The 62,602-nt window shown below is 43.3% G+C and overlaps 3 protein-coding genes across 8 annotated transcripts in view; all 3 read left to right on the top strand.

The window, feature by feature from the left end:
* Window positions 1-1,778: 1,778 nt before the first annotated feature.
* On the top strand, window positions 1,779-21,419 carry syt3 (synaptotagmin III). The gene is made up of 10 exons (XM_034539628.1): window positions 1,779-1,929; window positions 6,373-6,768; window positions 7,755-7,863; window positions 8,587-8,763; window positions 11,985-12,111; window positions 15,274-15,492; window positions 17,636-17,756; window positions 19,110-19,281; window positions 19,969-20,098; window positions 21,314-21,419. The coding sequence occupies exons 1-10, from the start codon at window positions 1,779-1,781 to the stop codon at window positions 21,401-21,403; spliced, it is 1,692 nt and encodes a 563-aa protein (XP_034395519.1). The 3' UTR covers window positions 21,404-21,419.
* An 8,449-nt stretch (window positions 21,420-29,868) lies between these two features.
* On the top strand, window positions 29,869-47,746 carry med25 (mediator complex subunit 25). 5 transcript variants are annotated; one of them, XM_034539495.1, is made up of 20 exons: window positions 29,869-30,023; window positions 31,149-31,276; window positions 31,376-31,421; window positions 31,563-31,687; window positions 31,824-31,922; window positions 33,105-33,225; window positions 33,385-33,541; window positions 33,975-34,099; window positions 34,227-34,302; window positions 34,438-34,694; window positions 36,808-36,909; window positions 39,634-39,719; window positions 39,809-39,866; window positions 39,955-40,062; window positions 40,771-40,947; window positions 43,990-44,097; window positions 44,319-44,390; window positions 45,240-45,410; window positions 45,530-45,650; window positions 47,159-47,271. In XM_034539495.1, the coding sequence occupies exons 2-20, from the start codon at window positions 31,164-31,166 to the stop codon at window positions 47,260-47,262; spliced, it is 2,226 nt and encodes a 741-aa protein (XP_034395386.1). In that variant the 5' UTR covers window positions 29,869-30,023; window positions 31,149-31,163; the 3' UTR covers window positions 47,263-47,271. The 5 variants fall into 5 exon arrangements, with proteins under 5 accessions (XP_034395386.1, XP_034395390.1, XP_034395387.1 ...); XM_034539496.1 differs by having other exon boundaries at window positions 29,890-30,023; window positions 39,637-39,719; window positions 43,987-44,097; window positions 47,159-47,738; XM_034539494.1 differs by having other exon boundaries at window positions 29,900-30,023; window positions 43,987-44,097; window positions 47,159-47,746.
* A 5,418-nt stretch (window positions 47,747-53,164) lies between these two features.
* The window catches only part of lrrc4ba (leucine rich repeat containing 4Ba), a 29,347-nt gene continuing 19,909 nt past the window's right edge, over window positions 53,165-62,602 (top strand). Inside the window, exon 1 of one of the 2 annotated variants that reach the window (XM_034539625.1) lies at window positions 53,165-53,261. The gene's annotated coding sequence lies outside the window, so the exon portion shown is untranslated. Of the gene's footprint in view, window positions 53,262-59,964; window positions 59,987-62,602 lie in introns of those variants that run through there. The other variant, XM_034539626.1, reaches the window with a different exon arrangement.

Consider the following 62,602-nt stretch of genomic DNA (forward strand, 5'->3'; position numbering starts at 1 on the left):
CAAATGATGATTGACCCATTGGTCAGTTTTAGACTCCAAAATAATCATGTATCCCACTGACATTATTGACAGTAGGGCTCTTTGTAATTAAGTATGCACCACAATGAGTGAGTAAGCATAATGGGATTATTTAAGCAATAGAACGTGAAAATTAGGCTTTTACAATGGAGAGTGTCCATTTATACATTTTAAAAGTAATATATTAACTATGTACAGTTTATTGTAGCAGTGTTTTGGGAGCACTATAAGGCACACCATTTCAGGATGAATGTACTTTGAGATTCATAACTGGGTTAATTTATTTATAGTATATGTAAACTATCACTAAGTGATACTTTTGATGTTAACATTGAATTCAATGCAATCTAAAGTGAAAGAGTTGCTAATAGTGCCGAACAAACTACAAACCAACACACCTGAACAATTGTGCAGCTCCACAGAGATTACAGTTGCTTTTTGAATCAATTTAAGATACTTTATTAGAACCTTGAGGGCAGGTTGAGGCTCATTAGCGAACTGGTGTCGTTCTTCTGGCCACACGTAGACGATACAGTGATTTTATTTGCCCAGGAGCCTTCTGCTGCCGTCCCTTTAAAATGGAGGTAAATGGAAATGAATGAAGGCCCTCGAAGCATTGAACATGTGATGTTTAAATGTTCCAACAGCAATGTGCCCTTCTAGAAATGATGCCCTTGTATATTAGGATAATCCACACACTCCCTGTCCAAAGTTTTCTTTGGGAAGTCATTTCTACAAAACATAAAATATAGTTCAGTTGGGAAATATGTTAAAATCTTCCTACTGGCCAGTGTCAGCCCAATTACCAGTATTGTCAATATATTCACACAGGTAGTTTCTGCTGGGAGATCAGATGAACACACCTCTTTCAAACTCGACAGAAACCACAAATCCAACAATCAGCAACTCTGGTTTGGTTGAAATAAATCCTTATTTCATTGAGTTAAAATATGCAGGCTCTACACACAGTTGTTTTCCATCCGTTTGAACGGGCCCTCGTTCTCCAGAGGCAAACCATTTAATTAACCAAATAAAATGACAAACATGCCCCCAAAAAAACAACCTACGATGTACTCCGCCAACAGATATATTGGTCCAATTGCCAAACACTTACCAACATTAAGGACTTCAATTTGTGTCAGTGGCAATGTGTCTAATAGCTTTTTAGGATAGATAGATAAGTAGTTTGTGGATAGTGAAGATGGGTTTTTCATGATATGGCTGAACTTTTAATGTAACTTTTGCCAATCTCAATCATTTAACTGTACTTCAAATCTAGTCTAGTAACATTTACACAGCGTGTATACTAAAGTGATATTATGTAGCACAAGCGCCAATGATCTATTAGGGACACACAGATGGTTTTGGCATCAGTGTTCTCACTTAATGGGTAAGGTCACCAACCTGCCAAAGACTTGCTATGTACACTCTTTTGTCCTTACACTCACTTTGCCCATTTGTCTCCCTTTATGTCCTCCAGGAAAAGTAAGAGGGGTGGGTGTCGCTCAATCAATCATGGGCACATCAGTCTGGTCTCTGTGATCCAGACCAAGGCACCCTGCAGAGCCACTCGTGTTCTTCCATTATTGCCGTTGCCTCCTCAGCTCCCTCTGCCTCCTCTTCCTCAGTTCACACCTTGCAAAAAGGTGGACAGGGCCAAAACTCTACTTCGCTTCTACTACGCCGTCCGATTGGTGAGGGCGGCGAGGGCTGCGCTATCATTGGCTGACTGCCGGTGAGAGTGCGATGCGGATTGGAGGATGTCGGGGGACTGGGATGAAGACCTGTGTAAGAAGGCGCTGGTGCTGGTGGAGGAGCTGTGCTTCAACTCCCCGAGAGGTTACAGCCAGAGTGAACGCTGCCAGGAGTTCAGCTACCTGCTGAGAGGTAGCAACAGACAGCTGGACACAGGTAACTTATCATCAGCATTTCTTCCTTAATTTTTACAATGTCTGCATTTGTCAAGACGTTTAAATATAATAAGTATGAAGGAAGCTTTTCTCCTGTTTGCTCTCAGAGGATTCAACTATATAACAAGACTTCCTCATCTGCTCAGGTGGACATTACTTTACTATATCTTTCAATTGCAAATAGTTGGTCCGGTCTAATAATGCTCTGAATATTGGTTTGAGAACATTCAAAGCAATATTTCACCCAAACGGTACCCTTGTTATATCAAAGGCTTTTTTCAATTGATAGTTTTCTCGTGCAAAAAGAACAGAGTGGCTGTGGTCAGCTGGATTCATATCAGGTCATGTTCTCCAAAGATAACTAGCTTTTAAAATGGAAATAGTTTCAAATCGTCCGCAAGAATCTTCTCAAACACCTGCTGCAGAATATAACACTGCATCTGCCTACATGCTCAGTGTTTTCCATCATTTCAAACTACTACAATTGGCTTAGATTTTAAATGTAATATATCCAAGCAGACCACTTCTGCTAGTATATAAAGGAGGAAACTGTGAACTTAACAGACACCCTTCAAGCCTACGTCTTTGATACTTAAAAGATTTGGGGAATTGCTTTGAGGAACTGATCACCCACTCAAAAATAATTCACTCAATATGAACTCCGGTGATGATTTTCACTATCCCATTATGGTCTGAATCAGGCTTTTACACCAAAGAACAAAAAACATACTTACATGTGGTATGTGTTGTCATTAAAGCCGTAAAAGAATATTGTCTTTCAAAATATTCAGCAGACATGTTTCATTATTGCCTCAGCAACATAACATGTTATATATTTTAAGATATGCGAAGGCAAATGTTAAGATAAATGCTCATATTTAGAGATTGTTATAAGTAGTGCACACTCAGAACAAACAAACGAAGAAATGAAATATTCATCTGCTTGATGGCAACATTAAAGGTTCATCACATTTTTACGAGTCCCAAAAGAGTCTTGGTAGATTTTTTTACATTACATTTATATGGTTGTTGTCTCTGAGCTGGATTACATAATATATATATATATATAATAATAAAGAATATATCATTTGTTTTTACAAAACTGAGTAGGTGCATCGTGCGCAGTGGAGTGTATTGTGTGCAAAGTATTGTGTGTGGGTTCTCAATGAGGCATTTGGAAGTGCAGTGCACTGTTATGCAGATTAGCGTGGATATATGTGGCTCATTGTAGATTAAACAGAATTGGCTGCATGTTCCCCTCTGGAGATTTGGGATGGCTCTGTGAAGAAATGTCACACCATGGTTTTAGGCTCTGGCCCCCTTTGCTTACCAGCTGTGATTTTTTGGTGTTTGCTGACGGAAGTCTCCGAAACCCTCCGAGGAACGGCGGCCGCCGAAAGCTGTCAGCGAACGGCCTGCGTAAGCGTCGCGTTTGATGTGTTTGATGTGGAGCAACGTACAACTCCCAGAGGGCTTGCATCAGTCACCTGATTGACAGGAAGCCTCGGCCCCTCTTCACGGTGCACTTCGAGAGGCCTTTCCACCCACCCCGCCTACCCGCCCGCTTGAATCGCTTTTCATGTGTCGTGGATTATAGCGATGGATCTCTCGCAGGATCAGTGCTCGCGAAGGTCCAGCGACTCCCCTATAAAGCGAGACAAATGGAGGAGAGCGGCTCGGCCCCCGACAGTGCCCGTGCACGTTTGATCACAGCCGTGTTTTATCAGCGCACCCTGATCTGCCGACGACACACAACCTATTCTTCTGCCTCCTTGCTTTGTTTTTCCCCCTTAGGATCAATACATTAACCTTTCTTATCCTTAAACCACGCCCCTCTTTAAGTTTTGCTCTAAATCATTGTCATGTTGTTTTCCTCCACCGCTTTGTTCCTGGGCTCGATCTTTCTCTCTCCCATCGCCTCTTTGGTTTTCTACTTTTTCACACATGGCGCGGTAGTTGCATCGACTTTTATCAACCCTCCTCCCTTCCTCCCCCTCCCCCCCTACCTCCTCTGAGGAAACGAATAAGGGGGAATAAACCCAGTCAGCTTATATGTCTGTTCAACATGTGCACCAATCTGTTTTCAACCCTCTCCCTGTCTTTTCAGGCCCAGCCGGCCTCACTGTTGTTGGGATCGTTTTTCATTTCACTCCATTCCCCTTCATCACTACTGTCCCGTTTTCTACTTCATCCCAGTTTCCTTTGCCCTCATTTCCTCTCCTCCCGCTCCATCACTTAAAGCTTCTACTGTCTCTTGATCTCCATCGTCACATTCTTCCTTGCCTTGTTCTCTCCTCCATTTTTTCCCCATCCTGTCTTGTTCACCACCTTGACAGATCGATTTCCCCATCGCCCCATCCCCCAACTCCGCTGCCCCCCAATCATATCTCTTGAACAAGTGCTGATTAATGACATACACAGACTGATGAATAATTCACCAAAGACAGAGCAAGGAAGGAGAAGCGGAGAGGAGGTGGGGAGCGCAGAGAAGGTAGGGGTGACGAACAAAGAGACTGTCGCTGAGGAGAAAGCGTGCAGAGAAAGAGACAGCGAGGAATGAGGATTATATAGAGGAGCGAATTCCAGAAGATGTACCCCAGGGCTGGAGGATTGGCTGCTGTTGTTCACTCGTTTGCTCTCAGCCTGGTTGTCAGCATGTTAAAGATACAATGTCATTCACTTTTGTGAGATTTAACAGTGTTCATCGCCCCTTAAAGACACTCTGAAATTAACTGAAGTGAAGTAAAAGGGGTTTAAAGAAAAGCAGTCCCTTTTTTTGGGCATCTGGTCAGGAGTTCAGGGAACATTTTTCTCCGATGATAAGGCATCGCTGTTCTACACGAAGGTGATGATTGGCCTGCCCGCAGACAGGAAGGATTGTTAATTGGTGGCCCTCATCTGGACAGAGCCCAAGATGGCGAGAGGCAACAATTCCAGTTAGATGCTGCAAGGTGGGAAAGCCTACTCGGTTTGAGAAATCTGCACACTGTATCGTAATTAGTCCTCTCGGTCTACTTACAACCGATGAATATTCATGTTCAGGGCTGTGGGCTTATAGTTAATTTGGGCTCTGATTGGTTCTTTTGTCAAGTCAGTCATCAGAACCAAAACATGCTATTTATAAAAGAGACTTCAAATGGCTCAGGAAAATTATTAATATTCATTGTATATTTAGTCTATTTATTTATAAATATTCATAGGGTATTTACACATTTATGAATTCATGAATGTACGTATCATAGGCTTCGACATGGGCAGTTGTGCACTTCTAAACCAGATACACAACTACAAAAGTTCCCCAAAGCTCTGAAGCTGGTGTCGACTCTTTTTCTGCAGCTGTTGCTGGAACTGTCCGGCTGTTCTGGTGCTGAAATTGCGCTTTTCCTTTTATTCTGTACACTTTTTCATGCGGATGAGTCATACTCCAACCCTCCCCACACACATCTTCTTACAGCCCCAAATTCACCATCCCCTCCACCCCACACCCCTAAAAAATGTATAACCAGGAAATGCAGGATGACATTGCATAGAGACATTACTGAGGGTGTCAATTGTGTCCCCCCAACCCCTACATCCTCTCCTCTCCTCCCCTAAGAATATCCCCTCTGCCAACTTTTGGCCCCATTTTAAGTACAAGATTTATAATGTTGGATATAAGCTTCTGGGGATGGTTGCATCAATCTACGGCTTCAGCGGGTTCCTTCTCCTGCACTGTGATTTGTGACGTTGTCGTGATGCTTTTGATGCTGTGTTTGTGTGTGTGTGTGTGTGTGTGTGTGTGTGTATTATTGATCACACAATGGCTTACTCTTGATTTGTTGGGTATTTATTTATGAATACATTTAGTCATGCTAGCATGGGATATATTTGGGTTTTACAGCCATTCATTAGTCCCAGACAATGAATCTTACTGACTTACTGCTGATCCCGTGACGTGTTTCCTGACCCCAACAAACCAAATGTGGGACAAAGAGTATGTTTTTGCTGGGCTTCACCCTGTTATAAGCAGTTTCCCAGTCTTTGTTGTCCCTGCATTTCCTTAAAAATAAAATAATTTCCATTATCTGCATAGCTTGTAACTTTGTGGTGAATCACAATTTTCAAACAGCCCCATGATGACAGCCTTCTCCGGTTTCTCCACCGCCATTGGTTAGTTATTACACAGCCATTAGTTTGTGTTTCCGACTAATTAGCAGGTGTTCACAGTAAACTGATGAACACGGTAAACATTATGTCTTCTAAACGTGTTGCCATTGTTAATGTTAGCATGAGGCTCAAAGCACTGCTGGGCCTCAGTACAGCCTCAGAGAGCTGCTGGTTGCTCTACATTCTCTTCTCTGTGTAAACTCATACTTTATAATGACGTTGAGGCTCCCTTTTGTCTGTTTTTCATCTCTTTATTTTCTTGTCCCTCCCCTCCATGTCTTCCTCTGGTCCTCTGTAGAGATCTCTGTCAGTCTGCTGTCGGTCATCGTGACATTCTGCGGCATCGTCCTCCTCTCCGTCTCCCTTTTCGTCTCCTGGAAGCTCTGCTGGCTGCCATGGAGGGACAAAGAGGGCGGAGGCCTGAGCCTGACATCGGGGCTGCTGCCTGGAAGCGCCGGTGTGGGAAGCCTCGGAGGCACCGGGGGCTCGTCACTCTTACCACCCCTGCTGCAGAGGAAGGAAGGCCACTCCTCGTCCTCGCTCTACCCCTCCCTGGGCCAGCAGGGCCAGCACCACCCCCATTTCTCTGACCTGGTGGGGTTGGAGAGGGGGGAGGTTGGAGGGGTGGTTGGGGGGCCACAGGAGACCCAGGAGCCATCCTACCTGGACATGGACTCCTACCCCAACAATGCCGGTGAGAGAGGGAGCATTGTTCCTAGAAATTAAACACTAATCCCTGTCTGACTGTAAGAGTAATGTAATGCCTCGGTCAATAACTTCTCATTTTAATACACTCACATGAATTTAATCCTGAGATTTTACATATATATAGTAAAAAGAATTCATCTGTGCTGCAACAGTGTGATGAATACCGGCTATTATTCCTTTTCTTCCGTAGTGCTACATTAAAAGAATATAACATTTTCCTGTTACAGACCTAATCTCTTATTACACCTACTTTATACGTTATACTTTATATATAGGTTATACAGGAGTCTATGACTTCAAGAGGAAGTTTAAATTCTATCTGTATTTTTCTTTTTATAATTCAATTGTTTATTTCTCAAAAGAGCATACCGTGCAGAGACATTTCTGCCTTTTAAAATCCCCATTGCTAACATGCTCACACACATTTCGACATAAGCAGCTATATATATTTAAGAGACCAAAACAGAGCAAAAACCATTGTAGTCATGTTTCTGCCCATCTGACTGTTTTATCATGTTTTATTAACCGTTAAGTTACAATTTAATAATTGTACAGGCAGCCTTAACACAAATACACAAACATATTGATTAACTGAGCTGGAAGAGATCCTTCCCAGAAAGCTTGTGACGGTGAAGTGGTTGGAATCGACCTATCAAACTCAACAGGAACTTAAACAGCATTTGAGAAAATACATACACACTTTCATAAACTGATGTCAGAGACATGTTTAGGACCTGCTTTTATGAACCACTTCAGGTAACAGCTATGAGCTTTCACTCTGCTGTCCCTTATTCTGACTGTCAACGCTGTTGTTGCAGGTTGCTGATCACTATTCACAGTCAAATGTTTATGGCAGTTCTTTCATATGTGTTACATCATATTTCACGGTTGCTCATGTTTTGCTATTGTAAACATGTCTGCTCATTCCTTCCTCCTGCATTGAGGATTGTTTTGTCCATTTTACTCTGTTAGGAACTCTGAAGTTGAGTCAGACGTCTCCAGATGTCCCCAACTCAGAGGTTGGCGCCCAGCCCCATAAAGACCTGCCCAACGCTCATTCCCAGCAGCAGGTCACCTCCCGGTCAGTATGGAGTGTATGAGTGTACTGGGCTTGTGTGTGGGTAGTAGTGTAGTAGTTGTGTGTTTTTGTTCTTAAGCTCAGAGATGTAGTGGTGGATAAAAACTGGCGTGAACCTTAACCTTCAGGGAGGAGGAGGAGTGATGAAATGAAAATCAATTGAAGAACTCATGATAAAAGAAAAGAAAAGGAGGGCTCTATCTGTTAAACGGTTGTTTTTGTGAGCACACTGATTAAGAACGTACTGGTTGCATCTTGTTGGCTTTAATCTTGATCACCTCTACTGAAGGCCTTTTAGATCTTTAACTCAACTTAGAATTTTGTTTTTGAACTCTCCATATTAGTTTTTTTATTTAATGCTGATTTTAGCTCTTTTTCCCACAGAGAACCTTGCACAATTTGTAATAGATCGTAACTTGTGTTTTCTTCGTACTCCAGAAGCATCATAACACCTTGCCTTGATTAGACTGAATATGATGCATGCATCTGTAAGAGAGGTGTGTACTCGTATGCAAATAAATGTGGGTGAACTCTATTTAGATGTTTTACCCGCTGCTGCACCTCAGATTAAGCTGCCGAATCACACTGTTGCACAGCATCTTTTTTTGGTGTGTGTGTGTCTGTGTGTGTCTGTGTGTGTGTGTGTGTGTGTGTGTATGTGTATGTGTGCGCGTGCTGCGCTCTTCACTTAATATTCACCCTCTGAGCTCTAATGTGTCTGTTTAGGCCCAAGCCCATGACTCACCAGCTCTCCAGCCCTGATTTCCACGGCGAGGAGAAGGAGCAGGTAACCAGCATCGGGCAGATCAAACCGGAGCTCTACAGGCCCAAGGGCGACCTGGGCGACGGCAAACAGGGCGACAACTGCGGCAAGATCAGCTTCCTCCTGCGCTACGCCTTCAAGTGAGTCAACAAGCTCACGATGAAACCGATTACTCGCTCTGTCAGGGTCCTTTCTAATTTAGACTTTTTTCATGAACAAATCATTGCCACAGTAAGTTAAAGTTTAACCGTAAACAATGAGGCCGTCACATCACCAGCAGGTCAGCCTGAAGAAGCTGCACCAGCATGCTTTGAGGGAGCTTCATTGATTGGCACACATCCTGCTTTGATCAAAATAGAAGCTTCACTTTTCAATCGTTCTTCTTGTCCATGTCTAATTGCCGTAGCACCAAACACGCAGGTGGTTTTCATTCAATGTTCGTACGTATACTTCCGAAAAGTGAATCACTGTAATTCGTATACAACCCACGTACGCGTGAGCCAGGGCTGCAGCGAAAGGAGCCAGCTGACGGTGTAGAAACAGACAAAGTCCGGATTGGGAGGATGTCAGGATGAATGGATGGGTTAATAAACACACGACTTTCAGGCAGGAGACCGCTGTTTGTGTCCCGTGTGAAACCAAAAGCCACCGTTGACTTATATAACGCCATCAATGTAAGTAATGGAATAAACATACTTATTTTAATCCAAACGCTGATATTTTCCTAACCAAGTAGTTTGTTGCCTAAACAAAAGGTTGTGAACTGCACAAAATTGAGTTTGAGACGGTGAGGTATAAATGGGGAAAACACCATTTTTTATTTATGATATGAATGTTTAAAAATACGAAAGTGCCATTAAATGTAAGTGACAACGTGCACTTTATGTACTGTGAGGCACAGATTGCTGTAGTTACTTTATTTTTGTTCCTGATGATTCTCCGTGGAGTATTTTCTACTGGAGAAGTACCTCATTGGCGTGTGCCATGCTGTGAGGACTGGCTAACGGGAGAGTGTTTATATTAATTGTGTGTGTGGACTGTAAGCCAGGGTGGCTGTGGGTTGTGGGGAGCAGTGTGCAGCTCAGTCTGTCTATGGCTCAGCTGGCAGTCCCCCATTTCTGCACGTCCCGACATGAAGAAACATTACAAAAGTGCCGATGGTCAGAAAAGAAAGGGAGCGAGAGGCCGTTTGAGTCATGAATTATATATGGCGAGCCACTTTAAACAGCAGCCCCCGTCAACGCATAATACCACCAGAGTGTGTTATAGCTGGCGTTACTGATACACAGAATGAGCAAGGGACGGCCAGAAAGGTTAATGATGAAAAGTATTCACGCGTCCCCATTTATAAAGATAATTTATGTTGTGCGGTTACTTGCGTATCGTTACACTTGAGACGAGTTGTTTTAGTGAGAGTAGAAGAGAGGGAGTGCCTTGGGAGTAAAACAGACAGGTGTGGGCATGTTTGCAGACACACACATGTAGAGGTGTGTGAGCACTGAAACCCTGATACGATTGGTATGTTAATGTGTGAGACCCGATGTTGGGGCGTAACAGTCAGAACAACAGTGTCAATCTTCTACAGATCCTCTGAGATAGCCATTTCTATTGACAATACCATTAAAAGCTGACACATTTCCACTGTGGGAATAACAGCTAGCTTCCGGGCATTGTCTGCCAGGAACAAGGCCGTGAATTTCTCTCTGTGAGTGAAAATCTTGGTCTGGGTTCAAACTCAATTCTGGTTTGGTTTTAAGACAGGAAAAACCTGCAATCTTGTTTTCGTAACAAACAACGAATGAAGGAAGGTTTCTTTTTTTTGTAATCATTTCCAGTTATTATCCACGCTGGCTAATCCCAGTGACCACCAACATGTCTTAAAATGATACCGAATTAAAGATCTTCGATACATATTTAAATTGGGGACGTTTTTTCTGGCTGAGCCGGAAATGTAATTTCCCCCTGATTTTGATGTGAGCGCAGAGTGGGCGCGTTTAATCCGATCGCCTTTAATTGGATGTGATTCAGAGGTAAACACGTGTCCGGATTGGCCGTGGTCGTGTTGTCAACAAGCGTATCTTATTTGTGATTGGTACAGACGGACAGCGGATGTTATAACTACCAGGGTCAGTGCATGGCGTATGCCCCTCCGATCATTCTTTAGCTCCAAAGTTCACGCTGCCCTCCGAAAGCAGCTAATGAAGTGCTGACACACTGGTTAACACGGGCAGACACAGTCTAACGAGGTCTGATTAAAGGCCTCCGAGCCGTCTTCATCTTCTCCCGGTAATTAAATACATAATGAACGATGCGTGAGTCGCAGCGATGACTGTGGATGGAGCATTCGAATGTAAAGGCGTCTGTCCCGCATGTGTGTGCGCTCACGCGTGTGTTTACACATATTTGTGTGCGTGACAAAGAAAGACGCCGGCTACAGTGCTTACATACACATTAGTGAGTCAGCATCTGAGTGGTCCGGTGAGGATTAATAGTTCTATTTCTAGAGAAAAGATGCTGATCAGTAAATGTTTATATACCGATATTTGTTATCGTTAAACATTTTTATGACAATTATCACAGAAAATGCAGCCTTTTCTTTTTGACTTGTTATTATTGTCAGTATTATTGTCAGTCAAACAACACTTTGAAACTCTTTGCCACATATATTATTAGATATTTACATACACAATGAATGAGTTTGACTTATCATCAAAAAAGAACTCAAACAATAAGTTTATTAATTGGCCAGTCGGTTGGCAATTTAGAATTTACCAAAAAATACAAATAATTTTGTGTAGAAGTATCATCTAAGCTACATCTCTCCTTTGGTAGCTGCTGCTTTAGAAATAAAACAAGAACAACAATTATACAAATATGAAACAAAAGTATATTCAAAACTGATGACACATATAGCACATGGTTTAGTGAAGGGCCGATGATCAGCCCGATGCTAACGTGGAATATGTTTTAGTTGGAATCTGCTCCGTATATATGGCCCGAAGTGACAGTAGAATAAAGGGTACTGTGTTGAAGATTATTAATGAGACAGACTCTCATTGGCCGTGTGCTTCTATGTAACATTGCCGATAGTGCAACCAGGATACAGCTGCAGGGATGACACACAAACACACAAACACGCACACTCTATTTTGGTTGTTCCTAGCCTCGGAAACACAGCACCTCCCACACCAGTATATGAGTAGAAAGCCTGCAGGTGTGTGTTTGTGGGTGTGGGCCGATCCTGTCTGGGTCTCATAGATTATTTGTGTACATTTGTGCGACCCATGACATGTTATGCCTTTTTTATGAGCATGTGAAAGTCTGATCTCTGTGTGTGTGTGTGTGTGTGTGTGTCTCCCAGTACGGAGCAATTAGTGGTGAAGATCCTGAAAGCTCTGGACCTGCCGGCGAAGGATGCCAACGGCTTCTCTGACCCGTACGTGAAGATCTACCTACTGCCAGACAGGAAGAAGAAATACCAGACCAAGGTGACTCTCACGTCCACACTCACCTGCATCCTGAGTGGAAACAAACACTCACACATCATCACCAGGTCTGACTCGCCTGCTGCTCGGACGACCCGGCCTCCTCACGAGGGAATCATTACAGTCTCGCTAATCTGGGGCATAATTTATTCAACATGATGTGCTTCAGACTATTACAGGGCGCCGCTAATCAACTTCTGTGTGTTATTCTGGTATTTGAGGACGATAGAGTCAATGTTTGACTACATTTCGGGACATTCTGTAACAGGAAATGTACCCTAAGCCCTCAAAACATCCATGAGGTATGAGGTCAAAAGCCTTTACAGATGTGAGTTGTGGTTTTGTTTTAACCTCATAAATATCAGTGGTACTTTTGTGCAGTGTTGTACAAAAAAAAATGAAGCTTTCAGTGACAAAGTACCAGCTTGAAATGTCTCCCCTTTGGTTTCCATCCTTTGTGTGACTGTCTCCTGTAGATCACAAAAGCCCCTTCAGCCATTGAAAAGAGTGAAAGCTTCAATCATTTGCATAACACTGCTTCCCTTTTGTTTAGACTGTAGATGATTGTTTCATTTCAGTCACATGGAATTTTTACACCACTCATTTTTTTTGCCAGGCTTTTATCCCTCTAACTAATTTCAAAAGGGAAACAGACATCACCTCGTAGATGTTGGAGCTTTGTGTTTCTGGTTTTCTAAAGGCGCCGTGTCTCCACCCGCCGCACGTTTAATTCCAAAGCTAACAAGTAATCATCAAGTGCTAATAAGCCCGAGTGACAGACCCGCTCACGCAGCGACACAAGTTAGATTTGGAAAATCGAGAGTGTGTGTCACATTTTAATTATCAGCAGCTTTATTGCACGACAGCATTTATACCAAATGCTTTCATGGCAAATAAATCCCGCCAGTTAATCAACAAATAGTGTGCAAAACAAACGCAGACTGCAACGTGTTCAAACATGATGAGCAGGAAATGAATCGTCAGAGGGCATTTGTCTGATTTTTAAATGATCCATTTTATTCGACTCGTTATCGAGGTGAAAAGGAAAGAAAACAATAAACAATAAATACAGTCACCAAGAGGAAATGTGTTGTGAATGTTTAAAAGAAAGAAAGCATGTACCTTTTACATGTTGGGAAATGACATATTGAGCTGTAAATGTCATTTCATTTTAGCGGGTTTGATTTAATTCTTCATCCCTCAAGAAAAGGAAGAAATTCCCTTTTCTCCCTCTTGTCAGTCGGCGTGGTAGAGGTTAATTATGTTGCTCAAGGTCAACGGCACGTACGGCAAATCAAAGCCCTCTGGAATATCCTTCATAGGAACGTAGATCAATTTAAAATACAATTTCATGTCATTTGCATGTCTGTTTTTGCTACTTTCAGCACAACGTGATTCCTCCTGCAGGCAGTTAATCAGAGCTTTTATATTCACAACAAGTCTTCTCTGAGGAAAAAAACATTGGTTCATAGGAAGTGATGCCTTTTATGTTTCTAATTTGTTTTGGAAGAAGAACAAGGTGGTTTTGCAGGAGCAGAAAATGAAATGTGCCAAAAAAGGAAAACAAGCAAACACTACTTTATAACTTAAAAAGATTCAGTACAGGAAAGACCACGGCAACAAGAGCTCAGTGCCAAAGATGATAATAAGGATCTCGTCAATTTACTGCTTTAAGAAAAAAGTGTGTTGACCAAATATAGCTCCAGTTTTGGAGCCACTTTGATAAGCAGAGTTAAAAAAAATGTATGTGAGGCTTTTGCATTAATTGTTACATTTAAGTCAAAGGAAGAATAAGCAACGCGACAAACTCCCGCGGGTCGCTTAACTGTGTTTTATTAAGACATTTAGAAGCACTTTGCTAAACAGTTTGTAGTGAAAATGTACTCTACTGGGCTGCGGATGGAATATTTTTCATACCAGCAAAATAGTCTTGGAGGATTCTGGACGCATCTACAAAACATAATTACATTAAGTCAAACAAAACGCTGTTGTTTTTGGAATTCAACGCTGAAAGAGACCTGAACTCATGTCTGTGACTGGAATGGAATCGTCAATGCAAATGTCTAAAATGTAAAAAAGGATGGTGGCATGAAAGGCACAAACTGGGGATAAGCCAGAAATCAAATTTGATAACGCTTTCAATTATAGCACAAACATACTGTGTAATTATTCAGATCTGGCAATAAGGGCTTTAAGAGGCAGGAAGAATGTGGAAGCAGTGTTGATGCTACAATTAAATTAGATCTAGTTTAATTTAATTAAGAATTATGACATATTAACAAAACATTCTGAAGTGAATTGTAGTGTTTTACAAAAAAAAAAAAATTATTATCAATAATTTAGTGTGCCTTATTTTTGTTGCTGGGGAACAAAACATTAGGCTAAGCCTGAGAAGAGGGGGCTACCTGTGGAGCTATAACCATGAAATTTATAATAAATCCCCTCTCTCATCAATAAACCTTGCACCGCTTTCACTATACGGTACACTTATATCCATCGTATACACTTTGCATTTTTTTTATTATTACATTTTTCTTGAATGTAATATGTCCTGCTCTGCTATTTTATTGTATTGTATATATTGTGTATTATTTCATACTTTATGTTTATTCTCTAACCTCGATTGCTGCTGCAACAACCAAAGTTCCCCCTAGGGATGAACAAAGTATATGCAGTATATATTTATTTATCTATCAATCTAATATATATTATAGTTTTGCGATCCAATATTGAATCTATCTGATGCTCAAAACTGGTCATCATGGCGGATACATATCACAAACCTGGTGGTTTATTGGACAACGTATGTGGTCAGTTTTTTATATATTGACCAAATGAAATGTCTTTTCCTCCATATGTTGGCCACTATTTTTGAGAGTAATTCTAGCAGAGGTAATGGTACTTTACCATCAACACAAAGCATTGATTAGTGTGGGCGAGCGCACCCCTTATTACAGTGTAAGTCTGGGGTGTGTAGTCTTTAAAAGAAAGTAGTCCCATGTTAGCAACCTTTTCACTGTAATTATACAACAGGGTTGTTACCGGGTAGACTAATAATCCTCATTCTCATGTACTAATTGGTGCCACGTACAAAATAATCACTGTCGTTTGTGGTACTCACTGTAAAGTGTTCCTGAAGGCTAACTGTCCGTCTCTCCCTCTCAGGTCCACAGAAAGACCTTAAACCCGGTGTTCAACGAGACGTTCCAGTTCGGCGTGCCGCTGAGCGAGCTACATTCCAGGAAGCTGCATTTCTCCGTGTACGACTTCGACCGCTTCTCCAGACACGACCTGATCGGCCAGGTGGTGGTGGACAACCTGCTGGACTTCAGCGAGGGCAGTGGGGACAAACCCGTCTGGAGGGACATCGTGGAGGGCACCGTGGTAAGGACGAGGCTCTGCTGCAGCAATAGAGGAATCGCATTCTTTTGAAGGAGATTAGATTAGGTGACAGTGGAATGAGCCTCGTGGCGAGATCGGCCCGTCGCAGATTCAAATCACGGGCTCGAGCGGCGGTGAACAAGACGGAACCAGAAATTGAGCTAATCAAACATGACACAGGAGATTCAATCCTGGATTTCAAGTAGAAGTGCGTGCATTCATTGTATGAAAATGAATCTGAATTACCGTTTAGAGGAAATACAAAAATAAAAATCGTATTGCAGTATAATAACCAAAATGGTAAACACAATAAGATGCACACGTGGGTACATATAATATAAGTATGTACATGCATACACGTCTCAGATTCATAGTATAAATTAAATTAAATTCACAGATATGTATATATGGCATGTACACAATATGCGGGTTTTGTGTCGTACAGTCTGTTCATCTCATACTTTCAAAACGGTGACTATATTGAAGCAAAGAAAGGCCAATTCTCAAAAGCAACTGAATTAATAACTTTTTTAATTCAACCACTGCTTAATACTACTGTATGTTCAAATAAAAAATAAAAACACTTAATTTATAGAACTGACATTCATCTGAATTAATGTGGCTGGTACAAATGTTTGCAATTGTCTGAAATCAAAGAAATATCAAAGTAATTCCCAAATCTACTAAAGCTCAAGTATTCAATATTTAACAAGATGTTGGGGGGGGGGTCACTCACATGTGCCAAGAGACAGAAGTTCAGAAGATCAGGAGTTATATGGAGCCGGGGAGTGACCAGAGAGAATAAAATAAGTGAATGGAGGCCACGTTTTGGTTAAATCGTGCACACGAGACGTAATTGGCTTCAATCTAGTTAAATCATTCCCACGCTTTAGTTAATTTGTTTAAAAAGAGATTCTTATATTTACAGAGAAGCACAGCAGATCTGTCTTTGAGCTTCGGATTTAAGTCCACCGGTAACATGAAGTTTTCCATTATTAAGTCAATAGTATCCTCCAAGTCAGTATATTTCCAAAAATACAATCCACACTAATTGCAAAGTAAGAGTATTAAGCAGGTGGTGGTTGTCATGAATGACTAATGCCAAAATTATGTAATTATTTAATTTGGGCCCACGAATTAATCAAAAATAAAAATTGTGAATTATATTTCTCGTGCACACATCGTGATCTCAATATTTCTTTGTCTCTCTCAAATGGCCACTTCTGGGCTCAGTAGAAATAAGAATTCAAACCACATGAATTCAGATCGCTGATTTATGAAAAAAGATATTCCAATTCCACCCAGTCATCGCTAATTACATATTCAAGAATAAACATCTTGTGGTAGTTCAAATAATTATCTTTTTACTTTCACATCACTCGGGGAAGCGCGCACCTTATTGTCCGATGTCTGAAGCTCATATTCTGTCTCGAGAGGATCAACAGAGCATATATTCTTCAGACTGAAAGTGGTCTGCAGTATAGATTCATTCAGAGTCTGGAAATGTAAAAGCACAGCTCAGGAGAGTCCAGATTACTGGACAGGCACCGCTGGCCACATCCAAACTTTTTATCACACAGTGCCCAAGTAGATTTATATGAAATATTCATAGAACGCTATTAGGAAATTAGACGAAGCAGAGTCTTAAATTGTTTTGGCATCGCTATTTCATTTATTTAATAAGTTTAAAGCATCGGCCTCTTAGCGTATTTCAGTGTTGCACCCAGGGAAGTATTGATTAGTGAAGTTTAAAGCCACGAAGGGAGTCATCATGCCACAGTGCAACCTGAATACCACCAGTGTCATTACTGCGGTACCACGGACACCACGGGCAGTGAGAAGATCAGTAAATGGAGGGGGGCGGACGGACGGGGGTGGGGGTGGGGAATCGTCACTTCTACTTATCACTTTCCTCCACTCGGGGACATCGACAGATTGGCATTTGATTCATTTACAGTGACGGCGCATCGCCTCTGCCTAAACACTCTGCCTGTCCGCATTAGGATGCCTGCCGTCACACATGTAGCTCTTCTCTGCCTTCAGACGATCGTAACACAGCAAAGAATATCTGTCTGTCTGTCTGACTCTGTTTCTGATGTCGTGTGTGTGTGTGTGTGTGTGTGTGTCTGTGTGTGGTGACCTACAGGAGAAGGCTGATCTCGGGGAGCTTAATTTCTCGCTGTGTTACCTGCCCACTGCAGGCAGACTGACTGCTACAGTCATCAAGGCCACCAACCTCAAAGCCATGGACCTGACTGGCTTCTCAGGTAAAGGATTAACACACATACACACACACGCACACGCACACACACACACACACTCACACCATGCTGCTGCGAGACTTCCAGTGAGCAGTCTGAAAAAGCTGTGAACCCATTAAAGAGAAACGACAGAGAACAGCTGTCTAACGGTGACGCACGTGGATTCCTTGAGTTATTTTTGGTCTACGGCTTATTCGGACTGAACCAACATGCAGTAGATCTATTTTTAAGTGTAAACATAACAAGTACACATGGTGTCAGTTTCTTTGAATAAAAGAACAATTTAAATGCTATTTAGCACCAAATGAAGAATTTTCTCCACCTACAACAGCCTCAACAGACCAGAATGCAATACAGCTGCAAGATACAGTGAGTTGCATTTTGACTGAAGAATGCACCCCCATCTTTTACTGTAAAACCAAGAAGTTTGTAAAAAAAAAAAGGTTTGGCCCTCATGTTCAGGGTGCAAAAGAAGTGAATGACCATAAACCTTTGCTAAATAATTCCTGAAATGCATGGAGTATCGACAGTTTCCAATTTTGAATTCACTGAATTCTGAAGTTAGATTTATACTTCCACACATAGAGGTGGAGTTATGCATAATAAATATTCTACCCGGAGCCATAAAGTTCATTACTTACAAACACAAAAAACTGTAAAAATGAGGTGTTCGGTTGCGATAAAAATCAGCTGCAGGTGTAGCACCAATTACATCTGCAGTGAATAGACAAAAAACAACAGTTTTACCCGTGAGACTGATGTTAACAAATGTGATCGCTAATGCTAATATTGAATTAACGAAGGTATTACAAAAGCTTTTATTCTTTTGTTATCCTTCACCCACAGGCTTGATTGCAACGGCAATGAAATCTCAAATGATAATGACCACACGCCGTAATTATTGCCCCAGTGATCCCCAGATAATTGCAGTGCCCTCGAAGATGCTTTAAAATGCAGCTTAAAATGGAGTCGTGGGTGTGTGTGTTTTCCCCGGCTGCTGTCACCGAGCTGCACGCGCTGAACGGATCACCGGAGTGATTCAACCTGTGATGCTTTTCTCCCTTTTGTGTTCTTAATCCAGCTTTGCCAAGGTGACTTGATTTTCATGCCTTTTATGTGTTACAGACGCGGATACCTGTGAGCACAATGTCTAACAGCGTTTGCAGGAGTCTCCGCTTATCTTTTTCTCTCTGCTTCCTCCCCCCCCCCTATTTCCTCCCTCTCTCTTTGTTCTTTGCTGCTTCTCATGCCAATTCCTTCTCTTCCTTTCCTTCTTTCTCCCCCCACGACTCTCTTTTTTTCTTTACTCACGCCTCCCATTTTCCTTGTCTCCCTCTCGCTCGCTCGTCTCTCCTCCAGACCCGTACGTGAAGGCCTCTCTGATCTGCGACGGGCGGAGGCTAAAGAAGAGGAAGACCTCCATTAAGAAGAACACACTGAACCCCACGTACAACGAGGCGTTAGTGTTCGACATCCCCAATGAAAATATAGAAAGTGTATCCATCATCATTGCCGTGATGGACTATGACTGGTGAGCGAGGCAGAGGTGTTGTTATATCGTGGCACGCTCCGGGGCCTTTAAGATAAAGCTGATCATTACTGTGAAGTGTGCTGCTTATTGAATGTGTGTGTCTGCACACAAAAGCAGTGTGATCTTTGCTGTCGCCGTTGGGTCCTCACATTTTCGTGGTGTTGCGGCTGTGTTGAACACGGTGAAGGGCCCCCGTCACGAGTCAGCCTCCTGGTGGACGTTCTACTGTTTTACATAGACGAGGGCCTCATGAATAAGCATGATTTATGCTAATGGTGACGGAAGAAGCGTAACCCTGCCAGTGTTTGCCTGTCTGACGCTTGCAGCAACACTTGGCTTGTTGATGTGTTTGTGTATAGATGCACCGCCTCCCTATTATGTAGTCTGCCCTCCATTTGGCATCTCCATAGGTGTGTGCTTTTGTATGTTTGGCTGTGTGTATTTGTGAGCTGCTATTCAATATCCTTCCTCAGCAGCTGTACTCTTTTCCTAATACTCAAGGTTGATAAATGAGGCTGTCTGCCTGCTTCTTACAAGATATGTCTCTCTCTCCCTCTCTCTCTCCCTGCTTTATTATGTCCTCGCTCTCTCCCTGCCTCCATTCGATTCGCCTCCCTCTCTGCCTTGTTCATTCTCTCTGTCGCTCCGTCTCTCCTGTCCTTGCTTCCTTCCCTCGCTCCATGTCAGTATTGGTCATAACGAGGTTATAGGGATGTGCCGTGTGGGCAGCGAAGCTGACGGTCCAGGGAGGGAGCACTGGACGGCCATGCTGGCCAATCCACGCAAACCAATAGAGCACTGGCATCAGCTTGTGGAGGTAATGAGCATAGGATTGTGTGTGTGTTTGTGTGTGCTTTTATGTTCCATCTCCTACCACATGTGTTATGTTCAGTTCTTCTGTTGGTTCTGGGCCTGATAACCAAAATGATTTTTCCAATTAGTGAAAGTAGCAATATTAATGTTTTAATGTTTTAAGAATAGTAGTAATTAGTAGTAGTAGTAGTAGTAGTAGTAGTAGTGATAATATAGAAGTACTGGAACAGAAACATTAAAGTGTCATATTCACATCAAAGTGTTTAAGTATGAGCAAGAAGATTTACTACATTTTCAAATAAAATGAGCTCTATAAACTGACTGGGCCATTATATATTTATGGGTAATTAATCTGCAACAATTAATCGTTTGAATTGTTCTCCTTGCCAAACCTTAATCAAAAGATAAGCAATACATTACTAATTATAACTTTAGGTGAGTTTATGAATACAATTCTTTCCCTCTGAAATATTGTAGCATAGTGCGGAATACGTCTCATATCTGATATTGTAGATATTAAGCTTAGCTAAGCTAACCCGTCATTAAACCATAACATTTCTTTATAACACTTTTCTGTGTGAGGATTAAACAAATAAGATATATTGTGTTATTATATAACCCTAAGAGGTAAAGGTAGGTGGATGTTGAGCCAGGCTAGCTGTTTCCCTTGTTGTGCTACATGAAGCTAAACCAACTGGCGGCTCGCTGTAGCTTCATAGATACCGAACAGAAATAAGAGCGGTATCGAGCGTTTCATTTGACTGTTGAATGAGCTTGTTTATCAAAGTCTTTTAGATACAGGACTTGAGTAAAGGTAGATACTTGCTTTCCGCCGCCAAATTCAGTATTAATTATCATAGTAGAACATGTAGTGGTGGTACACTGCAAAAGCCCAAAATCTTTTAAAAACGTGTGTCTACTTACAAGTCAAAGTATCGCCTAATAAGACACCTAATACACCTAATGAGACACAATCAATGAACAAGTAGGGACTTGTCTTTAGACAATGCATCTTGATTATCTTGTTAAGCGAAACAATACTTCTTTTGAGTACTACAGGCTTCTTAGGAGCCCTGATGATAGCGAAAGAAAACCAGTGGAAATATAATAGCATTTAATCAATTCCTCATTGTTTAAAACGTGGTTCTTTTCATCATGAATAATTAATTTCTGTATTTCCTGGTGGAATTTATATCTGTATTTTTGTATTTCCCTGCAGGAAAAAGCAATTGGTACGTTCGTGTCGAAGACTGCTACAGCCTCCTCCCCGAAGCCGAACATCGTGGTGGACAGTCCTCACTCCGATTAAAACTGTGAGCTTCTCCGATCGGACATATTGTTTTTTCTTCTTCTCTTATCTGCATGCTTTCACACATACTGAGTGAGTCATTTCTAGGCAACAGTGCATTAGAATTGATATCACATACGATCCAATTCCTCTTTGATTTCTGCTTGCAAACAGGCCTCACTGTATTGGAATATCAAAGTGCATTCACCAACTGTGCAGCAGATGCTCTCCGGTCAGATTTACACTGGAAGCCTTTGAAGGCATGACCTGTGTGATGAAGTAGAGGCTGCGCTTCCATCAGATGTAGGAGCTCTAAAGCAGAAGCATCTGTATAATCTTGATGTTATGGGTTATGTAATGCATCTCTCCCCCCCCCCCCCCCCTCCCTCCACACTTACATTACTGCATAGTGTTTATATATTCGCTCGCCCCCTGCTGTTTCTCTTGCTTAATCTGCCTCTTCTCCCTTATCGTCTTTCCTCAGGTCGCTATCATCTCTGCAGCTCCAGACTTTCCTTTTCTTTCCTCTCATCTGTGAATAATTCTCTCCATCAAAGAAAGAGAGACGCGGAGACACACTGCTTGTGTCCAACTGCTAGTGCTGTTTTGCTCCTGCTAATGAATCCTTCAAGTCCTGTGCAGAACGAACAATATCCGTCACGAGCTACACTTTGAGCATCAGACACCACACATTTACAGACACACGCAGGTAATAAATGGTACAGTAGGACGCCACTGTAAATGTGGGCTCTATCAAGGGAACCGACGCACACACACACACACACACACACACACACACACTCACACACACACACACACACACACACACACACACACACACACACACACACACACACACAGAGAGTTTTGAGTGTGTTCATAGTTCATGTGTGCTTTAGATTAATGTATTTCATCTAGGAGGAGCGTGATGTAACAAACATTTCTCTCTTGAAAAAATAAAAAAGCCATCCTAGAATGGCCTTTTCAACCGGGACCAACGGTTCATGCCCTTGTACAGACTATAAAAGAAGAAAATCACTATGTCGATATTTTTCTTTGCAATATTGGTGTACAGCATCTGCCGTACTGTGTGGGAAAACATCTCACACTCAGTACTCAGCAGGACAAAAAATAATTCGAGGTGGATTCTCCCGGCCATGTTGGACGCCTTTCTCCAGGCTCCGCATCCTCTTGTTTCAGACTTTAATCGCTTATTTTCCACAGAGGACAGACGACACAGTGTCCGGTGGTCTTTATTGATGTCAGAGGAGTGAAAAACGAGGACAGACTCATCGGTTTAAGCATGTTACGCAACCTTGAAATGTGTTCCTCTTCCTCGTGCTTTTTGTCACCATCGTCGTGGTGCTCATCGACAGCAATTTTTTATTATCGTTTTGCTCCGTTGTTTGTGTGATACAAATACGCGTATGTCCATCAGCAAGGGATTTCTCAATTCATGCCATCTTTACAGTCCACTGAAGACGTGACGGTGTGACTTACTTGATCGTCCTCTGCTTTCTGGCCAAACTGGCAGACTTTCTCCTAATGGAGGACGACACAGGTTGAACCTGCCTTTAGGATTGGACCAGCATCCGTTTGGAGTGCACTCGCCGGAGGATACATCCCACAGGGAAAGATGTCACCACTCTGCTTTATTTTTCTATCATTCTGGGACTGTTTTTCTTTTCTCAAGAATTCATCGTCTAGCTTCAACAAAAAAAAAAAAGATTTATCTTCAAGTCCACATCATCATGTCCCTGACAAAACGTTAGAAAGACACACATGTCCGTATTGCTTTGATTAGTGTGTTTTTCCGTGTTTGTGGGCGTGTTTGTTTTGTATTTGTGCACGTCTGTCTGTGTGTGTGTGTGTGTGTGTGTGTGTGTGTGTGTGTGTGTGTGCCTGTGTGTCACTGTGACCTTGTGTGTGTGACACGTTTCTGTGCTCAGTCCCTCCCTCGTCCTTTGCTGTCTTTGCCTCCCTCACTCCCCAAATCCCAGCATCCACGGACACAGAAACGCTCGGAGCCAAATGTGTCTATTGTCCCGTGTTTTTACAAGGAGCCATTTTACGTGCGTGTGTGTGTGCGTGTGAGTGTGTGTGTGTGTGTGTGTGTGTGTGTATGTGTGTACTATACGTGCCTCATTGCACTAGGTTGGGAAACACTGTCTTTTATAGACATTAGTTGGTATCGTGTATGTCGTAATCAGAAATCAGCTGCCAATCATTCAACCCTCCTCTCCTCTCTAACCCTGATGTAAGTAACTGTGTTGATTGTGTACTTCTTTCAGTAATTTGTGTACTGTATGTCCGAAGGAAAAAACAGATGGCACAGTGATTGAAAATGTAATTGTTGGGGTGTGTTTACGTGAAGGGATAATTTATTGCGGCCTACAGATAATGACAAATTTAGATCCCCTTTAAAAGCACGGCGACAAGGAGGTGTCGTGAGAAAATGAGCGCCTGGAATCTCTGCACTTCCTGTGAAAAGCGACACAGACTTATAAAGCCACATCTGTCACTGCTACTACGACTACTATACCGTAAACAACAGTGCAACACCTCACTACAGCTTCCTGTATTGCTACCGTTGCCGTTTCTTTCTCTCTCTCATCCTCTCACACAAACACGCGTCGGTGCAGGAGTGTGTGTGTGTGTGTGTGTTTCGGGGTGGGGATCTAGTTTCGTTCTCTTACTCACCGGCGTGCTCGATCGGGTATACGGGAGGTGACACATCCCGCATCATACCTGCACGTATTCTGTGTGGTTTGTCAGCTGGGGGATTATTGACCAGCTTGTATAAGTAGATATGATATTGATCCATTGGTCTCGAGGCCCCATAATTATCTCTTTCCCAGCCTCTCTCTCTCTCTCTCTCTCTCTCTCTCTCTCTCTCTCTCTGCTGGTGTCTACCCTATTTAGTCCTTGTGTTCCTGCCTGGTGATAGATTACAAAGCTTATAGTGGAACCAGCACATTCCCTTATTCTCTCTCCCCTCCCTCTCTTTTTTGTCTAATTACTATCTGATTACTCATTCTCTCATTTTGTCCTACAGCAGCCCCCCTCCCACCCCTCTCCACACACACACACACACACACACACACACACACACACACACACACACACACACACACACTCTACCTTCCCCCTCACCTATCCATGTCTCTCTCTGCTCTTTTCTATTGCTCCCTCTTCTACCCCACATCCCTCCATCTTGCCCTCTTTCTTTCTGTGTATGACACCCCCCCTTCCGTCCTCTCTAATCTCTCTCGCTGTCTTGTTGTGTTAGTGCAGTTCTGAATGGTCATGGGGAAACATGTTTGCATGCTTATATTAACATGAATGATGTCAACTTGATGCAATGAAAAATTATATAAGTGATGCTTTAAGCAAAATCAGACAATGAACTTGATACTAATCCTACTAATGACGACTAAATGGAGGCCCAGCAATTGTTTATCTCTGTGGTCAAAAACAACGATGATGAAAAAAACATTGTTTATGCTGTATTTATCTTTCTTGAATTAGTATTCAATTTGTTTTTCAATTGTTTTTTTAAATATATAATTTATTCAAGAGGTTTACTTTTTTATTGGTTAAGGCTGAGAATTTGAATGAGGGGTTCAGTCAGGGCGATTGTTTCAGTCGGGACGGCTGTGCCAGGTCGCAGGATATTGGTGAATGTGTAAGTAACAGTGTGGCTGAAGCAATGATCATGGAAATAAATGATATGTATCATCCAGTGTCGTGTTTCTGACTTCTTTTCATCCACTGGGTAGGCAGGAGAGGTGGTGAAGCTACTGTCACACATCCCAGGCGGTGTGCTATATTTATATTATGCAAGGCCTTGGGCATTTCCGATGTACACAGTCTATATTTGACTCAGGGATGGGAGGTAAGACACTCTACCTGGACAGAAGTCCGAAACCCAACTTAGCACTAAGCTCTCGGACTTTCTGCTGTGCAATAAGTCATGTGTAATTATTCAGCCACATTGTCATGAATTCTTTATTGTGGCCGCATTTCGCCTAAATGCAAAATGGAGCACTGCTGCCTGCCCCGTACACTGTCTCCTTTTATTTTTAAAACACTCATATTTGTGCCTATATTATCTCTTGCCAAAGCAAAGATTCAAACCAGTAGTGTGACCTGCAGCTCCGGCACTTAAGCAGAATGAGGGGGGAGACGGAGATCAGATCAGTGCAAGGGAATGACAGAGAAGGAGGAGTAAGAGAGAATTAAACAAATGAAGGAGGATGAAGAGCGGGAGAATGCCAGAGCGGAGGAGGAGGAGGATGACACATGTGGGAAAACCTGGAGAAGAGAGGGGGATAGCTACATGCAGGATGTGTGTGGAAGTGGAGACAGGAGGTGGAGGAGGAGAGCGCTGTATATAGACACACTCATCATGGGGCACCGGGAGCATACTGACAGTGATAACAGTTCAAGAAGAGCGAAACACACACACACACACACACATACACATGTGACAAGGCACCAGTTAACGCTGTAGACTTTTGAGAGAAAAGTGAAAGGAGGGGTTGTGTGTGGGGGGGGGGGGGGGGGGGGGGGGGGGGAGGGGGTCTGTCTCCATGGCGACGTTCCCACCGTGCAGAAAAAAAATCATTTAGTCGGAAAGACATTTCACTCAGTTCAGTGAGCTGAAAGAGGCAGAGAGAGAGGGAGGGGAGCCAGTTAGAGACTGGGGGAGGTGTGTGCACTGTAGAGCTGTTTGCATCACACTGGAAGGATTTATCTCAAGTAAGCTGACAGCAAGGCGTTAGCTCTTATTGCTAATATATCTGATTATTATCCATAGTCATTATGATTACCCTTGCATCGGAAATGCAGTAGCTTTGGGTGATACTGATGTTGTCTTGACGTCTGCCATCTGAATGTACATCTTTATGTAACATGTGTAAAATGCACTTATACTATGACATTACCTGCACCATCTACACGTTGTGAAAACCTTTCGTGACTGAAACTCCAAACTTTGGTTTTCTCATCTTAAAAAGCGCTGCGCAAAGGGACTCTGACCTTTTCACGAGAGTACTTATTATGCCACGTATACAGTTGTTTTTTTTTAACATTTGTTTTCAAACACTATAAATAATAGCGAAAACCTTTCAAAATAATGAATTCAATGAGAGCATGCAAGTGGAAACCTCAAACAGCAGGAGTATTAAAGTAGCTTGCCTCTGCAGGGGAGCTGTGTTTTAATACAGGAGCTGACCTTCTCTAGAAATAGCTTTTCATGGATGAACTTAATAACATTCACCTAACAAACAGAAACTTCTTTGAAACATTCTTTGACATTTAACCTATGTTATCATGGCCTCAAATTAGGAATGGAAGTTGAAAACCATATTTGAGCCCCTTTTTTTATAACTCAAGACTGCTACTGCACAGCACCGGTGCCATTCTGGATAAGAGCCCCAGAGACTGGCAGGAGAAGGTGCTATCACAGCATCCCAAACGCTCTGGGTCCTTCTGTGTGGATGTCAGTGTATCAGCATGCTGGCTGTGATTACCTGTTGTGGGCAGACCATCTGGTCCTCAGCGTCCCAGCTGGGTACCACGGTCTGGAGATGGATTGTCTCTACCACACCACCTAGACCTCGCAGACATGGAGCAGCCAAGGCAGCCCCCATATTTTTCATTCATATTTTATTATGTCATTCTCTGACCAACAAAAAAATCAACAAAATGCACAGAAATAACATTGTCGAGTTTTCTAAAAAGGCACTTCTAGAGAGCAGGCTTTCTGTAATTGCTTGGCAACTGCTGACACTGTGTGTGTGTCGAGGTTCAAAGCAGCGAGACACACTGTATATCCCTCAGAGCAGCATAAAGCATCAAGGGTGCCTACGCATACACATTCTCACACAGACACATTAAAATATTCACGAACCATTCTGTCAGTTTAATTTGGCAACGTAGCTCAGTCAGAAATAAAAAAACGCTCTGCGTGTGTGTGTGTGGGGTTTAATTTTTGCATCCAGGGGGGCATAAACCCTTCCCTCAGAGAATGTTTTCTTAGGCCGCTTGAGCCCACAGCTTCTTGCCCTCCCTAGAATTTGTGTTAAAGTGATAAGGAGCATTGTTTCTGTGGGAGGTTTTGAGTTTGATGAGCTCTGAAGCCCCTTGCTCAACACACTGCTGAGCTGACTAGCTGGCAGTGCCACAGGGGACGAGATGCTATTGCTGGACCCACAGAAACTGTGCCGGAGTGTTACAACTACAGGTTAGCCGCTGGTGCGTTGCGGCGATCTGACAGCAGGTTAGCATGCTGATGTAGTCATTATGCTGCTTCTATTTTCAGCACGGAGGTTTTGGAAGGTGCTGAGGAGAAGAGATGGAAATGGAAAATGCTAAACCTGACAACCAGGTTCAGGGTTTCAAATAGAAAATCAACAACATTGGATGTCTATTTAGATGTCATCAAGATAATGGTTAGAAGATACAGTTTATCAGGAAAGAAATGACAGTGTATCAGGGCTATTGTCCCGAGAGCTTTTATGTAACTTTACCCAATATAAATATACACATACACAAACGAAAAGGCCCTTTAAGTTACGATCTGTAACTTTGCCTCTCTGATGAAGACCAGTCTACTAACTGTAGATATTTGCTGACATCTTCTGGAGATGTAGTTCAACAGCATCCTTGGGCATATCCAGAATAGGTTGATCCTTGAATGGTGCATGTTTTAAATGTCACTTCACTTTCAGGCTCACTGCAAGAAGCATGCGGTCACGATTCAGAGAGGGCTGTGGTTCAGCAGGTCTTTTAGCGGCATCAACTCTGCTGCTGTCCAGATAATGTGAGGAACGTGTTCCGGGTTTATGATTAAAATCTTTCCCTACCAGACTCAAACGTGTTTATTTTATAAGACAAAACTGAACATGAGCTTCAGCTTGTTAATAGAGAAAACCTTATGATCACATCTCTGTCATTGTACTCTGTTTAAGGCAGTGGCTAATTGTGTAATACTAGTTATTTGCCTGTCAGGATATTACAAATGTTGTATATATTCTCAGTTTTAACCTTAAAAAGGGTCCCTGGCTCTGTCTATCTCAGGACGGCCATTAGATGTGATAACAGCCACTGGCAGAGCACTTTAAAAGAGTGAGGAGCAAAGATAACATTCAGAGATGACCTCCTGCCTCCACACTTCATTTACTCAAAATTTGAGCATCTATTTGGTTCTTTTGTTATTTAGTATACAAAAAGCTGGCTCGATATGTGCAGCCACAGAAATAGAATACTTTGAAATTCAATGAATGCACTAGATAGAAAGCTATACCCATTTAGCTAAATCCGTTGCATTCACCTACTCAAAGAGACTCAACATTACCACAAATACACATACAATTACTTTTTGCATGTATGGGCCCCGTCTCATAATCAGGCCATGCCGTCACCTTGATTAGGCACAGTAGGGCTGTATATTTATTTGTAATTAAATTACATTTGTTCTATAACATACCTATGTTAATATGTAAGTAATCAAATACATGTATTATATATAAATTGTAAAACCAAAACATTAGAAAAGCTTTTATCCATAGTAGACTTCACTGTTCATTGTCCTTACAAGTTAATCAGACAACAAGTCTAGTCAAGAACGTGCATCACTGTGCTCAGATCTCTGCACCATGGCTCCTTGTGTGTCATAGCATGTATTTATAATACTTGACCAACATCATTTCAATGTTGCTTAAATGTTACGGACCGCCCAGACATCTTTAGGCCTCCTCCAACTCTCATTGTTTTACCATTTCAATGTTTGCCACTGCCTTTATTTGGTGCTATTCGTTCAGACCATGCACTGTAATATAGAGATAGATAGACATTCATCCCCATGGGGAAATTTGTTTGTAGCAGCAGCAGGCAAAGCTACAGTAAACATACAATTATTAAATATGAAAATGCTCAATATATACAATACAATAATCAATCAAAATTGTATTTCAGACTTAAGGTCCAGATATTACAAAACATTAAATAGATAAAATACATACAAAATCACAAGTGAAATACATAGAACTATGAATGCCTTATAAATAGACAGCTGTACCAATGTCTCTGGTAGCGCATATAACTAAACTTTATGTTTGATAAAACCACGATTATTACATTTTCGGAGTCATTCACCCGGCAGATACATTTATACATTAGATTTCTTAAAACAGCTTGGAAAGTATTAACTCCTGCAACCACAAACATTTCACTGGCACTACTCCATCTCTGTCTCTTCAATAATATTCGCACGTCATCATTATAAGCTACTAACAAAAATACCAGAGCAGAACATATTAAAGTTAAGAAAATTAAATAATAAATAAAATGCAAAAAAAATGCAGTGATAAAACACATTCAAAATTGGTTCAGGGATGTGAACTGTGGGAGGCAGCACCCGGCCGCAGAACGTGTTGTATGCACAAAAATAAAAGGAGAAGAAGAAGAAGCTAATCGCAACGTCACATTTGTGGGCGGGTCGTTTTTTTTGTCACTTCCGTCAAAAATACAACAAATGGCTCACGTTAGCATCCTGTGTAGTGGGAGCTAGTTTCCCGTTATAATTTGTGCTCGGCTGAGTGATCCCACGAGTCGACTGGCAGCCGCGAACCACCAGGTCAGTGCGCGTCACTTTCTAGCTGGACGGCGGGCGACTTCAGGCCGCTGGAGAGAACCGCAGCTCCCATCGCTCACCGACAATAAACCTCTACTTCCGAGGGCCCGCGCGTTCACAACGCGTCTTTCTTTCTGGCTTTTAACGTTTCTATGGCAACAATATCTCTATTACCGCCTCGCTCGCGACTCGTTGCGCCGCATTCGAGCGTCGCCTCTTCGCCTTCCGGGCTCTCTCGGGGCGCTTCTGTCCCGTTTGTGTCACGTTGTTTCACCTCCAGCGGCAGTCAGAGGAGACTCGCTTCACACTTTGTGCTCAGTCTGACAGCCGCGACGTCACAGTGATGGAGGCGCATCCGATCCCACTACTTTGTGTCTCGCGCAGACCGTTTATTACAGTCCGACTGCCTCAAAACAAGCTTCTTCCTCCGTTTACTCCAGTGAGGTCAACACGAGCTACACTGAAAAGTTCAGAGATGCTCAACTCGGAGCTTGTTTTAAGCGATGGGTTTGGTCGGATTAACGTTTCCATGCCAGCCAGCGCACGTGCAACGGGAGCTACTTATCACTTCTCTCGGGAGCAGCTGTCCTGATCAGTAATAGTAAAAGACACAGAAACAAATAACAATAGTAAAATAAATAAATGCAATTAATTTCACTAGTATGAATGCAATTATTGCACTTGTATGAATATATTCACTAGTATGTGTGGATGTAATTAGTTCACAAGTATGAATGCAATTTCTGCAATATAATACATGTATTAATTGCACTGGTATGAATGTAATCATTTCACTTATGACTATAATGTATCTGCTATTATGAATGCATTATTGCATGTCATTATTTCACTTGTATGAATGCAATTATTGCATTAGAATACATGTATTAATTGTAATAGTATGCTATTAAATGCTTGTAAAGTAGTGCTGCTCATCTCTCCTTGTTGTTGTGTTACTTTTGTGTTTGAGTTGAGAAGTTAAATTTAGGACATAAATGCAGTCCGGTTACGGTTGAAACGCAGGTACATTTCTTGCAGGGGAAACGCTATAATAATATATTTTCTGCTGTGCTATAGACATCTCTCATTTCGACTTGCACAAACATGTTCAATTTGTCCTCTCTTCAGGGCGGCAGGTTGGGCATGGAGCCGTCCACGAAGCCTGTGTCCGATGTGGTATTTGTCATTGAAGGAACGGCAAACCTCGGACCCTACTTTGAATCTCTAAGGAAAAATTATATACTGCCAGCCATTGAGTAAGAGCATTAAGGCGCCCCTCCTTTGCTAAGTTATTCCTTCATTATTCATGTTGTCATAAATGCATCTGTCTTACATTTTTATTTTATTTACCGTAGATATTTTAATGGAGGGCCCCCAGCAGAAACAGATTTTGGTGGAGATGTGAGTGTTTCACTCCTTTTTAAAAAAAATGTTTAGATTTGAATTCACATTCTTTGTCAATGGTTTCAGAATATGGATCCTAGAAACGCGTCTGTTAATATTGTTAATATACATATTCCTGTGTTTCTTTTGTCCTTCTAGTATGGAGGGACACAGTACGGCCTCGTGGTGTTCAACACAGTAGACTGTGCGCCTGAGTCCTACGTCCAGTGTCACGCACCGACCAGCTCTGCCTTTGAGTTTGTGTCGTGGATCGACAGCATCCAGTAACTAATTCAAATTATTTACTTGATTATTACAAAGTTTACACTGTTGGTCGGTTTCACATTGCTTTATTTCCGCATAACGGAGATAAATGATTTAGCAAATCTTCCATATTACCCTATTTTCTCTCCCACACAGGTTCATGGGAGGTGGAGCAGAAAGCTGTAGTCTAATTGCTGAGGGACTCTCGGTGGCCTTGCAGCTCTTTGATGACTTTAAGAAGATGAGGGAGCAAATGTAAGGCGGCTTTTTTCTTTCACTAATTCCATGGTACAGTCCACACATTTTCAAAGTACAATCTCTGCCCACCAATGGAAGGATCATTAGCAATCATTGCTCCCTTTAAAAAAGTTGTTAACGCTTCATATATTACAGTTTGGAAGTGTGTCCCGTTTGGTCGTGGAGTGGAATACGCTTCCAGAGTCGGTCTTTCTCTGCACAAGTTTCTTTATGAAAAAGTACAGAACTGAGTTATACACACATCACACTGGCTTATGTATACACACACTAGAGATTCCTCCTGTAGCACTTCCTGTTATCTCCCTTTAATGGGTCCTTCGGGGCTTTCAACTTATGTCAATCGAATACAGTTCACCAAGGGCTGCACAAGAAGGGGCTGCACACTCTTTGGAGGTCAATACGATCTATAAATATATTCTCTTCCTTGTTTTATGATCAGTGAACGTTGATGTATGTTTTCTATGAAATGAATAGTGTAATTCAAAAGTTATTGAGGCCCTGTCATGCTTGTTGCATATAAACCACAACATAATTCCCTCCCTGAAATATGAACAGGATGAAGTGAAATGTAAATGATATATGAAAACACAGACATTGTCCTTATACCATTTCTTGATCCAGTACCACTGTCTAATGGGGAGTCTTCACAGATATCCCTTAATTATGATCTTCTTTCCTAAATTACATTGATTGCATGCAGAATGAACATTATTAAATATGTGCCATATTTAATAAGTGAACTGGATAAGTGCATCATGAATATTTAAGCTAAAAATGGTTCGACCGTGGCACACTGTGAACACCCGGACAACCTGTATTTCTATTCCTGAGATTTCTGTCTACTAAACTCTTTGGGGGGGAGAAGCTGGATGTTGGTAAGCCTGAGCTGCCAGTCGGTCAAAGGGCTCAATGGGGGAATCATGTTTACAAAGTATTGAAATTTGTGTACGCGATCAAGGTAACGCAACCTTGTTTATGGAAAAATATTGTCGTCATTTATTTAGTCTTCCTGTTTGATGTCGACCTAAGGCCAAGAAAACCATGAACAAATACAAGCGACCGCCACAACACCGACGATGTTGTTTAAAGGCCATGGGAATATCCTCCAAATGCCTCCATTGAATTCAGGTGTTTAGTGACGAAAATGTTTTTTGCGTTCTCTTTTTCTACTTTTGCCAGAGGTCAAACCCACAAGGTGTGTGTGCTTCTGTGCAACTCTCCTCCGTACCTGCTTCCTGCCGTGGAGAGCGTCAGCTACACCGGCTGCACAGCAGACAACTTGGTCAAAATCATCAGAGATGTGAGTCCACTTCTATTGTCTCCATTAGGTACCTCAATATTACCATCAGTTATGAATTGGGTAGTATCAGTGATATTTGTATGTGGTGTACTTTATTGGATGAGGTAAAAAAAACGCTTAATGGTCATTGAATACAATTCATTTTCATATTTCTTCAAGAGAGGAATTCACTTCTCTGTCGTGGCTCCTCGGAAACTGCCGGCTCTGCGGTCTTTGTTTGAGCGGGCGTCTCCAGTAGGAGGGGCGGTTGAACCCCATCCAGACTACAGTCAGGACCCCTTCCACATGGTCCTCGTCAGAGGCATCTTGCTTCCTGGTGAGAAACCACATTTAACACGCATTTGTGATGGGGTAATCTTTTTTTATTATGCATTTTCCCTGAGGTACCCCCCTCTACCAGTAGCAGACTTTCCTCCAACCTCCAGTGTGGTTTTGATTATTGTTTCCTGTAATATCCTCCTGACTAATATGGTTTTATACGTGTGTCAACTGCAGCAGATGATGATGTGATGCTTCACGTGAAGTCATTCTTTAGTTGGTGGTAGCTTCAGCAGTCGTAATTAAAGACTTGAGCTATTCCTAAAGGTCTCTCCTAAACCTTTCCGTGAATAGGCCGGAGTTGCTAAATTTGTCTTTGTCTCCGTCACATGATGGAAAGCACCATTTAACTCCGACATCGGGAGCGTTCTTAAGTTCACATCTCAGAACTGTGTGAACACTCTTAAGCTCATCCCACTGTCTGTCTCCAGTTTCCTCAGGTGGAGGACCTGGGCCGCTCAAACCTGTCCTCCCTCCTCAGCCACTGGCTGTCAATCAGCCTCTTGGTATTCCTTCACAACCCCCTCCACCCATGAACACAACCCACCCTTATCAGGTAATGGGCACGCAGCCACCGAGCGTAAGGCTAGTTCCTGCCGTCTGCTTTTGGCTTAGTGGTGTTTATGTTCCTTCCCTCAAACTATCACCTAGTATTGTCTTCCTTTTAATCTGCCTGCTGACAGAATACGGTCCCAATGACTGCTGCTCAGGTGGCGGCGCAGATGGCCGTGGAGGCAGCCAACAACCAGAAGAGTCGCTGTGAGTTACCAGGAGACTCTGTTGGCCTTTCGTGAACACTTTTGCCGAATTTTTAGTTGTGGTGTTTCTCTGACTGTGCCTTCCCCCCCCCCCCTTTTTTCTTTGAACATGTTGTGTTCCCGCGGCCTTTTCCAGTCCCGGGAATGGTGAATCAGGGTCCTCCGTTTACCAGTCAGCCAACTATCCCATCAGTCGCAGGAGTGAAGCTCAATCAGCCCAGCATTGCAACCGTCACGACGTCATCACAGCCCATGATGCCACTGCAACAAGTTCCTCCCAATCAGCCGGTCCTACCCCCAGTACAGCCAGTACCAATTCAGCAGCCGCAGATACCACCTCAGCAGCAAACCACTGTGAATCAGCCCACAGTGCCTTCAGCACAGCCCAACATGGTAAGTTATATAATACCCATACCATCAGTTTTATTGTTGTTTTTTATTGGTGTTTTCCACTACAGGGTCTTAAAAGCCCCATAACCATTGTGTACTTGAGATTTAATCAGTGAGCTTTAAAGGTGCTGGGAGGCCAGCTGTTTCAGCCTGCTTTGTGCTAAGCTAAGTTAAGCTAACTGGCTGCTGGCTGTAGCTTCAGATTTAATGGCAGAATATAAAAGTGGTATTAATCTTCTCATTTAACACTAGTCCAACTTTAATAATGTAGGACATATTCTGATAAATGCATGCATTGCTGCCTTTTTTATTTAATTGTCTGTGTACATTTAAGACGCACCCTTTCATTGATGTTTGTCCAAAACATCCTGTTTGTGAAGCCCCAGATCACGGGCCAGTAAGTTCCTGTCGTGGAAAAGAGTTATTGGGGAACTGTGGCACCTCTTTACTGCATTCTGATATTTTAAAAATAATACCTATTTGCCTTTAGGGGGTGCTACAGTTACAGTTTAAGATCCCAACCAAGGTCTTTTTGCATCTCTTGCCCAGTACATTCTATCTAGATTATGCACATATTCAGCTTGTCTTGCTCTAAATATTTTACTCCAACTCATCAAATGACACCATGTTGAAATGTCCAAATAATTGTTTGCTTTTGTTGTTGTAAATGAGGTGTGCTGAGTCTGGAGAACAGAAAGATAAGCATCTGAGTAAATAACAATGTAATGTACTGTCTAAAACATGAATAGATAGATAAGTAGCTATTGTTTTTGTTGATAATTAGGAAAACTCAACTGGTATTAAAAAAGCAGGTGACAGCACAGAGAACACTTCACTATGTGGGATCAGCAACAGAGAAGGTTGACTGAGTTTGGGAGGAGTCTCAATGTGACGTTGTGTGCAGCAAGCTTATAGTTTATAGTAAAACATTTTTGCACAATTAAAAGAAATCCACAAACATAACAGATACATAATATCACAGTGCAGGAAGAGGCAGAAAGCCCAGGGGGCTTATTTGTAGCCTCCACCTAAATAATATTAGAATTTCACGTATTTATAGAGCACACAAAATGAAAAGTGGAGAGCAAACAGTTAAACATATAAACTACATAAGTACAAACATATTGTGAATTTTGGAAATGATTACATCTATCTTTTTTTGATTTACATTTTTACTTTTGAACTGGAGTTATTGAAAATGTTTGTATCGCACAAGTCAAAAACAATCCTGCGCAGCCACACCTAGACTTTAATTCTACAAATACTGTAATACTAATATTACTATTACTTTCTCTGCAACTGTGCGGAAATACCGCCATTTAACAGAATGAAGAGAAATGCTGGAGAGAAAAAGCTGCGCAACATTCAAATGTTGATTATTAGATTTGTATGTCATCACTCTGAATGAAGCTTCAAACTCTTCGGCACACGGATTGGTGACTGGAGCCTTAAACTTGAGGCTTGTATTTAATTGTATTTCAAAAGGTTTGATGCAAGTGAATCATCGGCAACATTCTGTTTAAACAACTCAAAGCACTGAAGACTTGATTTGGTATTCCAAACCCCTTGTAAACACTATCAATGTTTAAATCAGATTAATATTTTCAAATGTAAGTGGTCCCCGCTCATGTTGGATATCAGAGACCCACGACTTAAGTGTGATGCTGTACTGCCAGCAGCCTAGAGCTGAGTTTGCCGACTAACACTCTACTGCAGTCTAATATCAAAATGAATTGTAAATGTTTGTACTGCTATCAGATCAAAACCTGAATATGTTCCCTTTTCCCCTAGAAAATCATTGTGGGTACATTCAGTGTTGTTTCTTCACCGTTTTACAATTCATTCAATAATTCTTCTTTTTAATACAGCATACTTGTGAATCTCATGTTGATATCAAATAAACTGTCTAAAATGTGCCTTATTTTAATATGTCATGATTCATCAGCTGTATGAATTACATGCTTTCTATTAATCATCTATTTAGTCTATAGTCGGTGTCTTAGTTTCCTTTTGAATTGACAAACACACCTGTAATTGTAACTGGTAAAGGGATCAAACTGGACTGGTACACTATACATAACCCCACCCCACCCCCCCTCTTCTCTTCCCCTGACAGCCTGGTGTGTCTGGAGCTCCGGGTGTTGTAAATTCAATTGGACAGCAGCAAGGTGTGGCGAACAAGATTGTAGCGTGGACCGGCGTCCTGGAGTGGCAAGAGGTAATGCCTTGTAGAAGGTCTGCTTTTGAATAGTTGGTGCCCTGACAATCCAGCTGTGAAATAACTCAATATTATAAACATCTAAGAGAAAGGGTTATTTCCGATCAATCGATGGTACTCACACCTGAACATTAAGTGGTTCCCAGTGTGAAGCCGTCGTAATTCAGTGCTCCCAAACTTTAGTCCGCCAGTTCAAGGGGACAAATGTTAGTAAAAGGAATAGTTCAACATTTTGAAAACTTTATGTTTTTGTTTATTTTACCTTGTTGCTAAGAGTGCTGGGAGAAAGATTGATACCGATCTCATGTCTGTACTGTAACTACGAAGCTGCAGCTGGTTATCTTAGGTCAGCATTTCCACTGGAAATGTAACACAGCATCTCTAAAGTTACAAACACGTGCTATCTCTTTTTGTTTAATGTACAAAATCAACATTTTTGTACACTTTAAACAAAAGAAGACACATTTGAGGGTGGGTTTTCTTTCTTTTCTTTTTCTTCTTCTTCTTCTTCTTCTTCTTTTTAAGTTGCAAAAACAACACTATGTGGTTTTGTGGGGGATTATGTGCAGGAGTTTTTCTTGGCCAGCTTGAGTTTTAGCAGGTTGCCTTGCAAGCTCCCTGTGACATCATGACTTCAGGAACAAGAGACAATGTTCTTTGAACAGAGTGAGCTTTTTCCTACTTTTTCTACAGTTTATATGCTAAGCTAACTAGCCTCTTTATTTCTATCTTAACATATATGAGTGCTATTTATTGAATGGTTCAACCCTAAGTAAGAAAATAATCAATGAATTGCCTGATATCTCAGCCGTGAGAACTGGACTTCGGTCTCTGACCTTTGACTGTTGTGAGTCCTAATAACAACATCTCATTGATTATCGTACGGTATGATTAATTGCACATTATTTTACCGTCTCACAACTAGTGCCATCTCAATACTAGTGCCAGGAAAAAGGATGTTAAAGGCTTTAATGCGACACTCGTGAGGCCTTCGTGTGTTTGTTTGCGGACGGACTCATTTGCGAAAATGTCATTCCCCCTGCTGTGTTTGTCAAAATGATCCCAGTCAAGTTAAATGGACAGGCACGAGAGCGGGAAGCTCAGGAAACTCTGAATCTGGCCCGTGAGCGACCTGAGTGCAGATCAGGAGCACGAAGCGTTGCTCTTAATCCGCCACTTCCTCCTCCAGCTCGCTCATTAGGCGTTCAGCTCTGTAAGTGATTCTGCGGTGGAGTAATCTGTAATGTTGAGCAGAATTACACCACACGCACTAAAACTCGTTTTGAAGAAATGGCTGTTGATGGAAACTCTCACAAGGGATGCCAGCACACTTGGCTGGAGCTTGCTCCTTGAGTACAGCGTTATCAATATGGTTCTCCCCCGTTTTGGCTGAGTTTCCATTTGTTAATTCCCAAAAGCTGTATTTGTCTAAAATGTGGGGTACATTTCCAGAATGGCTCTGCTCACATTATTTCTTTAATCCGCCACTTATTTAGGTAGATGCGTTTTGAAGATGATTGTTTTTGTTACTGTTGGCATCTCGGTGTCCCTGACATGGATAACCCATTAGTCTGCAGAGAGAGCCCAGCACAATACATTTGCAACGGACAGCACAGGGACTACAGTAGGCCTGACTAATACGTGATTGATTGGTCATTGATCCTTCATTGATGCTCTGCAGATGAAGTGTGCTGGCGGTTTTCCCAGTGGGATTGCAGCATTGATGCACTTAGAAAGTAGTTCTTTATGTCTTTCACTCCTGACATTTCACTAAGGCACAGGTTATCTGCAGATCTTCGAAAGGTCCATCCATCCGTCCGTTTTTTAAATTGCTTGTCCTGATAGGGGTCACAGTGGCACCAGGGTGAGCGGAGCAGCCCACCACATGTTCTTTTCCTCAGCAGTATTCTCCCAACTTGTCCAAGGTCATCTGGAAGATGTAATCCCCAGCATGTCCTTGGTCTTCCCTCGTGTCCCCAGCAGTTGTTCATTTCCAAAGCATCTCCAGAAAGAGACAGAAAGCTCACCACAAGTGTAATGAGTATCATCACAGCAACCCATGCACTCCATAATTAGGCAGTGCCTCTGCAGTTATAAGCGTTTGCCAAATTTACAAAGAAGGGTCAACACAAGTAGAAAATTGTTATGTCCATTTAATTAGTTGTGAAAGTACAAAATGTTGGCCAACGTGACTCCTGAACCTGAGCACAGTCATTTGGAGTCTCCTTTCCAGCATTTTGGCAGAAGGCTTTCTGGAGGACTGTTGAATCTTAAGTCTGTTAGAACACGCCACCCATTTCTTCTAAAAGCAATGTGTTTAAAATTACCTGCACTAATTAGTTTTTCATATCTACTCTCAACTGGCCCCACCCATACTGCCCCCTGTAGACCAGCAGCATAGTGTGAAACCACTGGTGGACCTTTTCAAGCAGACCAAACTCGTACTATGATAACAACTGTTTGTTTTAATGAAACACAATCAGGATTTATGCTTCATTTTCAATTATAGAATGCACTTTGATCACCTTGTGGAAAGTACGTTGGCTCTGACGACTTTTAGTTTCTTTAAATGTTGGTTTGGTCGATATTTGAAAGATTACGTCACAGTTATCATGCGGGGTTGTAAGTTGTTTGCATTGAGCTCACCCAGGTGTTCTTCTGGCTCACGGTCTAACTGTCCTCTTCTGTTTGTGTCACTCCTCACTGCCCCCCCCTTTCCCGCAGAAGCCTAAAGCCTCTTCGATGGATTCAACCACCAAACTAACACGTTCTCTGCCGTGTCAAGTGCACGTTAACCAAGGGGAAAATCTGTGAGTAGACGATCGATCACTCTGGACTCGAGCTAAACGCTGATGGTTTTGTGCACACAGTTCACCGCTAACATTGTGTCTCCCAACAGAAACACAGACCAGTGGCCACAAAAGCTCATCATGCAACTGATTCCACAGCAACTACTGGTGAGACCTTTTTTATTTAATTTTGTAAAAAAAAAATTGTGAATATGTTGTTTTATGAATGATGCATAACTAAGTCCCGTCTTTGTAGACAACCTTAGGTCACCTCTTCAGGAACTCTCGAATGGTTCAGTTTCTCTTCACCAACAAAGACGTGGAGTCGCTGAAAGGCTTGTACCGCATTATGGCCAATGGCTTTGTGAGTTTTCAAGCACTCTATTTCCTGAGATTAAAAGTGTGTGTGTGTGTGTGTGTGTGTGTGTGTGTGTGTGTGTGTGTGTGTGTGTGTGTGTGTGTGTGTGTGTGTGTGTGTGTGTGTGTGTGTGTGTGTGTGTGTGTGTGTGTGTGTGTGTGTGTGTGTGTGTGTGTGTGTGTGTGTGTGTGTGTGTGTGTGTGTGTGTGTGTGTGTGTGTGTGTGTGTGTGTGTCCGTTCCCTCCATGTCCCCAATCTTATCCATCATTCAGTGTACCTCAATACATTTTCCATGAGTGGCAGCTGAGTGCAGGTCCCACTTCTGTCCAGTAGTTGGACTGAACATGCAGCTGTGTTGCAGTGTTGTGGTAGAGACTCTAGGGGGGGTTCCAGGCCATACATTCAGTCCCTTTAGTATGATTTTAAACATGCTCTGCCATCAGTTTTCGTGGTTTAGATCCAGTTCCAGAAGCATAGGGGTGTATCCGCAGTGCTAATGGAGTCATACCATTGACAGTATTCAGTCCAGCTGAGCTCCGCCTCTTTGCCTGATTGTGATTTACGGCCCAGTGAATCCACAGTATGAGTTAAGTTCATACCATTTGTATTCAATTCACAAAACTGATATGTTTGATTGGGCAAAGGAGCTCAGGAGTAAGTTATCCCATAATTCCGATGTCACGTTCCTCACCTGCCCTTTGACCCTGCCTGCAGGCCGGCTGCGTCCACTTCCCTCACACTACGTCGCCCTGTGAAGTGCGGGTGCTGATGCTGCTCTACTCATCCAAGAAGAGAATATTTATGGGCCTCATCCCCAACGACCAGAGCGGCTTCGTCAACGGCATCCGGCAAGTCATCACCAACCACAAGCAGGTCCAGCAGAACAGAGCGGTGAGTGGTGATAGCCAGGAGGAGGAAGGCTTCAGTGGGGAGATGGGGAGGCCGAAAGGAGGCGATAACGAGGAGGCATTATTGAGGTGCACCGGGGGAATTGAGGTGCATTGTTTACAGCATTAAGGTGCATTGTTATTGACGTCTCATTTAGCGCGTCCAGTATCTTCACAGCAGCGTGTCCTTCCCTAGTCGAGGCTGGTGGGGCTAGCATGAGCTACATTTCTGTTGCCCTCCCACGTCATGGTCTCTGCTTAAGTGAGAGTAATGTAGGGCCAATATACACAGTATGCATTCTTTATATTGAATCAGTTCAAATATAATTGTCTCTTTAACACTGCAGTGTTTAGTGTATAGATTATGGTTTATGCAATGTGCTAACATGCATTTAGAGCCACAGTGTCTATCGTGTTTATTCTTTATTAAGGGCACCTGAATACCAACTGTTTTACAGCAGCTAAAACAATCTTAAAGCTTAGCAAATTGCTTTTAATAAATATAATTATCCTGTTGTGAAACACTATACATGACACATTACTGTAGTATGAGACGCCTTCCATATTCTGCCACTGGCAAGGTGGGTTTGTGCTGAAATGATTAGTTGATTTGTCAATTGACATAAAAGTAAGTAAAAACTACAGAACTGCGAGAAATGTGAGATTTGGTGGTAAACTGAACATGTTGGGGCTTTAGATTGTTAGTTTTAAAAACAAGCAATTTTATGGGCATGAGAAATAATCTGTAGATTCGACAATAATTAGTCTTGTTCTACAGTGTCCGTGCAGTTAAAACATACCTGCATGCGATGTCGTCAGTTGATGACAATGTGGAAAGATTCGTCTTTAAACAAACCACAACTCGGGTAGATTTTTTTTTAACTTTAGGCTGCCCAGATTTGAACATGAAATGAGATGCGCTTGGACAGGCGATGGAGTGGCAACGGTGTGTGTGCCCGTCTTTAAGGACAGGACAAGGAAAGGAGACAAGGCCCCTTATCCCAGCCTCGCTGCTAAAGGTAGCCCACTTCTTGTCTCCGAGTTCATTACAGGTTACAAATGGTGCTGCCTTGTCCACATGCCATGAGGAGATTTCACTTTCCCTCTCTGCTCATCCTCCTCCCAGCAGACAGGGTGATTTAAAATGTGTCCTCTGGATTAGCTGTCTTTTCCATCACAGGGCTCCACTCCAGCTTATTGCATCCAGTGAGGAGGGATGAAACAATGCAGCATCCAGTCACAGAGAAGCACAGAGTCTCCATTTAAAAATGAAGCTGGTCTTCTTGGTTTTACATGAGTTAGATTACATTTTGTCCCCTCGCCGTCTGCTCTCATCAACGGTGATGCCGCTTGTTTACTCGCCCTCCTAATATAATGTATTTGTTTAGGCGCTTGAGTCTTGTATGTTACTCGAAGCCATGTGTGTCAGAGCGTCAGGGCATTTAGAAGAGGCAGAAGACATGAAATTGTAATGAAGCATTGTTTTTTTTTTTTCTGGCTCTTGTGTATTATCACATATTCAGTGCTGCATTGCTGATTGGGAGTGGCTACAGCAATCGTAACGTAATTAAAATTTCCAGTTGGATCGGTAGCTCAGGTTTCTCTGTGCAAAGCGCTCGAGTGGCATTCAGGAACCAGTTTGTTCTGTTTACAGCAAGATAACATTTTATTTTTCTCCCACCCAAAAGTGATGCGGGCCCAGAAATGTGATCCAGGATTTTCAGGTTACTGGGTTGAAGACAGAAGATCTATCAAACACGGGAGCAGCGAGGAGGAGGCAGTAGTTCCCTCAAAAGACCTAAAGCTGTTATTGTTGGTCAGATAACACACCGCGCATTAGCTAAATCCCAGTGATTTGTTCAGATTCAATAAGATGGATGGGTAGAGGTGTTTTTCTTTCCTGAGTCTAGTTAATAATTTGTGCTTAAAGGAGCATTGAAACCGCTCGTCTCTCCCTCAGTGTAGAACACACCAGCACAGCCCAGCTAAGTGCTGCCGGTTTCAAATGGTGCCTTTTTTTTTTTTTAAAGCAGTTATCAGCCTCCATATTGCAAATGTACTACAGCATTGGGCAAATGAAATGTGCAATGGGCTCAGTTCGGAGATGCACCTAAATGATCAGGACCTACTTTGCACGTGTGTTTGCAGAATCTGTTGATGGGTCGAGCAACAGGTTGCTTCCTTTCTCCTCTCTGCACTCCTCTCAGTATGGATATTGTACGTGACTTTTTTCCCACGGCTTTAGTCATCAAGCTTCGGTTTGTTTTAAACTGTGAAATCCGAAGCGGCAAACACCTCAGCAGGGGGGTGCTTAAAGTTTAAGTCTCCACCGGTGTATCATTGTATCAATGTTTTTATTTAATTTTTTCCGTCTGCACAATCGTGAACAAAGTGACTATTTGGTTGTGTTAAACACCCATTACATGTGTGAAACGTGTCGTCTAAAAATACAGATTAAGGATTATGATGATACAAAACTGATCTATATAATACAAGGAAAGATTGATTGTGTCCCTAGTCACTCACATTGAAATAGCTTAAAGAAGGAATGTCTTTGGGACCAGTTTGAGGAAGAACAATTCCAGTGATTAGTAAAGCTGTTAATGTACTTATGGGCTTGTGAGCATTTATGTATTTAATTCTTGATCTAAACAGTGTCAGTGAGATCAAAATATATTTGTCAAGCAAACATGTACAGTGAGGGCAACAAATTACATTATAGAAAATGTATAAATAAAAATGAATAGTATTTTTCTTTTTTTTTTGGTTTAAACTGATCACAGTGACCTTGTGTTGTGGCGCTCTTGAGCAAAGCATTTAGCCACAGGCACCTTCAGTCCTGAACCTGAACAAGGTATCTGTACTGCTGGGCAACTTTAAGGTGTTAATGAGCACAGAGGTGAAGCAGAGGAGAGAGTGAGGCGTGTGCAGACTGAGTCGATAAATAAAGGTGTTGAAATGTTCCAGATGGCACCTTTGGGGGTGGAAAAAAATAAAATGAATCAACTTTCTGCTCTTCCACTTTCTCTCCGCTTTCACGCAGCAGTTGGGTGGTGCGGGGCCGATGCAGCCGGTTCAGGTCGCCCCCAACCAGAACTTCCTCAACAGGCCCCCAGGCCCCATTCCCGTCTCGCATGGCAACGTCCAGCAGCAGGTAAATGGACCCGCTTGATGCCGGCATGTCTGCCGGCATGTCTGCCCGGGTTTCCACTGCTCAGTTTCCCTTTCACGCTGCCTGATGTTGACTCCTTTACTGCCCTCGCTGATCTCTGCATGCCCTCCTGGTAAACCCCTCCTCCATTGTCTTTCTTTTTTTTCACTCTTCCCCCCCCCCCTTCCCTCATCCTTCTTCTCTCTGATCTGTCCTGTGTCCAGTCTGTGGTGGTGGGCATGCCCCCTGTTAGTCAGGTCTCTATGATGGAGGAGCAGCAGAGGCAGAACAATATGGTGAGACCGTCGGGAGCCTCTTAACATACGTGTGCTCCAGGTGTCCACGGATACTGCATTTCAATGTTAAGGGCTTTAAGATATGATATCATCATTCAGTTATAAGTGTATCCAAATGACACGTTTCATTGAACCAGGTAGATTAGCACACGCCGGATTTATCGGTACAATGCACATTTTCCAACACAATAACCTTTATCTGCCCTTATTTTTTATTATGATGTCAGAAATAACCATGAATAAAGAGTAGGCTGCCTTTCTGTTTATTTTGAATGATTCCAGTCTTTGTGCATATCCTGTTTCAAAAAAACACAGACACACATACTGTTACTCCATCCAGCTGCTCAGCATCAGGACAACTTAGTTTCCTATCGGCATGTATTGACTTTACCAGTCGCCGTTGAATGTTTTCTCTTGTAGCAAATTTCATTGATAACGTGCATGGATGCAGACATTTGTATATTTGTGCATGAGGTGACGAGCTCTAAACCAACAGCATGGTTCCAAACATGATGGTTTACGTCCACCATGTTTAACATTTCCTGTTTATCCTCCCATGCCATTAATGTTATCTAAAACACAAAATAGCTTCACAAAACACTCCTGTATTCCATATGAAACCAACAAAGAATTATTAACATAATTTAAGTCATTTTGTGATAATCACTCTTAAAAATGCTACTTTTCTTATTCTCACATTTTTGACCAGTAATGAGTAACCCGCAATCTACAGAATGTTTTGATCGTGGAATCAGGATGTTGTATGTTTTATTTTTTTAATAAGTAGGTCATAACTGGTTTTCTTATATCACAAGAATGCGATGTACGACATCTTAAACTGTCCTTCAGATGACGATGAGAGCAACCGGACCAGCCAATCAACAGTCGCCGGTCAGCGGAGCTCCACCCAACCAGGTCGTGCAAAGCGGACAAGCCCAGCCCCAGGGTCCCATACTCCGCCTCTCAAACCCAGGAGCCAATCCACAGCTTCGCAGTCTTCTTCTCAGTCAACAGCAGCCAGTAAGAGTGCATCGAATGGCTTGAGTGAATTTGGCCGTCGTGAATGTCTCATATAGTAACTGCTCTTTTTGGAAGTCTGAGATTTTAACGCGTCTCCTCTATCTCTTGTGCCCTTGCAGCAGGGGGGCGTGTCTCACATGTCGGGCATGATGTCCCACCAGGGTTTAGGGCAGCAGTTGGTCCATCCGGCACCAGGAGGGGGGCCTCAAATGCAGGGCCAGTGGCGGCAGCCCTTGGGAGGTCAGCAAGCACCCCCCACAATGGTGGAAAGAGTTCAGAAACATGTGACCCTATCGGACATGACAGTTTAGGGAAGAGGTCTGAAAATGTACTTTTTGAAGGGTGTTCAGGTTGATATCCAAAAGGATTTAAAAGCAACTTCGAAAACTCATGTTGCTAGAAATTGAGCAAGTTATTAATCAGGTATCCAAAGGTACATGTAGAAATGTGTTATTTTTATCTCATTTACTACGCTTCACGACAGTTTTACATTACTACAGACAGCATACAGTTCTCTATTATAGTATTTTTATCCGATTTCCCACGCAGCCGTCTGTATCTAATAACATTCAACTTGCAGGCTAGCTTGAGTTAGATATTCCATCCCAGTGTGCCCGCTGCCGAAACTATAATTGTCCAACTTCTTCATTTTTGTGCATTGATTGAAATGCTTTGCAGAACTGCTGGTGCATTTATATATTGATTTGAAGCTCCAACTTTGAAGCTATATATTGCTAAAAGATTAATATCCGTTTGGTGACCAGACTATGGTGCTGTGCACTGAAGATGAGTTACAGCCAGTGAGAGTGCACATTGGTTTTCCCAGGCAACTTATCCGTCATTGGTTGCCCTTCGTATTTTTACAGGTGACTCGCACAGCATTTCCTCAAAAAACAATTAAAAATAGTGTATTTTAAATCTTTTTTTTCATCTTGCTCTCTCAACACTCAGGCTTTTTGCAGTTCAAGGTTTTTCTTCAAAGAATTAAACGGCTACATTTACATTATTCTAGTTTTGCTCATTGTTCGATTTTCTGACAATAGTACAGGAATACATCTTTCTCATTGTTGACTTAGAAGTTCCAGATGTCTGAGCTTTGAGCCGGTACAGTACATTTATGCACGACGTAAACATTTAAAATCACTATACGGTACACGACAGTAAAGACCTCAATGTTTACCGATGTCAATCAAATCTCAGGTCCCTCTCAGTTGACATTCCCAGCAAGTGATTGAAAACTGCATGGGAGAAAAAAACTAATTTACGATATGTTTAATTCATGGAATAATGGAATTACTCATCGCATGTTGCCTTGAATTCTTTAAGGAAACTTGCCTCCACAGTGAGCAAAAAAACTAAAAAAAGAAAAGTGTTGATGCATTAAAGTAAATGGGGGTGGCGTTTATATCAAAACATACGTTCACATACTCAACACACAAGAATCACAACTCTGATCCAAGTCTGATTCATCAAATACCAACGCGGCCCCCATTTATTTCAAATCATCAAGACTGATCTTGTTTTGTGATTCTCTGTGGAGGGATGTGTTGAAAACACATTTTCGTCAAGAATTTAATTAATTGATATACAAACTGTCATTTTGTGGGTAAAATATTCACTTAGAAGTACTCAATACTATAAAGTATTCCCTATAGAAATGATCAATTCTGAAATAGTAACGACAATCCCTCATTTAAATCTCTCTCCTCTCTCCACGCCCCTCCCAAACGTCCCAAACCTGTTTGCAGGTCAGATGCTGATGTCTGGAGGTCAGCGAGGCGCTGTCCCTCAGCCAGGGATGACCCAGGTCTCCAGCGTCATGGAGGATGAAATCCTCATGGACCTTATCTGATCGAGCTTTGTGGAGTCAGGAACTGGACTTTCAGTTGATTCTCAGCAGCCATTTGCCAGTTTGGACACATGCATCCGCTCTGTTGCTTTATTGCTACAAATGTTCTACATAATTAAGGAACAAATCACCAATTTTTTTTTATAAACGGGACTGAGCCGAAGTTAATTAGGGGCAGACAATGCGAGCATTAGTTTTTCATGTAAGTGGTCAAAACCGACAGCGCGCTAATTCTCCATGCTACTCACTGGATGAAGCCAAACCAGTGGAAACAGTCAATTGTGCCTCTGGAAACTCTACTTTTCTATGTGTTTTTTGTTTAGAATTTTATCACAGAAATCAGAAATATTGTAATTTTTCTTTCTTTTCTTTTTTTTTTATTGAGATTTTACCTTTTATTTTTTTTGTTAGATTTTTGTTGGTTTTATTATTGATGAAGTTGTTTTACGAGGACACAATAAAATGATGGACTATATGCATCATTGAAGAAGTCGTCTTCATTTTGAAGAGGTTTTGCTGTTGATGCACGTGAGCGTGTGATGGCCAGCCAGAGTCTCCACAGTCCTGCCTCCCCCTGTGTGAGTGTAGGGGTGAGAGAGAGACTGAAATAGACACAGTAATAGATAGTTCAGTGTATTTTTCTGCCAAATAGTGTCACAGTGTTAATTTTAACTACTCCAATATGTCGTGGAACCATAGAGAGTCCCCTCGTGCCAAGTAGTCCTACCAGATGGCATCAGTTGGCCGCGTTTCTTTTGGCAAAACGTACAATCAGGCTGACCGCATGCGCACATGGCGCAGGCTCCACATACATGCCCACAGTCTGCTCTTGCATGCACAAACACGGTGCATGCAAGTTAAAATACCGCACACCAGCAAACCCCGACCTGTCATGTCTCGGGTATGGACCGATGTGTGCAGGAGCCAAGCCGAGAAACGCACGTGAACTTTGCTCAGTCTTTTTTTTTTAATTTTTTTTTTTTTAAACACTTGGACACTGTGTACACACAGATACACACTCACCAACAGGAAGTGATGTCAGTCCCTGTCACCTGGGAGACAGAGACGGTTGCTAAGATACCGTGACAGTGGGTTCTTGTTTCTGAGCTTTTCCTCAGCCCCGCTTTCACATGGACTCACACAGATAGACACTAGTTCCTCAGTGGCTGGTGTTCATCCCTCCCATCCCTTAATCACTGGCCGGCCCTCGGAGCCCCGGCTTAGCCTCACTTTATCTTCCTCTCTCTCTCTCCATCTATCTGCCTCCATATCACCATCGAACTATTAGCGTCTGTCGGAGCTCATAAGTTTTTCAGTATCTCTTTTATTCACAGCGAACATGTTCACAGGTCCATGTGATGAACTGCAGGGTAAATAAAATGGTGACTAAACTGACATGCAGTCATAATGGAGGTTTGACAAACATCCCCCATATAATTAAAAAAAATATATATACATACTTAATGAATTACAATGTTGTTTTACCCTTTGAACCTTCCTAGATTCATATAAGATTCATTAATTTGATGCATTTTATGAGACGGCCCCATTGGGTCCACTATATTTCCTCACTATGGCTCATGGTGCGAGTGACATGGTGATACTGAAGGTGTGTGCAGTATTGCCACATTGTATTTATTGTTTGAAATACAGAGTTTAATTTAACATTAGAAGTGTAGATATAAACCGTAGAGGTCTTCATGTGTGGCTGTCAACCTCTGACACCACCACCATTTCTGATCAGCACCGACTACTTGCAGGACTAGTGGAGACACTACAACACATGGACCTGTGATTAATGTCATACAGGAAGAGAACTGATTATGGCTTGGAAATGAAAATATTAAATTAATCAGGATTATGAGATTGAAATTGGGAGAGTTTCCATCTATTTGGTCGGTCAGAATTTGGGTCGCCGTGGCTGTTAGCTGGTAATGAAATGTAGCCCATGTCCTCCGTCTTCTCCTGGGGGACCCAGAGGGTATAGTAAATGGACTTTCACTTGTATAGAGCTTTTCTAGTCTTCCGACCACTCAAAGCACTTTTACACTACATGTCATTCACCCATTCACACCCATTCATTCAGGGGGATAGCAGGGGCTACCATGCAAGGTGCCACCTGCCCATCAGGACTATATAACCATTTGTAGACCAAATGCACAGCATTTGGGAGAGATTTGAGGTTACGTGTCTTGACCACGGAGACATCAACATGGACTAGAGGATCCGAGGTTCGAACCGCCGATCTTCTGATGGAAGGACCCGCTCTACAACTTAGCTACAGTCTCCTGAGTTTGATCAGGTTAGAAAGACAAACCCGACAAACCAAAAGGTGTAGAATGGGAGGTCCCAGTTCTGGTTGTTTTTTTGTTCCTTGGTTCTTGGGCAGGCTGTAAAACTGAAACCGAGTGAGCAACGTTTCAAAGCCTCCATTGGGGAGGCAGCTGTCTACATGTGCTTTGTGGACTTGGAGATCGTGTCCCCTGGGGTGTCATGTGGGGGTTGCTTAGGGAATATGGAGATACAGGGCTGTTGATATGAGCCATCAAAGCCATCTGGGACGTTTACACCCCGGAGAGAGAGCCATAGCATGTTCTCTGAATAAAAATGATCTCACAGATATCAGTCCTTTTATTTTAAAACGCTCATTAAAAATAAATCTGGTTTAGTTAAAGAGCATCAGTGTAATAGTAAGAGCTAAACAAGCTGTTGAGCTGCAAATGTTGCTTCTTCTGTGAGAATTTAAATGACTGCAATGAAAAAGAAGTTCAAATTCTCATAATTTTGGGTCAAATTCCACATGACAACCAACTCTGTAAACCAACATGTGTCAGAAAGGCATCTTGTGAAATATATTCAGTTATATAAAGCCAAGTATTTCAATTGTACTGTAATTCAACTGCATTTTTCAGCATGTAGAAAGTTCAACACGGACAAATGGCAAATTTAAGAATCCAGGCATTAATACAAAAACATATTTGAATGGTGGTGTTGATGGACTCAACTATTCAACAAAGCAACCTAAGACGGAAATGTTGACCTACTAATAATTGGGATGAATGGCTGCCAAGGCAACGTCCACACTAATATGTTTGTTTTGAAATGAGGCCATAAAACGAGTATCACATGACCATTCACATACTGTGCGGGTGCCGGCGTAAACTGGAAGTAGATTGGTTGCTCGGTTACAAAGAATATGACTTAGTTACAAGGCTGCATGTCTTTCTCATACACACACACACACACACACACACACATCACATTTACTTAAAAAATGAACATTTACAAATCAAAGTTTTACTAGATTTTGGGTCAATAAATTTGGTCAACACACATCTCTCACTCGTTTCCTCGGTTCGGTTGTTTTCTGCCAGGTGGCTGGAAGTGCTGTCGCAGTGGAGAGCATTTATGCTTTTTGTTTGTATAAAGTTTCTTTGTGAACTCCACAATAGTTGTGCAGAACAAAATAAGCATTGATGAGGAAAAGGAAAGTCTTCCGTTTTGTGTACATCGGCCTCCTCAAAGCAACAACTTCAAAGGTTCGCTATCGGGCTCGTAACGCCGCTGGACATGCCGCTCACTCGTTGCTCCAATAATAGCTTCCTGCTTAGAAACTGACAAAAGGTCTTCAAAGGTACAGTTGCAGTACAAAAAAAGAGCCTCATTGCTCTTGTAAACTTACTGACAATATCAGTAGTACATTATGCATCCTTTAAAGCAGTGATTCCCCAAACTATACCCCAGGGGGCACATGGGGGAAAGTGTAGCTCAGCCAATTTGAGAAAGAAAAAAGAAACTGTTGCAATTAAGTGTGTGACATCTAGAGATTATGCTGGCAGAGTAATCCAAACATTTAGCAACACGTATTGCAAATGGTTAAATGAAGAAACTGTTGGATTAGACCACTAAAAGTATTTGAGTAAATGGCTGAAATAGTAAAGTGATGGATAAACTAGTGAACAAGTTATCTACAAGTGACAAGTTGTTGAAATAGGAAACATGATTAGGATACCTTGTTGGAGAAAGCTAAAAGTAAGGGATGAATGTGTGATGGATAAACCGTTAAAACATTTAGCGTGATGTAATTAACAATGTAATGCATTTAAAATGTACTCAAATTAACACATTTTGAACATGTGAAGGGCTACTTGAGTTTAACAGACAGCGCTGTAGTGACAAAAGAAACGTCTGGGAACTCCACTGCTTTATAATATATAAGCAATTAGGGCACAGAGATGGAATCACTAATGGAAAAAGACAAAATTACCCCTGTCATGCATTAAACATCTCAATATGAAACTTCTGAGTATGGCAATGTAATAACCCAGCTCGTATAGATATATGACATTTGCGTTAAAAATGTGATCAAACACTTTAAGTGCACTTAACCTTGCCCATTACATCCATGACCATATGTGAGCCACAATGCCCTAAAATGAAAACGCTCCTTCTTCGTGTTGGCCACGTGGCCATTTTGGTTTGTTGTCCTGTCCTTGTTGTTGCCACGGGGAAAGAGGCAGTGGACCGGTTTGAGGGCCAGTTGGGGGAGGCTATGGGCTAGATATGATGATTATACAGCCTGGTGGCAGAAGTGCTGCTCAGCATAATGGGGTTTATAGGCCTGGGGGCAGAGTTGGTTTTACGCCTTGCTAGAGGAGGTGTTGACAGGAGCGAGCGACGGAGGAGCAGGAGAGACAGTCTTATTATTAAGCCTCGCCACACACAGAGTGAATGTGTTGTGATGGTCCCCGTGGTAGATGAGTTTTAGCCTGCACATGGAGAGATTAAGGAGAGGGTGCGGGTCAGAGGAGCATATAACACCTAAAATTGGATTTGTCCTCCGGGGCTGGTGGTTGAGGTCCACTCGGCTTGGGTGTGGGAAGATCAATGGTACTATCGGCCTAATGGATGCGGTTGCCAGATTGGGCTGTTTCTGATAAGGGAGGAGTATTGCCTTTAGTAGAGGAGATACAAGCTTGGTTAACTTTGTGTTTTTAAAAGAGCTTCTTTCTCTGTGGGTGAAAACACAGTGTTTCAGGGTGTACACAGGCATGAGCGTCGGTGCGTTCAACCCTTGCTTTGCTAGTCACGACAGCCCGAGTGTTCAATTTGGTATCACACAGGTTGGACTCTCTGCAGCCGGTGGCGTGCTGTTTCACCATCAGATACGGATCAGGGCTCCGTTAGGGCCTCGGAGGCTGTGGAGAGTTCAGTCTTGAGGTATAGTGTGTGAGGAAAGATGGGGGAGGGAGATGCAGGAACGGCGGGAGGAGAAAGGCGGGCGACGTGTTCTCATCACCACCACTCCCTCTCTCCACGCCGTCCCAGCACAGCGCACCGATGGCAGAGGTTTCACCCCGGCGCAGCGACTGCCGCCGTGGCCCCAGGACCTGAACACAACCTCGGGGGGAAAGAGAAGCGCCCGCATGTCTCTCGACCAATATGCCAGCACAGCATAACACACAGCAACACACGGGGAGGGCGCAGAGGGAGAGAGCAGCCTCGTCCACAGAGCAGAGGCTGAAATATGAGATGGCAAGCTTTCTGTCTTCATATGAGGCACATTAATCCTCACAGTGGATCCCATCTTTATTCATTCATCGGCCTGTGGTGTCCACTCAATCAGTCAGTTAAAGGCTGGCCTGGTGGAGTGAGCCCTGCACACGCACTAGAGTGAGGGAGGAGGGAGGAGGGAGGAGGGGAGGTTATACTTCACACCATATAGCCTGAGCAGACACTGCAGTACAGAGATATAAACAGAGTGGGTTGGGGAGGAAGAGGAGGAAATGTGAGGGGGCTCTTTTAAATAATGAGGCAATAGGGGGAGGAGAAAGGGAGAGACAGAGGGAGATGAGACAACTGGAGGTGAAAAGAGAGCAGCCTTGTATCAAGAGTGAGCGAGATTGAGAGGTTCAAAGTAAAGGAGGGAGAGAACAGTCAATATCGAGAGCGAGGGATAAGGAGACATCCAGGACGACTACAACACCTCACAGACTATAGAGGTATGTATGTGTGAGAGAGGGCGGGAGAAAGGGAGGGAGGGATGTGGTGGGGGAGTGTGTGAGAGTTAGAGAGAGGGAGGGATATCCACTGCACTGTTGTGTGACTGGAAATTTAATAGAGAGAGAGAGGGAGGGAGGGAGGAAGGCAGCAGGGGAGGGGAGAGGAGCGAGAGAGAGAGAGAGAGAGAGGGAGGAAGGAGAGACGCAATGCAAAAGCACTGAGCTAGAGCCTGTTGTTGTTGGAATTACAGAGGACTGGGACAGGCTGTGGACGCTGCTAGACCCTCACTGCAGAGCGTGGGTCTGTGGGGGGGTGGGGGGTGGGGGGGGGTGGGGGGGGGGGGTGGGGGGGTCAAGTGAACGAGAACATATTGTGCATAAAGTGGAAAAGGGCGGCCAAGGCCATGCCGAGTGTGCAGTGTGCAATGTTAAATAGGAGAGATACAGGTTGGCCACCCTGTTGCTGCACCCAGACTGAATATGCAGCGGTCAGGCATTACCTGGTTTCCCATCTAAATTGTGCTTGTGTGTGTGTGTGTGTGTGTGTGTGTGTGTGTGTGTGTGTTTGAGCTGGAAAGAAGACACGTGTGTGAGAGAACACGTGCCTGTGATGGAGAGAACTGCCGTTGAGGAGCAAGGATGTGAGAAGGAGCGATTCTCTGAGTCTCGATATAGAGCGTTATCAATCCAGCACTAATCACCCGTCTGAATGCCCCCACCCCCACCCCACCCCTTCTGATGGACACTCACCCACCCACGCTCTCTCTCACATACACCCTCATGTTAATATCCTGCTGAGGTGATTAACAACTCAACCCTGATCACACCTGTAACCTTAATCTGACCTTCAACCTGACCTCGCCCCCCTCCTTTAATCATCCCCTCCTCCTCCTCCTCCCCCTCCTCCCCCTCCTCCTCCTATTCCATGGGGAGCCTCTGCTAAACTGTTCTCCCTTGAGATCAATCCCATCACTTCTCTTTCAAGAAGAATTTGGTTTCCGTAAAACAAACACACAATCTCTCTGCTGTCCTTTGCCTCCTCGCCCTCCATCTCATGGTGTCAATCAATACACCTGTGCGTACTGTGCTGTATACACCATTTATATGATAGGAGCTGCAAAGGCAGGCAGGGCTCCAGTCCAATGTGGCAGTGCTGTACAGGTGGGGCTCAGCACCGTGTGTGCATGAGCGTTGCCAAGGGAACCGGCCAAGCAGCAAATGTTCCCTGAAACAAGCTGTAAACACCACCATCATCATATTATAGAGATTATATGACCATATGGACACACATGTGCGATCTTGTCTGGAGTATTTAAATGCGGCATTGAAGTAATCAAATTATTATAATGAGTACATTAGATGTTTATGATTTCCTCTTATTTTGGCTTATTCATATTTAGGATTTATCCCTGCCTGTATCTTATGTGCAACGTGCATGGTGATATGTCTGCAGATTGCAATGTCAGAGGCATGTCATATATTTTTTTTTGCATACAAAAATAAGAAACTAATTACAAATAGTAATACACAACGTGTAGATAAAGTTCCATATGCAATGCCCTCGCAGCAGCAGTGTAACGTCCCCTCGACGTCCGCCAGTGGTTCCATCCACCTGAAGATTTCTGAGACAATTCTCATTACCAGCGGTAGCAGCGCACTTGGAAAGGGTGAATCAATCTGGGAGAGAGAGAGGGAGAGAGAGAGGGAGAGAGAGAGAGAGAGAGAGAGAGAGAGAGAGAGAGAGAGAGAGAGAGGAAGGAGAAGCCAGCGTCGGCGGCGGCTCTGCAGTGGAATACGATGTAATTTGAGGGGAGGTGAGAGCTCTCGGAGTATCCGACCAGCGCGTGTTGAGCGTGGTGTGTTTCAGGACTTGAACGCAGCATCCTGAAATAAAGGTAAGTCTCTCACTGGTTCCGTCGGCGACATCCACGCAGTCGAGATGCAGATTCACAAAGAGCTCCGACTGGTGTGTGTTGTGTTTGTGTTTGTGCGCGCGGTCAGTTTTTGAGCATTTTTTGTTTCACGCGCAACAAACTACGAATGCGTTGGAATGGAAATCCGCATTCATGACCTGATATGATGTGTGAACTGTCCACGCGTGCATTGTCCCGGAACACTGCATGTGGCTGATATCCAGGAATTACATGTATGATATGACGAGACAGACGTGCGCGTGTGTGACATTAATATGATTAGTCTTATCTGATCTGATCCGTATGCACAAATCAAACTTTTCTCAGCTTTAGTTTGGTGGTGTTTTGTTTATTTCCTCTTTGTTTGTCAATACAAGTGTGTCTAACCTTGGCGACACGGAGAGTAGCGCAAGCTGTTGACACATCGCTTAATATTTGATCCGGTTAACGCGCAGCTTTCCCTCAAATATACTGAATTAAACCGCCCTAATCGGACCCGTATGCAGTGCTCATGTGTGTGTGTGTGTGTGTGTGTGTGTGTGTGTGTGTGTGTGTGTGTGTGTGTGTGTGTGTGGTGGTGGTTGGGGGGGGGGGGGTCAGTCACCCTCGCTAGCCCCTTCTGATGACCCCACCATTTGGAGGAAAATGCGCAAGGCACCTTGGGGTGTATGCGCGGTGGGTTAAACTCTGAGTCAGAGCCCGGGGCCCCTCCGGCTGAGAACAAGGAGCAGATAGATTAGGACTGATGAATGAAGATCTGCCTCTATCTGCGACACAATGATACGGTTATGAGAGGATTTGAATGCTAATGTGCAGTGTTTCAGAGAAACGGGCTGGGACTGGCGTGAGGAGATTGGCGTGGAGCAGTCACTGTGCGCCGTGGACCAGCTGGATGATCTCCTGAGTTGTATGATAGAGAGAATATGTTATTAATGGGGTGTTGGAAGGTGAAGTGGGGCACTGGGGCAGGATTAGACAAGTGGGTGGGGGGCTCTAACGATGGGGAGGGGGGGGGGGGGGGGGGGGTAATGCACTGACAGAACTCTCCAACACTGCACTTTTTTTGTGTGTGTAGATTTGCATGTAAGGAAGGGAGAAGATGAAAGAGAATTTAAAATCGCCGTGTACCATTTTTGTTGGGCAGATCACGGTCATATGGTGTCGTTTAAAAATATTATCAATCACCACTGTTTTGCCGCTTGCATTTTACGTCCTCTGCTTTTTATTCGTGCAACCGTCTTACATTTAACGCTCACCTGTAAACTCCTACGCCGCAGCTCTATACCCTGGAGTGAATGACCCTGACACAAACCATTTATGAGCTCTCGCTTCGCAGAATATTCATTTCATTAGATCCAAAATGGGCCTGCAGAAGTAAAACTTTAAGAGGGTGGTACGTTTTTACGTTGCCTGTAAAGATATGTATTTTATCCACTGGTATTGAGGGCCTAACACTCCCAGCTGATCATCTTGGACTGTATGCATGGACTACCAGTCACATGAGGGTTGTCACATGATGTCACATTTAAAAAGGCAAGGTCTTCCCGCTCAGGGCAGCGCTTCAGAAAGACCGAGACGTCTCGCCGCTGCAAAAGACCAACATGTCAGCGGAATTTGTTTGTCTTGAACTTCGCCGCTGCTCCTCCTCCCACTCCCCGACCAAAGCGTTACCTAAGCTGAAACAAATTCAAAGTGGGCCAGGTGACTAAAAGGTAGCCATTTATGAGAATGTGGCCACTTGGAGGAAAACAAGAAAATGGTCTATTCAGCGTTTGTGTTTTTTTTTTTTATGGATGGAGGGAGGTGAATACCTCATTCTTTAGAAATTCGGGGACAAGCTGTACTGAATTAGTAAAGGCCTGGGAGCAGAGGGGAAATATTGCACAATTTAGGTCACACCTCCTTTTTAAGTCCGGGAAGATCAAAGTCATGACAGCACTTGAACTAATATGCATGTTATTAAAATTGAACAATGTCATGATTCACAAGGAAAGGTTAACAAAGATTAGTTGATGGGCTGCTGGTGGAATGTTTTATTCACTTTATTCCCCCTTTGAGGATTCTGCACCTGCAACAGGCTCCACGTTCAGACAACTGGGGGCCTTCGAGCTCTTCGTTGTGGGCATTTTTGTAGATTTTGATCAATTCCAATATGTTTGCCCTGTAAAAAAGCTGAAATCATCCCAGACCCACGTTGTGTTCCTCAGCAGCTGAGCTGCTTCAGTAAAAACAAAGAATATCCAGAACTTTTTCACCAATCCGACGACTTCAAAAAAAAGACCAAAGAAAGAGTGCGGCCATCTTACAAATATGAACTGTCAACCGTTAATTTGAACACATAGGCGCTCGTGTCCCACACAACCGAGCACCGAGTCTTTCATGTGTCGCAAATTAAGAACCGGCTGAGCGATTCCAGTCATTCCAGGTATCGGGCCAGGCTGCTCTTTAATTTCCGAGGCACACCACTTATGCATGGCCGATGAGCTTGATGAAAACAAGCAAGCGGGTTAACAGGGACATGGTAAATTACACTGGCACACCTGGCCTAGAGGGAAGGTGTGACTTTGAGATAATGCTCAGCACCCCGTTGCTCCGGCGCTGTTGGAATCAGAGAGACATTGTGGATTATTTCCAGAGGAGACGTGGAAAAGTCAAAACAAATACACAAGGGGGGGGGGGGGGGAAGAGGATGAGAAGAGTCCAGCATTAAAACCGTTACCCCCTAAAATATTGCCCAATGTCATCGATGTGTGCATCAGTAGAAGCCCGGGTGCTTCCAATCTGGTTATTGTGTCGTTTGCCTTTCCGTCGTCTGCTTACTGTACTTAAAAGGACAAAGACCTGCATTAATTCCGAGGGACGTCTCCGCTGCTGCATTAGAATGCAAAGAGAGTAACTGTTGCCCTAAATTCGGTGCCTGTGCGAGTGTGCGTTTGTGCACGCGAGTGTGTTTATGCACATACACTAATTCCTGCGTATGGGAGAGCGGGAGAGAGACGGAGATTGTAGATGACACTAAAACTGCTCTAATCAGGGCGAGCTGGTCCCTGATCTCATCACGGGGGAGTGATGGCTGCACGACTCGCTGATGCACGGAGGTTGAAGGGCGAGGGGGGGAAGTCGCTGATCGGCCGCGAGAGGCTGAACATTGTGGTAACAACCTCCGGCTGTCCCTTGATAATGCAGCACGACGAGCCCCCCAGTCTGAGACGCCACGTGCTCATCGCCGTGCCTCAACTCGGGGACAGAGATCTGAGATTCTGTTTTTGCGCATGATATGGCACAATTTGAATCTCAGAGGGGGGGCTGAGTGTGCATGAGCACTGACCCATCCACAGCAGAAATGCTAAGCTGCCTGCGAAGGCGGCGTGGATATAATTAGTCGTGATTGGTTTGATCAAGTCTCCCATCCGGGCCTGGGTGTTGACCCCTCTGGGATCATGATGTCTGTCCGAGCATTAACTATTAAATAACAGTTGGAAGAATGGCAACGGTTAATGGCACAAAATGAATGCTATAATCCATTTGACATAATTAGAAACGGTGAGATTTCTCCCTCCCCCGAGGAATATATCCTCATCATGGCCTAAAGTGGCGAGATGCAGGAAAAAATGGACAGAGGCGATTCCTTTCCCTCCCTCCTCGTGAGCCTGTGAAGGCGCCGTGGGAGGGCTGTCTGGCTGTGCTTGGCCAGATATCTGATCATGCGTTTCTAAAGATGGTCAAAAGTAGAGTCATCGCAGTAACTGGAGAGACGGAAACAGTCGGGTGGCTTTATGCCGTCTGAAATGAGCTTGCCAGAGAGAGTGTGGTCAGCCCTGCGTGTCTGATATTGAGTTTGGCAAAGAGAAGAGATATTATCTCCTTCTGGTTAGATTAAGTATTAGTAAATGTGATTGGATAATGAAGGCGGTCAGGCCTCGGCGACCACCGTGCTCTGCAGCTGGCTTGGCCGCATCCAGGCCCAGAGTCTCGGGGGAGTTTGTTTCGGGTCAGTGGTGGCATAAGAGCTCAATACAGCACTGCAGAGTCAGGCTGGGGCCTTTCCTCTGTCTGGATCGCCGGCTGGAGGCACCACAGTAGTGGCATACTGATGCTGATGATGACACTATAAATATTGATGATGGCATGAGAGCCAGTATACATGAAATTAGAACCCTGATGACCAAAGTGTGATGCTTGACAGTTTTTTTTTGTGTGTGTTTTTTTTTAATCTCCTTGATGTTTTTTTTTCTTTCTCTCTCTCCGCTTCTCGTGATTCAAGCCTGACACAAACAGGTTTGGTTTCCACGGCGCTCGGATGGATCACGATGAGACGCCAAGGAGAGAAGCGTGGGCGCACAAGATGACACGTAATCAAACGTCATTTTTGGATGTGGTTGGAGGTTGTCGTATATTTAGGGGAGTGTGGGGTGGGGGGTGGGGGGTGGGGGGACACTGACGTCACGCTGCGATGGCAGCTCCAGAAGAGGGCGACGAGACAGCGGAGGAGGTAGTTTAGTGAAGCTCGGCGCCATCGCTGTGATAAATCAAAGATTGGGCCGAACGGTTAAGACGATTACTCTCAGTGCCATCGCGTGAAGGCGTACATGCATTCAGTTTGTTTTCTCATTCCCTGGACTCGCCCGTATATGTAGAGTGTTGACTCAGTTGTGCTAGTTTATTTATATATTTTGCCCCTCTTGCACTTTTCTTTTGTGGTAGCTTGGGAAAGGGTAGCGCAGCGGGCTCAAATTTCCCTGTGTGGATGACAAAAACAATGGCTGTTGATTGGAAGGGTGTGGTGTACTATTGGACAAACCTACATCCCAAGTGAGTACCAATTTGATAGTGTTATTGAAATGGAGAGAGTTGGAAACCATGAAAGCTTTTTTGGAGCATTCGGAGCCAGTTTTCTTCTCAGCTGTGCTCTTGCGGTGACCTCTGTCTACTAAAGGATCAACGTGACCTGCAGACAACTGTTAGTCAGTTATCCGTCATTGCCTCCCTCAGAAATGTTGTCATTTGGAAGTTTTGCGAGGCGGAAGCAGATTTCGATCCAGGAACTTTCCCATCACACAGCAGGGTTTACTGAACCGATGCCCCGCTTTGGGGCTGCAGAGCAGGGCCGCAGACGCCCCGAGCCCCCGCCGACGTGACAGAGACACGCAAGATGGTGAGTGGTTACTATGGCAGGTTACTATGGCAACCTCAGGTCTCTGTGAGAGCTTCCATTTCGCACAGCGTGGGAGAGAAGGGAGAGAGGGAGAGTGGGGTGGAGAGAAGAACCCGCAGAGAGAGGAGAAGGGTGGAGAAATCAGCAGAGGAGGTGAGGTGTGGAAATAAACAAGCCTTAGGTGAAGGAAAAGAAAGGAGGGGGGGGGGGGTTGGGGAGGGGGGGAGTTGGGAGGGGAGAGAGAGGAGTGTAAAAGGAGAAAAAGTGATGGAGGTGTGTGAGTGATGGGGTGAGACTGAGGTGTGAGAGGAGCAGACCGAAGGGCAGGGGAGACGATCACGTGGCCCGTTAGACCAGATCTGCACTGCATCCGCCGCCTCGTAATCATTCTGGTGCTGCACAGTGTGTTTCCACTCTTTATCTCTCCCTTGCTGTTCCCTCCTCTCCCTCACCTCTCTCGATTTCGTTGGCACGGCACTCGGATGCGAGAGACGTTGTGTCAGTTGTGGTGACTGGTCTCCATGGAGACGTCCATCAGTCAGTCCGTGTGAGTGTTTCGTGGGCACAGCCTTATCGTGTTTGTCAGTGTGAGTGTTTATCTGTCTGTGTATTAGTCAGCGTGTCACTCATAGAGAAGGCCGGGGCGAGGCCTGAATGGAAGGGGGCCAAGAGAGTGTTGCTTATCACGCATGCATGCTCACGCTGTTTGTTTTTGTGTGTTTGTTTGTAAAATGACAGCCATTCATATACACAACACTGCAAGGTGACGTGTACAGTCATAGAGCCGGAGATGCACAGACAGATGGACTCATAATCAAAGCGTATCCACCTCTGCTCCACATGTTGCGCCACACTGTCTGCATGTTTATTCCCCCTTTTTCAGGTCTGAATTCCTAATTTAACACTGAGCCTCGTGACAGTGTGTAAGATCTACCGCAGAGTACTGCTGATGTTGCACTCCTTTGTCTTCTGCATATCTTACACGTTATCTTGTCCACTCAGTGGAATGGGCCACGGTGTACACAGCAACACGACACTGTCAAAACATTGTGTGACTGATTCATATTCATACGTCTTTGAACTACCTCGCTTTTTTTTACATTGGAGATGTACAGATGTGTGTTACACTCAGTGTTCCCCTTCATGTATTTTACAATATAAAAGTTATTTTTTTTAAATTTTTATTTTCTACAGTGTGTAGCATCATAGGAGGCCACAGCTCCATTTGTTCAAACCTATATTGATGGCCGTGACCTTGACCTTGCGTCGTAAACCAATGCTTGTGATGACATCGCCTGCTCTGTAACAGAGCTCAGGTGGAGCGGTTAGGTTCAAGTGTGTGTTCATGACATGACATGCGTCTGGGTTTGTCGAGTTCCTGCCAACCCACAGACTGAAATAAGTCTTTTGTGGGCTGCCTACATCAGAAAACATGTGATTCAACAAGCCACTTCAGATCGGGCTCCCCTTCCCATGTCACATGTCCTGCTCCCCTCTGAGTATCTCCACCCACGGCCAGCAAACTGGGATTTTTTGAGAAGGGGCTTAAAGGCGCTAAAACGGAGCAATGCAGGTATGATAAAAAATTATGTTTTAAACATTGAAGCATGTAAACATATTGACGTAAAAAAAATACAAGAATGAACCTGAAAATGAGAAAGATTAAAAAAACGGTACCTGTTAATGTCTTGCTGCTACAGCGTGGTTGAAACGAAGCTCCAATTAGGGAATCAGCGAGCTGTGTCCTGGTATGTGGATGTGCAGCACACCAGCCTCCTACTGTTAGATTAATACTTAATAATAAGAGTGCACACTCTGGGGCTCTCCACCACCTAAATTGTGCAAACCATATATCCCCTCAGCAGTGCATTACACACAAATAAATGAACATCAAGGCAGGAAGTGATTTGCATGAAGAATCAAAATCTTTAAAATCTCCAGAGTTTCAAAAACTGTTAAATGATAAATAAAATGACGGCATGGCACTAACATTGGGCCTCATGCTGCAACATTCTCTTAAATTATCTTATATTTTCTTTAAGAGAAACAAACCTTCATAACCATCCAAATCTGCGTTTGAACAGTTGTGATGAATCCCACTTGATAAATTAAAGAGGTGTGGCTGAATTAACATTGGTAACGCCCCTTAAATATTACATAAGGGCACCTGGTTTGAAAGATGACATCAAAAAAAGGCTGTAAGAAAAAACTTCAGCAGTATTGAAATGGAGTTTTAGTCGAATAAACTTAAACAAAGTAAACATAAAATCAAA

This window comes from Cyclopterus lumpus, chromosome 8, assembly GCF_009769545.1.
Source record: "Cyclopterus lumpus isolate fCycLum1 chromosome 8, fCycLum1.pri, whole genome shotgun sequence".
Lineage (NCBI taxonomy): Eukaryota > Metazoa > Chordata > Actinopteri > Perciformes > Cyclopteridae > Cyclopterus > Cyclopterus lumpus.

Coding starts and splice junctions, on each gene's coding strand:
- med25 (XM_034539494.1), top strand. CDS start 31,164: ATGGAGCCGTCCACGAAGCCTGTGTCCGATGTGGTATTTGTCATTGAA. Junction 39,867..39,954: donor TGATTCCACAGCAACTACTG/GTGAGACCTTTT, acceptor CCGTCTTTGTAG/ACAACCTTAGGTCACCTCTT. Junction 45,411..45,529: donor TTCTCAGTCAACAGCAGCCA/GTAAGAGTGCAT, acceptor GTGCCCTTGCAG/CAGGGGGGCGTGTCTCACAT.
- syt3 (XM_034539628.1), top strand. CDS start 1,779: ATGTCGGGGGACTGGGATGAAGACCTGTGTAAGAAGGCGCTGGTGCTG. Junction 12,112..15,273: donor AGAAGAAATACCAGACCAAG/GTGACTCTCACG, acceptor TCTCCCTCTCAG/GTCCACAGAAAGACCTTAAA. Junction 20,099..21,313: donor ACTGGCATCAGCTTGTGGAG/GTAATGAGCATA, acceptor ATTTCCCTGCAG/GAAAAAGCAATTGGTACGTT.